Genomic DNA, 70,778 nt, shown 5'->3' on the forward strand with positions numbered 1-70,778 from the left:
GGATGGGGCACTTCCAAGACATGGGGCAGCCCCTACCAGGGTTCGTGGTGGCTTTCCCCTCTCACGTTTGAAAGCTCTTCCATAGCATTGCATGATAACTTCATGTCACAGGGCTGCTATTGGGGTGTAGCACCCAAGCTGGTGCAATATACCCCTCCAACTTTCCTATGCTCTACTCTTTTCCAGAACAGGCAGCAAAGAGTCACTCCTGCTGGCTGTTAAAGCTCTGCAGGTGGTTTAAAAGCTGCACAAGACAAGTGACCAGCTTCAGCCTCTGGTAAACCACAAAAAAGTATGCTGTCCTCCTTGACAGCTGCACACGTCTTCTGACAGAAAATGCAGTTTTGTTCTATCAGAGACTTCAGAAAAAATGGTGATTCTTGGTCAGTTCTGGTCAGGAAAGGGTAACACGTCAGGACTGGCTCTCTGACTGGAATTCCTCATCTGCCTCCACAATGCAATATTCTTTGCTAAAAGGTGTCACAGATGGTGCATTAATGGTGTATGGGCAATCAAGCCAAAATGTTGCAAATAGGAGAGAACTGTAACAGTGGGGTGAGGAAACAGGTCAGTACTAGTAGCTGTAGGGCAGTAGCAAAACATGGCAGAGCTTGACGGTATAGAAGTATCATGAAACACATATTTCACTGCTTTACTTGCTGGTCTCATAATAATAAAAAATTAAAAATTATGCAATGATATCAAAAGATGAATTAAGCTTCCAGCCTACACTAAAAGCTGTCCAAGGCAGAAAGATCAAAATCCATAAAGCAGAGCCAAAAATGTTATTTAAAACTGATAAAAGATTAGTGACCCTATAAAGCAGGTATATTATTGCGGCCTTATTGAGCAATACTTATTGAGATGTTGAAATGCCGCATTATTGCTAAACAAATCTCCCTGAGGAGAAGCTTGTGCAACTGGAATTAAGAAAGATAATTATCTTTTAGCCAGTGATGTCATATCCCATTCAGACATGATGTCAGTCGTGTACAGATTCAGCTATAATAGCATCACGGGGAGGCTGGTGGTTGTGGGTGTTGTTTCACATGATCCTTTTCATACCACCGTCCAAAAAGCGTCACAGTGACAACTGGCTTTGTTGGTGCTGTCTTACTTATCAAACGCCCATCACTCAACACCTGATGGAAAAAAAGAAAGAGAGGATATAGAGGAGTACTCATAGGAACAAGACAAAAGCTTACAAAGATGTGACCAGGTGAGGAGAAGCTATGTAAACCACATTGCTCCCTGAAACCAGTGTCTCCATTGAGAGGATATTGAATAAATCTGACAACTCACTATGAGCAAGTTCTCTTTGGCTTTTCTGAGACAGCTTTTTCCATTAACAAGCCACAGAGAAACAAATGTGAGGCAGCTCAAGAGCATCCCGTTACCTCAAATTCCCCGGGGGCCAGCTGAACCCCGCTGTACAGGACCTCTGGAAAGACGTAGTTAGTGCCAAACGTGCCACTCAGAGAAAACATATCAAATTTGGTCTGAGCGGTCTCCACAGGCTCCCCGCAGCTCTTCTGCTCTGTGCTTTTGCACTTCAGCAATGTGCATATCTATGCAGGAGAGAAGAAGACAATGTATTTAGCAAGAAGAAAAAACTCCGACAGGAAACTCTTAAATTGTCAGATCTAGTGTGTGAACAGAGCAGGTGACTGGCACAGGCTCTTTCGCCATCTTAAAGTAACTTCCTTTTAGTTGTAGAGCACTCTTCACTCCTGACCTGGCTGGAGCGTGTTCCAGAACTGCACTGCTTGGGTAGATAGAAATAAGCTTTGTTTGTGGTGAAAGCACTGCCAGAGCAATTTATCTTGGTCTGAAGGCCAGTCCTGTCACTTCTACTAGTTCTTCCAATTCTCTGTTCTTTTACATAAGATTCCCTTTTCACATGTCCTCGGGTGACATTGTGTATGGAAACTTGGAACTAAATGAAACCACATTGGCCTGGTGCTGAACTTGATGATCCTCATCCAATTCCTGGTGTAGAGCTGACCGGTAAGGAAGCAAAGCAACCCCTGCTAGACTATTGTGTTAGCAGTTGCAGCACACGGAGGAAAATGATGATGCTAAGGTAGACTGATTTATTAAATATTTTAAGTGAGTTATTACCTGGATGAGACCTCCCCCCTACATCGTGGTTCCTACACCAGCTGGTACACAAGGACCATGTTAGCAGAGAGTTTAGTAAATAATAATAATAAAAGATTAATCTGCTGGCACAATAGTTCAAGCATGTAAGCAAAGAACTTTTTGCAATGTGGCTTTAAAAAAATTCGACCAGGGTGTAGCTGATGGTCTTCCCAAACATTTCACTGACAGACTGGAAGAGTGGGTATATCTGTTAACACTTGTATGTCCTTTCTGTAAACCTCATTGCTATGATCTACATAAGAACACAATGTTCAAAGATGTTAACGTTTTTGAGAAGCCACATTATCAGAGTATCTCATAAAGATGAATATGTTTCAGAAGCCAACATTTTATAAAGATTTAGAGGAGAGACTCAGAACACTTACTATAGATACTCATAGAGTACCAGTCCTTGGCTGCCTAAAAAAGAGAAAAAAAAAGAAAGAAAGAAGTAGCCACTTCACTTTGGGAACTTAAAGGAGGTTTAGACACCTCTCCACTGCTACAGAACTTAAGCAGAAAAAGTTGTCTAATTTTCTCTGTCTGATAGTTTCTGTGTAAACACAGATGTCAACACACATTTCAGTGTCAAAGACAAATGTGTTATAAGCACCTTCAGGACAATGTGAAATGTCTATTGGCATGTCACTTTGGGTGGGATTGACAGCCTCAGTCTTGTTATGGAGAAACAGAGGGGTGAGAGATGGCTGCTCAGAACAGTTTAGTGAGACTCATGATTTCCTGATGTTCTTCACATGCGTGTGCTACTTTAAGAGCTGTATAGGTAGCGCAACTGTCAGCAAAATAGGAGGCAGGAACTTCACTCTCAAGCAGCATCTCACTCTGATACCTACCCCTTTTGCTTCCTAAAATGGTACCCGCACTCCTTTTAAGTATTTATAGGGAAAGAGGAAAGTAGCATGTTGGATTTAAATGCAAGCAGCCTGGAACATTTCAGTAACTACTTCTTGCTAACAAATAGGACTCTGGAGCTACAGAACACGGGAAGAAAGTCACGGTCCTTCCCCCCATCCCGGGAGCAGAAGGTTTCTCCCAGTAAAGAAACTTCTTAAAATAATAACCCTCAAAAGAAATCTTTACCTGCAGGTAGTATTGACCTTCAACAACATGAAGTCCATCAAAGGCACCTAATACATAAACTTCATCTTCTTGTGTTCCTGCCATCTTGTAGCTCAAGTGACAGCAGAGATCTTTCTGGCAAACTGTGAAATTCCCTTCAGACTTAGTGAGCTCAGTGAAAGTGAACATGTCATGGAAGATGAGCCCACTGAAATCGTGGTCATTTGCTGAGAATCTCTTGACACTTGAAGCATAGGAGCTCCAGTTGATAGCAGAAGGGTAGGCAGGAGAAAGACGAGGATGTGAACTGAGTTCAGTAACAAGGAGATGACCATCCTCTGTTTTCATATTGTAATAATATGTTCTGGCTCCATCTGGTGCATAAATACCACTCCCTGAGGAGAGCAGGAATCAAATATTTCATATAGTCCTTTTAGTTGCTCCACTGATAGTATATTCACCATTTTATAAGTATTGCAGAAACTTTAATGTCTCCAAAGGAAAATTTTAACAACCCAGTTCACAGAAATCATGCTTTGGCAAGGAATACCATTTGCATCTCCTCATTCATGAGGGCTGCTTAGTGTAGACAAAAGGCAGAGGGTTACCTTATGGCTTTATCTATATCCTCCCCAGTTCTCTTTTCTCCTATACACAGAGCTGCATGTGAATGCCTCCGTTCTGGGTTGGCTGATGAAAAAGGACCATTCACTAGCTGGGAACATCCAAAACACAATTTAAACAAGTATCAGAGGCCTATGCTGATGGACTTGAAAGGAAAGTTTAGACCAGTTGATAATTCCTCCCTGCATGGGGAATTCCTGCCTGAGCAGTGTTGAATGAGGGAGGGAAATCAGTGCAATTACAGGGGGACATATGTCACACCTAACATTGCCAAAGAGCATTGCGACCCTCAGTCACATAATATAGATAACAAACTGCTGACTGTTAGGCATTTCAAAGGTGAAACTCCAGGCAATACTGTGATTTCAAAACAGAGGGAAGATACTTACCTGGATAATAAATATTATTCCATAAACTAAACTTTAAAAAAACATAGCATCACACTGTTAAGAGATATTGCATTATTAGCAGCATTTTTTTTCAACAGGCCTGAAAATGATTTAATGATGAAAAAGATTCATGATTATTCAGTTAAAATTAATTACCTGTCATTTCCATGCTGATATTGTGCGTATTTGCTGAAAGTAAATTGACACCCATGCCCATAGCCCAGGCAGAGTGAAATTCAACAGCAGTCAGAAAAGGCAAGACGTTCATCCAAGCAGTTGGGAACAACACAGTGTCCACCTGTAACTCATTCACCAGAACCACTGCAGGGTCGTGGAAAAGTATGTCGAAGCAAGTGAAGATGCCAAACTTCCCAAAGGGTGTCTCAAAAGTGACAGCTTCTGGCTCCTTAGGGATATTAAACGGGATAGTTTCTAACATAAAGAGGTTATACTGCAGGAAAGAAGAAGAAAAATAAATGAATAAAAGATCTAAAACAGCTAAAACACCTCCTGCAATATCCTTGTGCCATTGCATAAAGGTATTCAGAATGACTGCACAAGCTTTTTAACTTGTTTTTGAAGTCTTCATATATAGAAAGCCAGGCTAAGATTGGTTGATCACTATTTAGCCCAAAAGGTGAATATGGAGAGATATATATTGACCTGGCACCTAGACAAAAAAGCAGCTTGTTATCTGTAGATTTGTTGCAGCTTGGAGCGGGTCAGGAATGCCAGACAACAACTTCATAGAAGCTGGAACTGGCTTCGTTCATTAGCTTTTCATGCAGTACATTTATATGATTCTTAACAATTAGTGATGTAATTACACAGGCTCCTAATTGGTAGACAATGATCTAACTCAGACCCTTACAGCCCCCCTTACTTGTTTAGCTCATCCTTTTAGTTCAACAGCTCTTTTATTCCCTCTGACCTTGGTCTACTTTCTTATCTCCTAGTTAGCAGTCCCTTTGTTCTTTCACTGAAACCTGAAGGCTGGAATTGAGCAGGCCTGCTGGGCAGCCATGTACGCGGCTCTCTAACCATTCCTCTACAATTCCCCCTTTTTCTTTAGATTAGGTGACCCCGGGAAGCAAGCCAGCCTTGAGGTGTCAGATTCGGATTGCGTGAAAAAGCAGTTAACAAACGTGACATTAAAGCGCGCAAACAGGTACAACCAATCATTAAGCTAATTACGAGCAACAGTCCCCATAGTAACAACATTAACAGCGATTTCATCAACGATTTTATCCATTCCCCAATTCCTAACCAGTCCGTTAGTCCATCTAGACGGAAAAATCCCGCATCCTTTGTTACTTTCTCCGTATGCTTGGTCAAGTCGTGGAGTTGTCCATGTATCGCCGAGTTGTCGAGTGATCTTGCAAGTCCATGCAGCACATTCCGTCGAAGTCCTGACACCCATGTCCATGAGCAAGAAGCAGGAAATCAATAGTGGCACAGTTTTGCAGTACAGCATGTTGTACCTGGGTTAAATCATCTGACAGCTCACTAAGCACAGTACTGGTTGCATTCGCTTGTTTCAAGGCCTAGCAGGCAAGGAGCTCAATATTTCAGTGTGCCCACGTGGCTGATACCCCAGGGACGAAGACCCCCAAGTGCTCCAGAGATCAATGCTATCCTCACATTCTGAGCTAAAAGAGTTCGCTGCTCTTTTTGATCACCTTAACAGGGTCTTGCTGTTCCCTGGAGGGCCGTGTGGCCAAATCATACCAAGGCGACCAAATGTGCAAGGCCCACCCATAGGCTGGGGCGGAATGCCAGCCCAAGCTTGGTTCCCACATATCAAAAACCACCCAGTGGGAACCTTCCTAAGCCGGATAGTTCCCGTATTGTGGGTAACATTTCCGTTACACCATTCCTTTTCCCCTCTTGCCTCCTCAAGGGTTTTTGCATACTCAACTTTGAGACCTTCCAGTTCAACCTCGTATCTACTGTTCTCATTTTCCATTTTCTTCAGTCTGTTTCTCTCCCCTTCTAGTTGAGCCTGGAGACGAGCATTTTCTTGCCTTAAAAGACTATTCTGCGATTCAGTAGAAGACATCTGAACTTTAGTAGAAAGAAGTTCTTCTGTTGCAGCCCGTTCTCTTTCGGCAGCTGCTGCCAAAAGGGCTTGAGATTCACCAAGTCTGTTAGAAAGATTCTTTTCCAATTTTTCCCACAAGGAGGTTTGCGCTCCCAGCATGGCTTGCAAATTTTCTATCTGCCGAAGCAGTGGCCGTGTAGCAGATATAACACTTTGGCTCGGTTCTTGGTTCCGACTCTCCTCTTCTTGCAGTCTCTGTTGTAGTTCACTGATTTCCTGCCCTAAGTAGTCCTCTCTTCTTGCTGCCTGTTGTTCTGCACATTGCAGCGCTAGCCGCAGGTCTGCCACCTGAATCGCCAAAGCTTCTTGTTGCTGCCATGCCTCATCCTGGGCCTTCTCCAAAGTTAAACCAAGTTGTTCCTTTGCCTTCATTTCCCGACTTAGGGCTGCCTCTTGTGCCTCACTGTCCTTTGTGGCATTAGCTTTATGAAGATCTGCAAGTTCCTTGTAAGCACTGTCAAGTGCTGCCTGGACACTTCTGTTCCTTTCTTCAAGATCTTCCACCTCTGCCTGGAGCTTATTAAGATCCTTTTCTTGTCGCTCTACAACACTGTTCAGTTGTTTAAAGGAATACCTAACACCAGTGCATCAAATTGGTCTGCTGTCCCACAAAGCCAACAACTCTTAACTTGAGTATAATTAACAATATGCCTAAGAAGCATAACATATCCATTAGTGTTAAAAGTAGCATCAGCTTCTATATAATAGCATTAAAAGTAACGTTACCTCCTAACAGCCACAATATACAGCTAATAAGAACAGTAACACTTCTTCCTCCCATGTTGTTCTTCTGCAGGCTCACACTTTCCACAGCTAGGGTACCGGTTGCTTGCCTGCTACATCTGATGTATGCAAGTTTGCTTCCAGCCAAGGTTTCACCCATTTTGCTGGCACCCATCTGGTTCCAGCACCTGTAATGATACAAGCATACCCTTTTCCCCAGGTTATCAAGTCCAAAGGTCCCGTCCATTTTCCCGTGTTCCAGTCTCTCAGCATCGCCTTACACGGACCCAACTTTACTTCTGTCAGGGCTCCCTTTAGCCCAGCCCTGTGTTTGACCATCAGAGGGACTAGGCTGTCCTGGGGTAATCTCAAAATTTTAAAACATATTCTGCTCTTGCCAATTTTTCTGCAGGCATAATTCCCAATTCTCCTCTTTCTTTTTTTTTTTTCCCTTTTTTTCCTTTTTTTTCGTTTTTTTTTTTCCTTTTTTTTCTTTTCTTTTTTTTTCTTTTTTTTTTTTTTCTTATAGCTGGCATTTCAGCGTTTGGTTCATATGTTCCACTATGTCATGGTCCTCAGGATGCAATAGTATGGTGAAAAAACAATCTTTCAAATCGATTATTAAGATGTCCCAATCATTTTGAAAGGTTCTCAATTTCCATTTCTATTTATGTTTGCATAGCTTCAATTTGGTTTCCTCCCCAGAAATTGCTTGGGATTTCTATATATTAAGGAGGCCCCCGCTCCAGTAGCATTGAGGCTTTTACAATTTGTAAGGACTGTTGCAGGTCCTTCCGTGCCAGTTGCACTGGAGCTTGGCCGTCGCTTCATTCTTGTTTCCCATGCTGAAGTATTTCCCTAGTCTCTTTCCAAGGATACAAGTCAGAGTACGGCTCCCAGTCCTCCACTGGTTGGGGGGCGGGGGGGTGCCATAGTCTGAGTTATTCCTGGCTTTCCCGCTTTCAAATTCTGCACTTTCCTGTTGTGCTCATTCAGCCCTCTCTGCTGATATATATATTACACAATAAAGATCTAAAGACCACACACACAAACAGCACAAACACAGTTTCTATCCAGTGGCACGACCTCACGTAGCTGTGCACTCCACTAGTGAGTTCCACTGTCTCAATTGCCAAGTCCCATCCTCGTTGCCAATTAGGTTGCGAATGGGTTTGGGATTCGGCAATAATCACACAGAACAAAGTGGCTACGGCTATTCAGGTGAAAGCACATTAAAGAAGCAAAGTATGCCTAATTACTCGTGAGGTAATACTTGTCGGCAGGACACTGAGACTGAACATTCTCTTGAGCTGGCAGATTAGAGGGTTGCTGACAGGCTCCTAACTCGGCAGGCGTCCCCGCAGAGACAACGTGGGTCTCAGTGTTAGGAGTCTCACCGCCCCCCGCCTTTACGCTCTGCTTTATCTGTTTATGCCCGGTGCATCCTGTCACGTAGGGCCAGTACGTGCCAGCAGGCAGACCAAGGGGGCGGACAAACTCCGCCTTCAGTCACATAACCTTCCCTCCTGGGTGCGCAGGTGCGCATCCCAGTAAATTGTCGCAGTCGTCAGTCTGAGGGTCCTGCCTTTCTCATCTCCTCCCTCTCGGGTGTTGGACCTTCAAACTAATTTAGAGGATGTTTGCAGTTAAGTTGGCTACAAGCCCGGTTGAGCAGCCGCCTTCAGCTGCTTTTGGAGGAGGTCGGCTCTGAGCCTGGCTGAGCAGCCGCCTCTATGCTCCTTATCACTCAGCCTGGGCAGGCAAACATCTTCTTTCTCAAGGTCTTGGATTCTACTTCGCACAACAATTTTATGACTCTACAGATCATACAAATTTCCACCTTTCAACCATACCTCGTGTCGGCATCAATATACAAAGGATACAACACATGATAGAGATGAACATAGCAAACAGAAATAATAGCCCTAATGACGGTTTCTGTCCTCACTTAAAGCATTACAATTCTTCAACCCCCACTTTAAAAGACAGATCAAACCCCCCTGCACCTCCCCCCTGGCTGTTGTCAAGCCCTCAGCAACGTAAGTCTCCTTGATCTCATTCGCCTTTTCTTCCCCGGCCCCCCTTCTCCTTTTTTCAAGGTGATCTAACAAGTTCTGGACCCAGCCGGGCCGTTCTTAGGCACGACGGGGTGGTCCGGGAGTGGGGGCACAGACGGTGCAGGCGCCACAGGCACAGATGAGGACACGGGTGGGGGGTTTGGCAATGGATCTCCAGACACCAGCAGTTTTCGGTGGCGTGGCGGTCCCGGTCCTGAAGTGCTTGCCAAGGCTTTTACAGGTACACTGCTCGCAGCTTCGGGAGGCTCACGATCCGGCGGTGGCCCTGTGATGTCCTTTGGGCGATGGTGGGGCTCAGAACCCCCTCGCTTCAGCTTGGGTCTTTGCAAGTGTCCCTTGTCTCTAGCCCATTTATACAGCTCATACAGCTTCTTTATGCTCACTGCTGCCTCCCTCTTTGCTAATAAGTCCAGCAGCAATTGTACAGCAGCTTCTCGCTCCATTTTGTATGTACACCGGGGTCTCTGCTTCTAGCCCTTCCCTGACGACGTCTTTCCGTCCCGGGCCCCAGCTTCTTGCCCCCCAACGCCGTCTTTTCCGTGTGCGCAATCACGGCCGGCTTACCCGCTCCGGTCCCCTTCTTGGTCAGATCACTCGGCTGCACCCGTACGTCGTCCTCCGGAATCCCGCACCGTTGTGCCAGGTCCCTGTTCGGAATCTTGTCCCTGTTCGGAATCTTGTCCCTGTTCGGGCGCCACTTGTTGCAGCTTGGAGGGGGTCAGGAATGCCAGACAACAACTTCATAGAAGCTGGAACTGGCTTCGTTCATTAGCTTTTCATGCAGTACATTTATATGATTCTTAACAATTAGTGATGTAATTACACAGGCTCCTAATTGGTAGACAATGATCTAACTCAGACCCTTACAGCCCCCCTTACTTGTTTAGCTCATCCTTTTAGTTCAACAGCTCTTTTATTCCCTCTGACCTTGGTCTACTTTCTTATCTCCTAGTTAGCACTCCCTTTGTTCTTTCACTGAAACCTGAAGGCTGGAATTGAGCAGGCCTGCTGGGCAGCCATGTACGCGGCTCTCTAACCATTCCTCTACATAGATTTGTTGGTTTTGATTTTCCACCTCCCATGAAAATAACCTCTCCAATCTCCCCACGTAGCATAAAACTCTGACAATCCAAAAGACAGTAAGAAGAGACATACTAATGAAAGAGGAGCACAAAGAACAGAAGAAAAAAAAAAAAAAAGAAGTGGTGTCTCAGAAGAAAAAGAAAAGAGACAGACTTTGATGCAGAGATGCATGGAAGGACTGGCAGCACACAGTACCTGGAGCAAGTGAGCAATGTTACAGCAAAACCCAAAACAGCTGAAACAAACAAAAAACACATTGTAATAGTGGGAAAGAGGCAGATGGTCTCAGCCGACAGAAAAATGCAAACATGAGATGTTCTCAGCTGTGCAATGTTTGCCTTCTGACTTTTCTTTTACTGTAAAGTCACTTGGACAAAAAACACATGTACCAAGCCAGAAAGCAGGTTCATGGTTACTAGGGCACTATTTTAAACCTGAACCTGGAACTCAGCTCCAAGCTGGCAGATTCATGGTTACTGGGGCAATATCACAAACCTGAACCTGGACCAAACTGGCCTGGGCATGGCTGGTAACAAGAGGATTTCACTCCATTAATTATCAGTTCTCCCTCACCTAGTTTGCTCAGAAACAGATACCTTGACATTATTCGTGAAGAAGTAGGTGAAATAATGAATCCAAAGTGCATTAAATAGACAACCGACTTCAAACTATCCTTGTCAGCATGATATCTGGCCTGGTGGCCAGACAACTTTGCTGTGCCTGCAGGTAGGTACATAAAACTGGAAGAAAAATACTTTCACTGAGTATGTTTCAATTCCATAATCTTGTTTTACTCTCAGCATATCTAAATAATTACTTTTAAGCAAAAATAGGCTGAAATGAATTGTCACCAAGGACATAGAGATCAGTCTGTCTCAAATGCAACGGCATTCCCAGCCCTCTTTGCTCTTCTATAATGTGCAATACTGAGGGATAATTACTCCAATTGCAAATACAACTGAAATAAAACACACAGGTATAGGTAGAAAATACTAATTTTGGATCCTTTTCCACAAACTGTAATCGTCTCCTAGGACATTATTTTATTCACAGATGTTTCCAGGATCTTTGTATTATGTCATTTCTAAAGTACTGGGATGGTTATTCAAAGCTCATGGAAATCTTGGCGTTTTGCACTGGAACTCATTGGAGCTCTGGTGAGCTCCCTGGGATCTTTCCCTCCACACTCTCCTGCAGTACCATGCCATGAAGTTTCTGAACAAAGGAAAGAGTGAAGCACTTGCCTGTGTATTGACACTTCAGAAACATCAAAAATTCAAGAACTGGAGTGTAAAGGGATTTTTCTTAAATCAAGGAGCTAGCTATCTCATTCAATTATCTATATTTTAGGACAAGAGGAAGTTGTGCTGGGGGAGGTTCAGGTTAGGTATTAGGAAAATTCCTAATTGAGAGCGGTGAACCATTGGAATAGGCTGCCCAATGAAGTGATGGAGTCACTGTCCCTGGCAGTGTTCAGGAAACGTGTAGATGGGGCACTTACTTAGGGACACAGTTTAGCAGGCACGGTGATGATGGGCTTACAGCTGGACTTAATGATCTTGCAGATCTTTTCCAACCATAATAATTCTATCAGAAGCAGATAGCATTTTAAGTTCCTGGAATAAATGGAATAGTCTGAGGTAATACTGGCATTAGAAACCCGAGTTTGGGGGTTTGTTAAACTGAGAAAGTCAGTCAAAAATGTCTGCCACTAAATTGGACCTGAGTAATCATTTTTCATTCTAATCTTTTTTTAAGATGCAGCTTTTTTTTTTTAAATGCAGCTTTTTTTTTTATCTTCCAGCAAAAAAAAAATATTCTTTAAAATTATGAAAAAAAAGGACAAATGAATGGCATTAAATTCACCTTTAAAAAGGTGATATACTGGAAACCATGGAAGAATAGCTCCTGTCTTTCCAAGGCCATTTCTTACCTTATGATAACGTGCTACTAACTTCCCTTCCGAGTCAAAGACAACATCCGTGTTGTACTGGTAGCGACCGTCGCTGGGGCACCCCGGGTCACTGGAGTTACACAGCTTCTTGTCACCCACGTTTGCCGCCACATAGATAGAGTTATTCCTGGCCATGCAGCTGAGTCGTTCCAGCACTGGAGCAGGAGCAAACCTAATATTTGTAGACAAAAGAAAAGAAAACAGATAGGATGAACAGGCTGGTGTGCGGAGAGCGCCTTGGTACAGAGAGCTGTGGTGGCTGCAGCCCTCCCGCAGCTTCTTCCCACCCTTGCGGCAGGCACCGGAGCCCTCCCACCAGCACCCAGGGGAAAATGCCCCAGGAGGCTCTCGGGATGCCCCTGAACTGCTCCAGGAATATACTTGCTATGTGCAGGGCACTGTATTTGTCATCCCCCTGCTGAAACGTGGCGCTCGAATGACTGATCGTGTGTCAGAGCAAGGAGACCCAGCACGGGAGGATCTTAACTGTGAAAAACTAACATTTGGAGTTTCTTGGTTTGCATCACTCAGAGATTTAGAGATTTGGACTTCGGCTAATGAAGACATCATTCAGCTATGGGAAAGTAGTTTTCCACTGAAATGGTTGTATGCTTTTACTTGTGCATAGCTTTTCCAGCAATGAGTACAAAGCAAAATAAGTAAAAGCTTGTGCAGAAAAAAAAAAAAAACAGTAAATAAATAACCAAAAACTTTTGTTAGAAGATTTTAAGTTAGCTGTAGTTTAAACAGTGTGGAAACAAAATGAAAGCATAATGCGTAGTGGTATATTCTGGCAAGGCAGATTTTCTAAATACAAAGAGGAAGTTCTTGTTACACTTCACAACCCAAGTTTCATATATTATTCACGGATTTTTTCTTTATAGTGTTTTCTTTATTTTACCTTGATATCATATTATGCAATTATTATTGAAACTTTTTAATTCTTTTAAGATTAAGGTAAGTCCTACACAGTTATTGAGAGCAGCTGACTTTGCTGTGAGACATTAGTTTGGAACCACATAAATCACCTTTTGGGATCAGTGCAGGGAATCCAGTTGACCTCCGGGTCAGGAATATCCTCCAGGTAGGGGTAGATGTTTTCTCTGGTGAAGCGCCAGCCATAAATGCCGTCTTCAGGAGTCACAATGATGTGGGCACCCTGGCAGGACAGGCTCCGTTAAGGCGTCACCAGCGCTCAGGGAACCAGGGGAATCAGCAGAAGGGGAAGCACAAACTGACAGCGCTGCTAGGACATGGAGTACCTGCCGGGCGGCTTCCTGGATGGCCCTTTCCAAGACGTCCATGTTCTTGTCCATGAGCGCCAGCGCGTCCTCGGCAGAGGGAGGCTGGATGGCGGCTGGTGGCAGGATCACCGCGTGCTCGTACACGGCCGCCGTGAAGCGCTCCGAGGCGGCGGCCTGGAGCACGAGGAGGGCAGCGACCACGGCCTGGGCCAGCGGCTGCAAAGCGAGCATGGCTGGGGCCTTGTTGTCCCTAGGAAAAGTCACAAAAACACAGAAATGCAGGAAAGGAACACACATAAAGGAAAAATGTAAAGTTTAGCTTAAAGGAAGGTCAAAGTGCCAATCTGTTAAAGCTTTGGCTACCTCTGTGGTGGCAAACAGGAAAATACATCACACGGTAAGGATATCGCAGCTCAAGATACTTGAAAACCGGCTATTAAATAGGCAGTCACAAAACTGCTGGAAATTCCCCCCTTGTGTCAATACAGAAAGAAGTTATCAAACATGTGACTAGAAAGAGCGGTCCAAATTCTGTTTTCATGTTTTCCTCTGCCAACAATTTCAATACGCTTTTACAATGTGCTTTTTTTTTTAATAGACATTGAGATAAATTTTTATGGTGTGTTTTGGCACAGCAATGTTGGATTTACCACCCCTGGAGTGCATGTTTTATGAAGTTTGAATGGCAAAAATGAGGACCCTAAGAACCATTTCCTTTAATCCAATGTCTTTAAGTTCCTCACCTCTGAGCTATATGGCGCTGTTTGTAGCTTGCTTCCCAGAGTTTCTTTAGACCAAAGTCATTATGTTTTCCCATTGTATTTAGATGAAATCTACTTAATGTGCCACTGACAGAACTGTCCCCTGCTTTTATTCCACTGACTTTCAGAATAAAAATTAAAACACAACAAAATTTTTCCAAAACTGATAAAAAAGGACCTCAAAAAAGTCAGTTAGTTAAGCCAACTCTTAAAGAATAATTAAAAAAGAGAGAGAGAGAGAGAAAAATGAATACGATTATATTTTGAAATCCTTCATCTCTCAGTGCTTATATGAAGTGATCTAATTCCAGGAGGAAGAGTTAAGCTTTGGCTTCATTTTCACTAAAATACGTAATAAGACAGGGGCAACTAAACTGTAAAGCAGCTCTAAGTATTACTTGAGGATACCTGGCTATATGAAGAGGCCAAAGTCTAGCTTTTCTTTGCTGTACATTACTTTTCAGCAGCATTTCACAGAAGATATGCACATGGAGGGTGCCTTTTCCCCCCAGTCAGGCACGTAAGCCGCCAGCCTGTTTGCTAGGTAGCTTCTTGCCCGGGTGCCACTCGCCCGAGCGGGAGGCTGAGCTGCTCCCACAGGAGCACAGGAGATGGAGCACAGACGGGGAAGGAGGTGGCAGTGCTGGGCGCAATCCTGCCTGCCAAACCGAAAGGTCACCCAGTACACAGGAAATAACTCACGTTTAAAAAAAAAAAGAAAAAAATCTGCAGAATAAACCCTTATGAAATTGCCAGGCTATAGGTAGTTTATGGAGACTTTAGCCAAGAGCTCCTGCTATTTTTCACACTCCTCCCATTCCGTTCTTTTCCCTCACCCCTGTGCTCCTTTGGCTGCTGCTTGAAGATGAGGGTTTTCTTAGGACTTACTTGTGCAGAACAGGACACAACTCGGCGTTCAGTCAGCCTAGCTGCAGCAGTGGCCTGTCTTCCAGCTGTAGTCCTGCTTCTTGCGCCGAGAGCGATCCTGTGGACAACCGCTCTTCATCAGAAGGGTTAATCTTGGTCTGGAACGCCCCGTGTGAAGGGACACATCTGCAACGGGGCAATCACTGCACAGAAGCAAGGGGAATACGCATGCAGGGGTGGGGACTGCAGAAGCCACATCCCTGTTTGGCAACAGCACGTGGTTTTGTTGTTTGCTTGCAGAACACCAAGTCGTAGAGTCCTGATGAAAATGCACAGGCAGGGAACTTCCTCTCCATGCAAAATAAGAGTATTCTCCGTCACTTCTATTACGTGAACTGCAGCAGGGGGTTACAGTTTAGTACCCTTCTGTAAACTAAAATCTGACTTTTACAAAGTTTGTTTACTTTGTTCAAACACGAAGTATTTTATGCCCATTCAGTCTTTTTTTTTTTTTAAGTGATTTTGGTAGATTAAATGTGGACATCATCTTCATTTCATAACAAACCTTTAAAATAAACAATAGACTTAACTCTGTGTAGAAATCTTAGCTATATCTTCCAAGGTACTCCAAAACACACTTGCTTTTTTTCAGTTGTTTTGTGTTTTTTGCTGTTTTCTGGGAAGTACACTTAGTTTTTCGTGCAGTGCCTGCACCGACACATGTGCAGGTGCCGTCAATCTATTCACGCTGCCATCCAGCCTTTCCCAAAACCTGCCTGCAGGAAGTTACTTAAGCTTTCCTAAATAAAATTGTCATACATATCTGCCTACTCTGTGAAGATATATAGAGAATATATAAAGATGTAGCATATTAGAAAAAGCATTATATGGAAGTTTAAAGAATGAATACATGTGAATGCAAAGGCTATATCGATATATAGTTTCTTCATCTTACTAAATTACTATATGTTGAAACATCTCATTAGCACCGTGATAACATCCATAGAAGAGACCAGCTCTCTGTTGTAACAAGACCATCCCTATTGAGACAGCAAGAACTTTTAAGATCTCTCCCATTTCCTACACAAACATGGAAACCTCCTTAAGGTGTTATAGAACAGGATCAACTCAAGATCTTAATTTTCATAACTTGTATCATGCTCATAAATTCAGGAGCAATATCCTTAGTAAAGACTCGTGGACTCATGAAGAAAACACTTATTTTAGGGGGGAGAGGAGGTGCACAGGAAGGGTCAAAAAATGTATCCTCATAACCTATCACAGCCAAGATGGGATAAATGCAACCGGGGTGAAAGCAGAATATTCCAGCCCTCCTTCTGTCCAAATAAGAATAGAAAACCTTTACCTGCAAAGAATACTCTCCTTCAACAATACGTAGTCCGTCAAAGGCACCTAGAACATAAATGTCGTCATTTTTTTTCTTCGCCATCCTGTAACTCAAATGGAGGTTCCTCTGGCAAGCAGCAAGACTCCTCTCAGGTTCTGTGAGTTCAGTGAAGGAGAGAAGATCGTGGTAGACAACTCCACTGAAACAGCGCTCATTTGGCGGGAGCCTTTGGGCGCTGCTGGCACACAAATTCCAGGGAGCAGCAGCAGGATTGGAGGGAGGGGGTCGTGGGTGTGAGCGCAGCTCTGTCACCAGGAGGTGACCATTTTCCATTTCTGTCTTATAATGATATGCTCCTGGGCCATCTGCGGCTTAAATACCACTCCCTGCAAATACATAAAACCAGAAGACTCTCAATATGAAAGCAAATGTGGGTGCAAGTCTCTGCTAATTAAACATCCACCAAATTTTATTCTAATGTTAACCAGACACTTTTATAACTAAAAGCTTTACAAACTACAATCCTGATCCAATGCTTTTTACAGCCGGTAGAAAGTAGACCAAACTCTGATATGTTGTGACAATAATAATACCCTAATTATATGCTGTTACATATGATTTAAGTGACTGAAGCTCATTCCTCATTGAATTAATTTTCTTGTCTCTTCAACAACAGTATTTGTGATTAGAACGAATGATAACACTGTCATGTCAAAAAATCTTTAAGGAAACACAGGTTACCAAAAGTCACAAATACATGCAACTGTTCACGTAAATACATCTTTGAAGCCCAGAGTAAGATGCATCCACAGAGAATTTGGGCTGTACGATTTAAGGTTGTCAATGACCCAGAACAATAAGAACTGCCCAGATTTGCTTTCATTTGGAAGGCAAAGTTTAGCACTACTTCTTAGCCCCATCAGTGAGCTTCTCTCATTTCTGTAAGCACATTTTCATTAAACGCATGCATGAATTCTTGCATTTTTTTCATAAAAATATATTGTAAAGACAAAGCCTACAGAGAAAAACTTACACAAACTCTCTGTTTCAGAAGCAGTGTTTGCAAGAAAACTCATGGAGAACATTTCTCAGAAATAGGTTTCCACCTACTGGAGAAAAAAATACTGTCCTTCAGATCAGCAAAGCAGTAATAACCATCCAGGCAGGAGTCAAGAGATAATGAATCACATGCATTAAATTTCAAGAGTATTCATTTAACAAAGAATTAAAGTTGTTCTTATTAATTTAAACATTTCTGAGTTTTTATGCAACATATGGCACAGGGTGGCATCCAAGCGGGTTTTGAAGATCTCCAGAGAAGGAGACTCCACAACCTACCTGGGCAGCCTGTTCCAGTGCTCTGTCACCCTCACTGTTAAAGAAGTTCTTCCTCACATGGAGATGGAACTTTCTGTGTTTTGATTTGTACCTGTTACCCTGTGCCCTATCACTGGCCACCACCGAGTTTGGCCCCATCCTCTTTATATTCTCCCTTCAGCTGCTTATATATATTGATCAGATCTTCTCTCAGTCTTCTCTTACCCACACTAAACAGGCCCAGCTCACTTAGGTCTTCCTCATACGATAGATGCTCCAGTCTCCCGATCATCTTCGTGGCCCTATTCTTGTACTGGGGAGCCCAGAACTGCACCCAATACTCCAGGTGCGGCCTCACCAGAGCTCAGTAGACGGGCAGGATCCCCTCCCTCGACCTGCTGGCAACACTCCTCCTGGTGCAGGCCAGGATCCCATTGGCCTTCTTGGCTACACTGCTGCCTCATGGTTAAGCTGTCGTCAACCGGGACTCCCAAATCCCTCTCCACAGAACTGCTTTCCAGCAGGTCAACCCCTAATCTGCGCTGGTGCCTGGGGTTATTCCTCCTCAGGTGCAGGGCCCTGCATTTGTCTCTGTTGAACATAATGAAGTTCCTCTCTGCCCAACTCTCCCTTCCATCAGCCCACTCACCCCTCCATAGTAGAGGCAAAACATTTCATGATCAGTACATGGAATCCCATCCACGTGCAGATCTGGGATATCCTCAAGATAAAGGTATACTGTTTCCCCTGTGAACACCCAGCCATAAATGCCATCTTCAGGTGTCACAAGGATATGGGCACCCTAATGCAAATTCAAAAAACAAACAACCTTTCTTTTTTTCCCCTCTATAAATAACCACTGTTTACCAAACTGCGTGTCTCTAAGTAGGTCATAACACCTGTTTGGCTGCTGCTTTGATGGCTGCTTCCAAAATATCCATATTTTTGTCCATTAGCATGAAGGCATCCTCAGGAGAGACAGGTATTTCAGTGTTCCCAAAAATGGCTCAGGTAGGGATAGAATTCTGAAGTATTTCTCATTTAAATGACACTAGTTATTTGCAACAAAAGAAGCTGACTGAAAATTAGTGGAACTAGAAATTAAGTCATTTTTATCTGTTGAAAAATGGTTACCAGAGGAAACCCCTTTTAGGACACCGTTGTGGGTTCAGGGAGAAAGCCACATGGAAAGACCAAGACTAGTGTCAGCTCCCCAGCCATTTCAGTTCACCTTGCCTTTTTTGATCAGCCTCCAGTGGGGAAGAGCTCTTTTGTTAGCGGTGGGGATGACTTTTCTTTCTATTTTCTTTCATTCTGCCTTTTTTTTTTTTTGCCCACACAAGTGTAGGAGAATGGCAGCCCTACATTTAGAGAGACTTTCTGCTGCAGAGGCAATTGGTGCAAACCTTCCAGTTGGCATTTATTAGCAATAGAGACCTCTCACATTACACACGTACTGCTAGGCATGAAGTCTTTCAAGCTCTTCTTGTCTCTTTAAGAAAGTTCATAAAACTTCAGAAAAACAAGTTGCTTTATTGGAAAAAATATTGTGCTTAATGCTTTACCAATTCAAATTATATTTCAACAGTTTATTTTATCAGCTGAAGTATTACAACATTATGATCTTTCTTTAAAAAAGATGTAGAAAATTACGGTAGTAAAACTGCAGTTTTATCTATGAATAACCCACAGCAGATTCAAGTGTAAGAGAGAGACATTTGACAATACACCTCTTCGCATACAGTGGTGCACTGTACATGGAACACAGCTAAACAGGCCAACATCTGGGAATTACTCATCAGTGCAGCCAATCCACATGAGCACTTCCAAAAAGAAAGGCAGTCTGTGTTTAGTGTTTCAAAACAGATGCAGCTATGAGTGAACTACAATAGGTTGTTCACATGTATCCCAACTTGAGGGCAATGAAACACTCATCCACTCGACTCAAGACTGAGTTAAACCACAGTCGTAAAGAGAGGATCCAAAAGTATGTCTGGCTATGTTTCACTAGCCAACAGGAGAGTTCTTTCTTCATTATTACCAGGAGGGCTTTGCAGGCCAGAACTGGAACTGTTTGCAGAGGGAAAATAAGAGGAGGAAGAATCAGGTTTGATATGCTCTATACACAACACTAATATGACAGCATAAAAGGAGACAAAACATGGGAGGAGTTGCTTGGATCACTGAATTTGTTTCCTTCTATCACACATGCATGCAAGAATATACATACAAGGAATAGCTTTCATATCTATCATTCCTAAAGACATAACACAGCTCCCAGACATCCTCCTGGAGGAATTATCGGTAGCGTCTGCTCTTGAATGCCATAGACCTGCTGCTTGCCCTGCGCAGCAGGACCAGTACTGTTTCTACAATGGGCATTACTTGGTTTAGATCTCTGTCTAGCTCAGTGGTGATTTGGTACAGCACAAAGACAAAGAAAGTATTTAAGCAATATTTTTACTACTCATTTTGTCATTAGCATGTTGAGAGTGAGTGTTGAGTGTGAGGTAAAAAAATGAAAGCACACCTTTGAAAATTGCTTTATAAGATTATAAGTAAAAGAAAGAATAAATGTCTCAGCATACCTCCTCCTTGTGGTCTCAACGATATAGAATATCCCAATTGCAAGTCCCTTTGAGGAAAGGGTCAATTATAATCACAATAATAATGACCTAATGCAATAACTTATAATTGCAATAGATATAACAAGCAAAAGTTGCTGATTACTTACACTTAACAGTGACCATCCTCCTTGGATGGCTGAGGCCCATTCAAAACCCAACTTTTCATCTAGAAATCCTCCTAGAGTGGGACCTACAAATGACCTGCAACAAATCAAAATTGTCAGCATGTTTTGCTTTGTGGTTCCCTTCATTGGTTTGTTCTTTTCCAACAGATTTTCTTCCATAGACCAATCCTTCCTATAATCCACAATAATTATCAATTCAGTACTTGCCATGCCCTCAGTAAAGCTGCTTAGTTACCTCTTCAGCCACAGAAAAGAGTTCATATCATAGCACTGAATACACTCTTTTCTGTATCTAGGACTGCTTAGAGGTTCCATTAAGGACCATGCCTTAACAGGATATCTACACAGATCATTTCTGCTACAAAAATATATCTAAAAGCTCACTCTTCCAAACTTAAATTTCCAGAACTTCAAGACAAATTGATGAAGGTTGCATGCAGGTGAGAAGGCACACTTTGGCAGATAGGGTATTCATCACTGTGGTTGCCAGAAGGCTGAGCTATACATAGAATCATAGAATGCTTAAGGTTGGAAGGGACCTCTAGAGGTCATCTAGTCCAACCCCCCTGCACACACAGGGTCACCTAGAGCACGTGGCACAGGACTGCGTCCAAGTGGGTTTTGAAGATCTCCAGAGATGGAGACTCCACAACCTCTCTGGGCAGCCTGTTCCAGTGCTCTGTCACCCTCACTGTTAAAAAAAATTTCCTTAAGTTCCTGTGGAACTTTTGGTGCTTCAGTTTGTGGCCATTACCTCTAGTTCTATCAGTGGCCGCCAGTGAAAAGAGACCAGCACCATCCTCCTCACTGCCTCCCTTGAGGTACTTATAGACACTGATCAGGTCCCCCCTCAGCCCTCCCTTCTCCAGGCTGAACAGGCCCAGCTCCCTCAGCCTCTCCTCGTAGGGCAGATGTTCCAGGCCCCTGATCATCCTTGTGGCCCTGCGCTGGACTCTCTCCAGCAGCTCCACATCCCTCTTGTACTGTGGAGCCCAGAACTGGACACAATACTCCAGATGTGGCCTCACCAGGGCTGAGTAGAGGGGCAGGATCACCTCCCTCGACCTGCTGGAGACGCTCTTCTTAATGCACCCTACCTGCACTTCCACACCTCTGTAAAAATGTCCTTGACAGGAGAGCTAGTTGTTCAGTTATTTGTAGCATTAAAACCCATCAGCAGCCACAGAGGACTGATAAATAAAAAATGCTGGAAGAGCTGTCAAGCAGGTTTGTGTCCATTCCCAGTAAGTGACAACTCTTAAAGGTGTTGCTAGTAGCACCTTACACCCACTTCTCTTACAACCCTTGGGTAAGAAGTTCAGATGTGCTCTGCTAAGCTGAGGAAACACAGACCATGAATAATAGCTAGGGCTGTAAGAGAAGACAAAATTATATCCTAAGCTATACAGCTTTTGTCCTAAGAAGGACAAAAGAAAGTGAATGTGGAAACTGAGTGAGGGATTAAAAGAAACTAGTCAGACACATATGCTGTCTACCCCATTCCACATGGGAGAACTTAGCTCTGTAAAACATCTTCTAAATATCAAACACTAAACATTTCATGGAAGACAAGTTCAGAGCCCATTCCCTCTGTTGAGCAGCAACTTTAATTTTAATATGTCCACTAGAAATCTGTTTTGAAGACCATTTTGAATCCAGGTCAAAACAATGTCTGCAGTGAAAGATCTTTAGTTGTGACGTGGCAGGCTTTCATGTGACAATACCATCACCTGAAACAAACAGCCAAAACAGCCAGACACTAACAGTTTGTCCAAAGGTGACTGTTTACTTACCCAAGGGACCACATAGCACTGAAGAGCCCAGACACCAGTCCCAAAAGACTCAGACCTTCTTCAAAGCCATTCTCACTATGGAAAGAAAGACCAATCAAATTAGGCGTAATACAGTACTGTATCTCAATCTTCCTGTTTCTGTCTACTCCTATAGGGACACTTTTTTTTTTCCTCTCTTTTTAACTTACATATGACATAAACAGTAACAGGGAAGAGCGTACAGCAAAGTCATGTCTGTCTATCACTGTATCACTCATTCCCCACACATCATATGTCAAGTGTGAAACAACGAGAGAAGGATTTTAAGAAGGAAAGCTCATGTTTTAAGGGGAATATACTTTAATATAAGATTAAACTAAGACCATCTTAGCGCATGACTGAAACTATATCATAGAACTTGTACTTTGAGCAAGTATGACTCCTGCAGGTGCAGCTGCTAATGCCAACGCACCATGAAAATCCAGGTAAAATTGCTGGCTATCAAGCTTCCTAAGAGGCTGAAATAAATCACGTGTATGAAAATGCACCAGGCTTTCTCCTTACTGCGAGAGTTTCCAATGAAGTGCTTAATCAAGCAAATAGGACAAAAAGCAGCGTTGGCTTTTAAGTATGACATACTAACATTGTCTCAAAAAGGGGAAAAAAAACGATAACAAAAACCCACTTAACACTCTTGAAAATATGGTGCAACTTGAGCTCTCTATAATGAAAGGTAACAGGAATATAAGTTAGACAAAGTTACTTACTATGCACAGTGCAGAGCCTCTGGAAATACTGGAATAGCACACATGCCAAGGGAAAAGCCAAGCAAAACCAGCACTAGGACAAACATCCACAGTTTACTGCAAAAGAGACACTTAAAAGTACTTAATTGTTCAAGAATCATTTTCAAATCAGCTCTCTATTTGACTGAAGGTTCTGCATTGGCTCTCCATGACTGACCAGAAAACCAGGTTTCTTGAAGCCAAAATGAACCCTATTTGAAATGAACACTAGGACTAGAAAACAGAGCTCTCCATGTGAAAAGGCCTTTTTGAAAAGAACTTTGGAAATCTTGAGCTTGAGTCAAATATTTCCTTTTTAAATGGAGTTCTACTTAGGAGGAGCATGCACAGGAACAGTAGAAAAATGAGCTTAATTTGACAATACATATGTTCAAACTCCAGACTTGGTTAGTGGTATGAAAGAAGAATTTTGCAGGTAGAGTTTTGTAATCTAAATAAATTATGCCCCAAAAGACTTAGCTAAGGAAAACAATGTTGAAGATGTTACTGATCTCTTTTTCTCACTAGGTCAGTTTGAAATGCATTATCTTTTTTAAAAAGTGTGAGCCTGGGAGGGAAGGGTTGACTAATTCAACACATTAACAAGTCTATCACCAGCTTTAACAGACTATACAATCTAGGAAAGGTTCATACAGCTGTTTTGCAAATGTAGCAGAGTTTGTTTTGCTGTGAATTAACATGGCAATGCACTGTCCAGGTAAGATGGACATTGTCCTATTCAGCTAGCTGAAAGCAAAGCTATATCCTGGCATTTTTCTCAGTAGTCTACACAGGGAGAGGGAAAACTCAACAGTGCTGCACAGCCAAACACATAAAACCCACAGTTGATAAATGTTGATGAAACTGAGATTATAAAAATAAGAGAAAAAGACGGCTGTGTTACTGCATGGCAAATGCCAAAGAACCGTGAGGAACGGAAAATAAAAAGCAGCGCTGTTTCCATGCTGCACATGGTAACATGATCAAATACAACAACAAAAGGTAAATAAAAAAGATCCATTTTAAGAAGCTGTCATTTCTATTTTAGTCACATCTCAGTTTTCAGATATTTTCACTGATGTACATTAATATGCTCATGTTTGAGGCAAAAAAATCAATGCTTTTTCCTGGTCAGAGGTGCTAACTATAGATTTGTGGACATATGCGACTATGGTCATTATAGTTGGGACCAAAAACACCACTTAAGGAGGTGGTTCAAGGACGTTGGAGAAGAAGCAATTCTTTACCTTTCAATGTGCAGTACAGGAGCAGGTCCTAACATGAAAAAGCAGGCTGCTGTTATAAAGCTTCCAAAGATCAGCAGCCATTTCCTGAGGTACTGTGAAAGAGAAGAAAAGGGTAGGTTGATTACATTCTAAATTCACATCTTTAAACATTTCACCTTTCCCAATCCTCCTCTTCTAAATCATCTTCTAAACAGTAAGGCTACTATACAGACCATCATTACATACCAGCTAGAAATTCACAATTTTTCTGTCAGTTCTGAACACCAGCAAAAAACATTGAATTCATCTTTCCTTGCCACAAATGGTGGCACAATTGCTGGCAGGAGCTACTTAACAGAGAGGTTTCTTTAGGATGCAGAGTAAGGACTAGTAATGTTCTGATAGAAATATGTTTTAGGTCTTACTATTCCTTAAGATAAGAAACCCCGTATAGCACTGCACAGAATTATAATGTATGGTCAAAGGACATTATTAGTCTGTGTTAGGGGGAAAAAAAAAAAAAAAAAAACAAGGCATCAGAAAAATAACATTGTCATTCATGCAGATCATGCAAAACCTAGGTGGTTTTGTGTCTTTGATCAGTGGCTGTCAACAAGGCACCGTTAGATAAATCCATCAAAGTTGATTCCTACCCTGCAGTTAAACAGAGCTACCGAACCAGCTAGCCCTCCTGCCAAAGCCAGTAGATGCTGACACACAAATAACTCTGGTAATATACTTATTAAGAGATATAAGTCAAAACAGCTGACCACATTTGTTTATTCTTTTCTTCCCCAAAGTTAATAAAATTAGGGGGGAAAAAACAAACAAACAAAAAAACCCAATAACTGTGACAACTTTACAGCCAATATGGAAAGTGGTAAAAGTGGACTACATTTAGTACACCAAAAAGGTTTAACATACTTCAACTGCAGGGTACTTGTCCACTGTCTTTTATGATTTTGGACTTTCTCACATTCTTACAGGAGCCCTGCACAGGAGACCTTTAAGCTGACAGGATTCAGTGCAAGATGCTGAAAGGCATATCCCTTTATAGTATTTTACTGTACCTATTATTTCAAAATAATTGCATCAAAAGTTCACCAGTATTAACTATACATTATACATATACACACAAATGCACATACCCACAGAGTGTTTTATTGATACTACACACACAACAGGGCATTACTCACTGGCAGCTTGTCACTTAAGAATCCGAGGAGCGGAGAAGACACGGAATAAGAGACTGCCAAACCTAGGAACACTAAGCCCACATAACCAGCAGGGAGTTTAAACTGTGAAAAAGAAAGGAAAAAAAAAATCTAAACACAAATATATATATAACATTTTTGAAGGATGATCTAAAAAATGTATTTTAGGTCAAACTGCTGAAATTCATGCATAATTCTTAGTATTGGGTTTTATTGTGTCATACAGAGGCATTTGTGAAGTGTTTGAAGCCATCAGAAAAAGCTCTGGCCTTCTACTTCCATGTCTTAGTGTGGAGTGACAAGGGCTGACAGGACTATATACAAATCAAACCTAAATAATCTTCAGGGTAACCAGGAGCTTTGCCCTAGGCCAGCACACAGGATTCTAACATCAATATCTAGTATATTTGAAAGAGACATTTCCGACAGAGAAATTGGGGTGACTTTAGGCTCCAAACATCAGTTTTATTTTCAATTTGAAAGGCATAAATACAGTAGTCCTCCACTGTAAATCAGTGCATCTTTAAAGCAAGTGGTCCTACAAAACACAACTTGCGCTTTTCAGAGGAGGATTTTTATTAGAACAAAAGGCTTTTTGGAAGAACCCTGAGGTCTACAGTTTCCTAACATAGAATCACCTTCCTGTATTGAAGCAAAGTATGGAATTAATCACAAGTGTACCAACTCCTCAAATGGTGGTAGCTTTAACTACCACTTACAAGGTATTCCAAGCTGGTTCATGTGGCATAAACTATCTAAGTATTCATTATTTCCTTGTCATACGCAAGAACATAGCAATAATGCTACTTTAGCAGTTTGATAACACACTCACCAAAGCAGGCTACAGTCCTTCTACAGTGACTTTCTGCTAGTGCAGGCAGAAAGCAGGAGTGCCACACTGGTGCAGAATACTCTACAGTGGGACAGTCACAGGCCCTGTCTGGATGGTCAAAACATACATCCGTATCTCTAGTGATGGGATATGTTAGCTCCAACTCTCCTCTATCCTGAATTCTCTAAATGCTGGACTAGAGAGGGAAAAATACAACAGCACTAGAACCAGTCAAATGCTATTACCTAGACACACTATTAATAAATAAAGCGTTCCAAAACCATTACCTGACTTCAAGCTACACCAGAACAATTGCTTTCTAATGAATGAAAAAAGTCAGCCAACAGGCTACATCGTTGCAAGCAGTTTAATATTGTTGTTGCTTTAATAGAAGGCAAAGCAGTGACATTATATCCCCTCAAGTCTTCCCATCTATAGACACAGTGTTAGTGACTGCTGCAATTTTACAGAATTTACCTTTCATAAACAAGGGAAAGTCCCACTTTACAAAATCAGCTGCTGTGCCTGTTCAGAGAAAGGACTATGCAGTTGAAAGCCCATTAACTGGAAAAAGATATTTATTTTAAAGGCCCTACATTTCTTTATTTTCAGAGGTGTTGGCACCCTGCATCAACAGATGAAGTAAATAGGAACTGTGATTTGTCAGTAATGTGGAAATCTCTAATTTTCATTTGCTTTTAATATTTTCTATTGGATAAGATCTAATATTGTTTACAGTATTTAAATCAGATTTATAACCAATTATCCACTATTTAGGAAGTCACTACTTCCTTGCACGTTAAGAGACTTACCTTCTTTAGGATAAATAGAGACATTGTGGGGTCCAAAAAGCCCAAGCCTGAACTTAGAGAAAATATAATAAAACAGAGTAACAAGACTTTTGGCAGAAGAATAAGCTTCCAAAAGGAGTCCTTGCTAGGGATTGCATCTGTCTCAAGAGAAAAACAGGGTAAGTTACATCCTTTTTCGTAGCATAAGTCTAGGAGTCATTTTCCTGTCACCCCTCCACCCTAAAAAATAAAAAAACAATGTTTTCCCTTTTATAGCCCTATTATCTTGCTATCTAACAAGCAATGGAAACCAATACTAGACTATTATGCAACTGGAACTTGACAATAATCATCTTTCATGAGGGTTTATCTTTAAGCTACCATTGTTCCAAACAGCACTATCTAAAATGCAGGGAAATTTAGATAATCTGAAGCATTGCAGTTAAAACCATTGTTTAGTGACTTTACAATCCATTCATATTAACCAGATCTTGCATCATACAGTAAAAATACCCACCTTTACTCTACCCCCCAGTAATTCGGGGTGGGGGGAAGGCATTAACCCTGCAAATAGGTCAAGTTCTCTTTTTCCATGCAAAATATGTCTCCAGCCCTTCTTCAACTGACTATAGTGATAAGCTGATATTAAGCAGATATAACTGATTCTTTACAAGCCCTGAAGCTAAGGACACACAATGAAACAAAAATACATCTCAGCTGATTTCTATACAGAGATGTTAGTGTTTGCAGAAATGGACTCTAGACCATGTGCACGCATTAGTTTTAGTTAGCATTAAAACATGGGCCTGATCAAGGGCACAAATTGATTTAGCTGGAGCTTTGCCCTCTGAGCTGGATCAGACTCTAGAAGATGATGTTTGTCTAATGGACATTTATGTACATATCAAATTGAAGTTCAGTTTAGACATGAGCCTCAAGCTGACTGACCAGAGGAGCTGGGCAGAAGGACACTTACCGTATTTTGGTAACAGGTACATATTCACAGGCACCAGGACCAACACTAGACAACCCAGTGTAATGAAAGGGACCTCATAACCAAACGATTGGTATAAAAAGCCACCTAAAGGTGGACCCAGCACCAGTCCAAGCCCTGTAAAAATCTCAAGGCTACCCTAGAGGATGAGAAAGAAAACATACCAGAAGAAAAGAAGTAATTTGGTTAGAATTTTCAATGTAGAATAAAAAGCTTCTCTGTATCACTTCTCTGAGGAGTGGTACAATGTAGTCAGGATAGGAAAAAAAGAGGGAATTCATCACTACGGGGAATAAAAGCTAGTAGAGGCCTTTACAAAGGCAGGGAGCAAAAGGAATTTTACAGTTGTCTGGGTTACAGCTACTACCCTTTTTGCTTCATTACAGAGAACTATTTGTATTTGAAGCATTGCAGCGTCAGCCACTCAGCTGGTACCAAATGTTCCCAGCTCCTGAGACAGGGCCATTGCTTTGCTGATAGGCAGCATCCTTAGGGCAGCTCTGGCCAAAGGGATCACTTATCCCACATGCAAAGTTATGCTACAGCCCAAGGCGAGGTAGGTGTTTCACCCCACAACCAACTGTCTGGATTTAGTGACTCTAAGTAGGGAGTAACACTGAAATTGCACTGGGGAAAACTCAGCTTGTCGAGTTTTTATTGTGTTGTCATTGGTGTTTCAGACAACTTATTTTTCCTTGAAGTCTGATGGTAACACAGAAAACTGTACATACATCCTTTACTTGCAGTTAGGCTCTTTTAAGTTGAGCTTTCTTTATTTAGCTATTTAAATTGCATTTTAAAATTTGCAAATGGGAAAACTTAACATTACTATCAGAATAGATTCAAAGTATGATTACAACATATTACCCCATTTTCAAAGAAAATGCCAGTTCCTTATTGCTGATACAATTTAATAGTTTTCTAATATCCATTTAGAAAAGCCACTACAAGACTTAACAAGAATCTGAAAAAAGCATCAACTTTCTCAATTTTATTAAATACTCTGAAGGATGTTCTTAAGCTTTAATTAGTGAATAACTGTTAAGCCAGTTATTTCTTTAATTGAAACTAGAATTAAAGAGACATTTTATTAAATATGAAGTGTTTTCCCCCAGATAGTATAAAAAAGCCAGTTAAAGTAATCTGTAATTGGACTGAATCACTGATGACCACAAACTCTTTAGATTTATAGCTTTCCTCATATCTTGTCAAGATCTTACCACTCTTTATTTTAACAGATTATGCAAGGAGAACAAAACCAAAGTTATTTCCAGTTTTGTATCTCTCATTCATTTAAATCAACTTATTTGAATGAATTTAAATTTAAAACATTTAAATCAACATATTTGGATGAATTTAAATTTAAATCATTTAAATCAACGTATTTGGATGAATTATTTAAATCTGTTGAATAAACTAGTCATGAATGTTCCTATCACTTATGTGGCTATTTAAATCTGAATTATCATTCTAATAACCTGCTTTCAATTTAAGAGATTACTACTACTGTCAATTCAGTGAGCTGTCTTCAAAATTTAAGCAACAATACATACTGTTTGATTAATTATATTTAATTGAAGCTAAGCTAAGGAGTGAACTTGTTCTAGAATTGTGATTCTAAATTAAGAATGAACATTATGTGACAATTTCAAATACATCTGAATATGACAGAGCAAATTTTATCCAACTGGTTTTAGGCAGGTAATTCACTGTGTTGCGAGTAACCAGCTATAATATCATTTTTGGTGCTTACCATGACAGTAGCTATGTTACTGGGGAATGCCTTCGCAAGGATTGAGAATGATGCTGTCATTGCTGCTGCAAAACCTATTGCATCCATTGCTCTTACTAAAAAGCATAAAGCGATGAACAGTGGTCCACTGGGCACCTTGTCCAACATTCTGAAAAAGAGCAAGTTTTCAGGATGGGACAAGCCATCTGCTAAAGGCTTCTGAAAATGCCCTTCTTAGGTCTTCTTCTTCTTCAAGGGTCACAGTTACAAGAGTCTCAATGCTACATCTTTCTGAACCGCTCAGGAGCGGTGGTCATTCGACATCCCTCAAATTACTTTTGATGGCTTTCTCCTTTCCCCTTTCTTTGATGGCAGAAAGGACATGGGACAAGGGCAGTGGTCTCCTAGCCCATGAAAAATTCCAATGCTTTCTGCTGTATTTCATAGCTTTCCCAATCAACTATGTGAGAAGTCTGATATGACAACTTACAACTACTTAATAAGAGCTTATTTTATTTTTAATAAAATTTTATTTTGCTAAAATGAGCAGGTTATTCCTACTGGCTGGCAGACAAATCTTCTCATTTGCAATCAATACTTTTTTAAAGAAAGAAATAAACATACTGAAAGAGAGAAGTGTTCATTCTGCCTTACAAGGGAGAGATAGAAAGCAAAGATGAAAAAAGTTGTGACCTATCCAACACCTAAAAGATGTCCACAAGTTTTCAACTTCATTTTATGAACATCTTTTCACACGAATGAACATAAATCAGAAAAAAATGCAATAAAAAACAAAAATTACTCACCCAAACAGAATTGTAACACATCCAGAAATAAACATCCCTGCCACAAACATGAATTTTGCTCCTATTTGTGTAAGCTGTAAATCAAATATCGTTTCACATGTTGTTATTTCAGAACTAAATCAAAAATATTTCAAAGTACATTGCTGTTAATAAATCAAAACATAATGGGCATTTCATAGAAAACACAGTTAACAGATCTGGAGAAAGTGCTCCTGCCTGTGTGCCTCCATACAATACCGAACCTAAAAATATTCTAAATGGTTAAGTGACTTAACCCAGTTTTCAGAATGGTAAGACACTGGTGCAATTAACTATTTCACAGCTGGTTGCTGCAGCTTCTGTACAGCAGCAGAGTGCAGCAGCATTCACTGCCACCAGCAGTGATGTGCTACCCTCAGTAACACAGTCCCTTTCAGGGCTGCCAGAGGCACCAAGTCAGCAATGAGGTCCCCACCGCATTTATGGCAGAAGAGAGTCAGGGGAGCTGACTCGGTAGCAATTTTACTATGAGCTTTAATACTACAAAGCTTTGGAATAGGAAACAGGGCAACTCCAGCTTCCTCAGGCTTAAAATTGCCAGAAATAGGCTTCACTGTCATTCATTTCAGACAGTATCATTGGGCAATGGCATGCCATGAGCTAACTCAATCCAGCAACAAAGCACATCTGGGCTTCTAACTCTATGCTGTAACTTCCCTTAAGGAAAATGGACATTTCAACCTGTTCAGACCTCGGCAAAGTCTTTGTGCTTCTGCCATTGAAGCCCCTAGTTTGTTGAGTTTCACTGAAATCCTCATGACCTCATGACTGCTGGGCCATGCACCTCTCTTGATAAAGACCTGATCATTTCAGCATCTTCTCTGAAGCCAGCTCCCTCCCACCTGCAAGATCTCGGTGAGGTTTGTGCCATAGCTGAAGGCACCTCAGGTTGGACTGAGCACTCATGCAACGGCATGAGGAGCCACCTCATCCCCAGGAGAAACACATTCACCATGGGTCAGGGTAGAGATCTGGCAGGCAAAGAACCAAAACACGGTGAAATTGCAGGAGCCCAACTTAGGGTACGATCCAGCAGGTCTAGCCAACCAGTGGTGCTTCAGCATATGGTACAAACTGTCATGTAATTTATTTGTAACTCCTCTAGCAAGAAAAAAACAAAATCCTGAATCTGCATGAGAACTTAAGTTGCAAGAAACAGACACATTTAAGTCGTCATAGGAGTGATAAAAGGAAAGGGAGCTAAGGTGCAGGGTGTTGTAATGAGAGGAAATGTTATGAAAAGGCAGCATACCAGAAAAAGGCCTTACAAAATAGACCAAGTCAAACAGAATAAAAAAGTGCAATAAACAGAAAGGGGTGGAAAACAGTAGGTTATGGGAAAAGGGAAGCAAAATAAAGAATAAGCGGATTATTCTGATGCAAACAAAATAATTAACAGAAGGAGCAAACCACAAACACATCAGCTACCTTATCCTATCTTCAAGAGTTGTAGGGAAGAGGAATTTTTAAATTGTACTGACAATCTCCATTCAGACTGACTAGCCAGGCTCCACCTAACGTAAAGGCAAGCCTCCAAAGGCAGTATCAAAGAAACACCGCTCTACTCTGCCTCATGGACCTGTCTTCATGCATCACCCTGTGTCATCACAGAAATAAATTAATTTGAATTATACTTACATAATTTCCCAAGATTAAAGAAGTCAAGAAATTGAATAAAGCAAAACATCCAAAAATCATGCCAACAATTGTGTTACTGGCACCTTTTTTTTCTGCCTGCAGAGGGAGAAAAGCAAAAAAAGAAAAAAAAACAATTTAGTAAAGATGAAAGCAAACTCCCGAGGCAAATAACACTTAAGCCTTGCACTAGTTCTTTTTTTATCCTCCATCAGCTCAGTTACAAGGCTATCTTATTTCTCAAAGAGAAGAAAGGTTCATAAGGGCACAACACAGCAATTTAAAGACATCTTGTTCCTCTATTTAAAATATATTTAATAAAGGAAAAATCAATGCTCATTCTGCAATGAAATGGAAATTCTGGGCTGTTTGCTGTACTGCTAAACAGGTGATCAGACTTATATAGATCCCCCGGTCACAGTAGGAAGGCAAACAGGAAAGTTTGTTATCTTCATTGTATCCCCATAACAAACACCAGGCAAATGATTGACCTGTCCCACTGAGGGCTTGCGGTGGCAAAGTATGTTCCTGATGCACAGATAGTTCACTCGACTATTCAGAAAAAAAAGATTTTTCTGTTAGATTTTTCTATTAATTTCTTTAGATTATTAGCTTGGATAATTAGGAACAACTTGGACTTGAAAGAAAACACTTCTGCTGCAAAGGCACTAGGACAATTTGTTTCATCCCTATTTTAAGTATTGCACTCACTCAATACAATGAGAGAGAGGTTTTTCCCCACCACTTACCAGGCCCATATGTTTAACACAGTGAGAGATGGCCAACATGACCTAGCAAGGGGGTAGGTGTAAAGAAAAACAGCCACTGAGTGGCTAAGGCACTGCAGTGCAAGTCAGGACACAACTGGTGTTTTCACCTCAGCTCTACCACCAAACTGCTACACAACATAGGGCTAAGAAAATCTTTTACTCATATTTACTAATATTTTACATTAAGAGCATGTAGAAGATATAGGTGCCTACAGAGGTGACAGCTGAAGTGGCCGCTGAGCTGAAGACCTGTGGGAAAGTCTGCAGACCCCTGAAGGCAAGCAAGTGTTGAGGACGTTTCTGTACGTCCCCTCTGCAGCCACAGGGTAGATGAAATTGGTCTGTAGACAGGATCCAGCTCGAAAAAGTCCTGTGATGCTCAAGATCTACTAAAAAGTTTCAACATAGGGAAGAAAAAAAAAAAAAAAAAAAAAGGAGAGCAGTTGGTTAAGTTCTTGGTTTACCTCTGCAGGGAAAAAGGGTCCCAGGATTGAATAGCAGATCATTGAGCTGAAGTTGATGGAAGCTGTTGCGACCATTGTGAATATCTGTTCTCTGGTAAACCTTCTCCATCCTTCAGCAGGCACTTCTGGCGTGCCATTTTCTTAAAACAAGAACAACAACAACCTTATAGCATAAGCTGATAAAGGGAGGCACAACTCATAAACCACGTTTGAAAATAAGCTTTTACACGAGATTTCTGCCTTGCTGGCCCTCGGAACCGAGCCGAAGCACACCACCTGCTCCCGAACTGACGCACACAGCTCCCGCCAGCAGAAGCTGCTCTCGGCGCAACACGAGAAGCCCGTGCGAGCGCGGAGCCCCCGCCAGGCCCGAGGCCTCCCGGGCTTCCCGGGCAGGGCTGGCGCCCCGGGCGCGCGGGCCCGCTCGCCGCCGCCGCCCCGTTATGCGGGGAGACACGCGCGGGCCCCACGGCACAGGCCGCGGCCAGCCCGCAGGTAACGCGCACGGAGACGAAACGGCTCGAGGAGATCCCCGACCCCTGCTCGAGACAGAGCTGCTCCTGCCGGCGCCTGCGGTCGGCGGCTTTCAAAGCCGCCCGCTCTGCCCCGCCACCGCTTCGGCCACCGGGGCTGCACCTCCCGCACCAGCAGCCTCCTACCCCGGGCACTTCAGGGTCTTCCCAAACGCCGCCCCTTCCCGCAAGGAGCTTCCCGAAGGAGAACGCGGCGCGAGGGGGGCCCCGGCCCCCGCCTCCCTCGGCACGGGGTCCCGCCGCAGCCCCGCGCTCCCCGCGCCGCCGCTCGCACCTGGGGCTGCTGCTGCCGTCGCCGCGGCGCTGCCCGCCGCCGCCTCGCTGCCCATGGCGGCCCCGTCCCGGCTCCGCTCCCCGGGCCGGTCCCGCCGCCGGGCCGCGCCGCCGCGGCGGCCGCCACTGGGCATGCTCGGGCCGCGCCCCCGCGTGCCGCCCGCCCCGCCGCGGGCCCCGCGCGCCGCCGCGCGCGTGGGTGCGCAGGGGCCTCGGGCGGCCCTGGGAGCGGGGTTGAACCGCAGGGAGCTCCCGAGCGGGAAGGGCGCGGGCGGGCGGCCGTGGTTCGCCCGCGAGGTGGTGTAACCGCCACGGGAGTCCGGGAATGCCCGGCAGGCCCCCGGGATCAGCCTCACGGGTGGCCCGGCGGGGTCACGCCTTTGCCTCCTGGGCCAGGCGAAGGCAGAAACGAGGCTCGCGTGTAGCACGGCAGCTTGCAGGACGGGGCAGGATAACAGAGGGGTAGCAGGAAAAGCTGTGACACGTGGGCGTTCCTGGTCACGAGCAAACTAAACCTGGACCTTACAAGGGCGTTTGCAGCACGTGGACAGGGGCTAGGGAAGCCCCACAAGGGAAGTGTAAACCCCGCGTATGGGCAAGACGGGTCTATGAACATTACCTAAAATGACAGGAGGGAGCTGGCGTTGATGACTCAGGAGGAACTTTCCACCTCTGTGCAACTAGATGAAGTTTTGATGGAGAAGAAGGGACCAGTCCTAGGGACTGCTTTGGTCCAACTGGTTGGTCCAGTTACATATCCTAGAAACACAACCACTTCTGCCGAGTTTTGCACTCTATGAGTCCTCAGGTGCGACTGGCAGCAGCTGGCAATTAAGACTGCTGATTGTAAGCACAACCATTAATCTATCGAGTTCCAAGTTTCTGTTGATTCAGTGATCAAAGTACACCCGTGCTGCTTAGTAGGCGAGATTGCTTATTAAGAGCGGTAGAACAAGCGAGATGGCTCCTCAGCTGTGCAAAGGAAATTCAACAAGTCATGGGAATAAAGAAATTTTAACAGAAGAGCTAAATTACAAAGTTATCACAAGAATTAATGGCTGTAAACGGGTGTAAAAGTGGGCTGGAGATAAGAAAGGTGATCTAATCAACACATTTGGTACAAGTGTTTGCAGAAAGAGGAGGAAAGTGAGGAAGATGAACAGGAATGACCTGGAGAGAGAGGAAGGATCCTCTTCGAACAGTAACACAAAGTTCAGCTACTGTTTGCAGAGAATAATCAATAATTACTTCTTAAAAGCACTCTTTTGGCTGTCCCATCAGTATTGCATCTAGGCACTAATTATAGTACTAAGACTCCTAATAGGACATCTCAGAGCAAATGTTCCTATTTACCTTTAGATCCTACGCACCATGTGACAAGAAAGAACAGTTTTTTTCACAAGATTCAGAAACTTTAAAATCTTTTAGCAGTCACAGGGACAACAGCCATATGTTCCTTTGCTGAAACATTTTGACGTTATGCATGGCATATATTGTGGCTATGAAACTGCCCTCATATATTTCCCATTTCCCTCCAAAAACATGTAGATGTAAATCCTTTTTGAAGATACTGCTCTTCAACACCCTTGCACAAAAGAAAGAGGAAGGGTACTTGTAAGCGATGCAGAGTCCAGCAAAAGGACAATAATAAAATGCTGATATATGCAACACATGAGATACAACTACAGATTTAGGAGAAACTTAGATGAAATCTGAGAAAAAATAAACCCTTCATTCTGTGAGTAGAGATGTATGTTCAGCAGGTGAAATACTTTTCACTTCACTACTTGCTCTCTTCAGTGTGGGCTCTGCTCATTCTGTAGCTTCCAGCTAATTTCAAGACCCAGTCCTCTTCTCAACAATTAACGATTCTACTGAAAAAAATCCGTAGCTCCTATGAAGCTTATGGAGTCTGATTTCCATAAAATGAACATGTGCAAGAAAAGGACAAAATGTTGGAATTTTTAATACCTGCACTAAGTAGCAACGATGTACTTTGATTACTGAGAACTACAACTCAGATAATGAAACAGGACTACGAACTTCCTATACCTGTATACAGTTTGCCAATGCAGGTTTTATAGCTATAAGAGGAAACTGGTTAATGGAACATGTTTGCTAATTCCTTATTTTTTTTGGAAGAAGAAAAATTTAAAAATAGCTATAAATATGTACCAACTTTTCAACTAGTATTCATTACCAGCCCTTTGAAGTCTAACAAGAAGAAAACTTTCAAAAGTATACAAGTTCTTTTTTATGTCATGTCTGTAGCAACTTTTAAAAAACACATCTTTCAGATACCAGATCATATGCAGAATTTATATCTGGGAGCAATGAACCCTCTATAAGCACTATAAGTAAAGCCTTCATACATTTTTTTATGTCTACAACATGAGAACAAATGAACAATTGTTTTAAGGACTTGCTGTATGGACATCCATTATATTCTGAAATGTTTAGCACAAATGGGAATATGCAGCTTTTACTATTGTACTGTACATTTGTAGAGATCTTAGGAATAATTTTTGCATTGGAAGCCAGAAGTCACTTTAGCCAATGTGTATTTGCATTGCCCAGAAGTTGCAGTGGCTGCATGCAGGTAGTCAGCAAAAGTTCACAGCAGCTGCAGTGTACTCAGCAGCCACTTGGGATGTAAGTTTGCAAACTGGGATGGAGTTTCCCTTTGCTAAAATTAAGACATCTTTATTCTTCTCTCCTTCCTCCTGAGCTCTGCCCCAGGCTGGGTAAGCACATCATGGCAGTTTGTTTTTGGGCAACCACAGCCACGGAAGTGTTTTTTTTTTTTTTCTTTTTTTTTTCCAGTTCTCACGATGGCAGACGCCACAGTTTGTTGGCCATCTGAGGCTGTAGAATGGTCTCATCGTACTTTCTACAGGCCTTCGAAACTTGACATAAATGGTTTTTGTACTCCTGAGTAGCACCTGGTTAGCTCTCCTGAACCGGTGCCTGGATGCTCTTCGGAAGTTTACATCTTCCCCCTATGGGTCCTGGTAAGCAGGACTTCTGCGGATGAGAAGATGGGTAATGATAAAATCTGTGGTGAGAAAATGGGTTAAAAATGGTCTCCCTCTACAAAAATATTTATCATGCAGAACATATTTCTGAACTGTGTGACCTGGAAAATAATTAGAGGATTGTTAAGGGGGAATGTGTCCTGTTGCTATTTGAAAAGAGGCTTCCAATGTGATGTTTCATAAGCCTGAAAAGTTTTGGCTGCTTTGGAATGAACGTTAGATAATTCTGTCTTGTGACATTCTGAACTTGTCATAACAGTGCTTGTATTTTGTATTCTTAGAAACACAGAGGTTAGAGGAGAGTAAGTTTTGCAACATTTGGTCAGCGCTTTAGAGGCTAGCAGTGCCAGGAGCTTTCCTGGGGCTCTGATGAGTAGAAACAATTCAGTTTTGCCGGAGGTTGACACACTCCTCCTCGTACCTGCCTGTCTGAACTAGTCATCATTCAGTTCCTGAATCCCTACAGCTTATAAAATGGTGCTTAAAGTCAAACTCTAACCAAAGGCTGGTATTCTGAGGAAGAGAAGGATCATAGTTGCTAGGGTAAGCACAGTGTGAAAGTAGGTGGGTTACCACAGCAAGAGACTAGAGAAGGGGTTGAGAAAGGAAAAAAGAAGAGAATAGCTGAGATACCAGCTGAGTGAACCATTGCACCCTCTCTGCAGAACCACACTTTGGAAAAAGCCCCCCAAGTGCAATTGTTGTTTTCATCATACGGGAGGGAAAAGAAGAGGAACATTGCCACAGTGGCCAAGGGAGACAGTCAGGGAGAAATCAAGAAACCGAATGCAAAGCACAGATAGTAGTAGCTATTACTAGCAACATTTTAAATGCATGTGGTGAGATAATTAAAAGATCACTTAGAAGGGCTACCTGATGAAACCCAACTGTTTGAAAGTTATGTGATAAATCTTACGTGCATTATTCCTCTCTCTGAATCCAAGTTTATGGACAGCACAGTATACTAACTGTTCACAAGATGCGCATATCTTGCGAGGACTGAGCAAATCTTGTGATAGTGCTGGCTGCTTAGTAAAACACGAGGTCAGTGTTCACATTGGCATCTTCTCAACACCCCAGCCAGGCTGCTGCCCTGGATCCAGAAGCTCTTTGTTTTCTGTCCTTCTGCTTGTCACCCCACTCACCCAGCTTAAGTGACCCCAAGTACTCTCCTAGCAATGTTATAATTCAAGAACTTTCTTTATCTTTGTGCCTTCTTTCTGCAAGCAATGCCCAGATAAGGAGATCTTTGGCCTCTGTAGAACTCCACAAGGAAACACAGGGTTCAAAAATGTGATTATCGTTGTGCCTAGCAGCACAGGACTGCAGTCCTTGGTTTAAACAGATTATCATACAGCCACCATAAGTGCAAACCAACAGAAATACAGTCTAGCAAACATCCTGCTCCCTGTAGGAAGCAGAGCAGCTGGAGCAGTGCCACAGCGTGGGCAAAATGTTCACGTGTGGAGTTCACATCATGAGCACATTGCGGTGGAGTAGGTTTCTATTAGGACCACACACTTTCACTAATTGCTATGTACAAATATATATACTTACTGTGTTATATAAATGAATATTTCGACATAGATCCAGTACCAGTGACAACTTCCCCTCCACATAACTTTTATCTTAGTGTAGGTTTGTTTCCTTGCAACTGAACTAAGAAAACTGTCCTTGTGTATTCCACATCGGAACAATTTGACTGTCATCGTCTCCTTCCTTAGATATAATACATATCTTCCAGAATGTAATACAGATCTTTAAGGTGTGCATAAGTCCATCTCCTAGACAGAATATATATCGCACACATATAGAGGAGATATTAATGCGCTTTATGGCTGGCTTTTGGTTTGAGATACCTTTTGGTACCTCCTGATGACCTTGAAAGGAAAGAACAGTGTGTTGTTCCACTCGGTACAAATATATATGTGGGTAGAAACATTCCCTCTGTGGAGAGGGAAGGAAGGTGGGCACGATAATCTGAGCGTGTTTATGTGTTTTCGGGGTCCAAGCAACGTCTCCTTGAAGGAAATGGCACATTCCCACTTCCAGAGCCTTTTCTTGCAGAAGGAAGGGAGAAGTTGACAGTTGTGTGTATACATGACCACTGTCCCTCTGGCCTTCTATACCATGGTGTAAACGTGTCTGCCGTCCCTCTCGGATCTCTATATCATCGTGTATATGTGACTGCTGTCACCTCTGCGCCTCTATACCACCTGTATATGTGATTGTTTTCCCTCTTGGACCTCTGTACTATGGTGTATACATGACCGCTGTCCCTCTTGGACCTCTATACTAGGTGTATATGTGATGGCTGCCCCTCCTGGGCCTCTATACTAGGTGTATATGTGATGGCTGTCCCGCTGGGCCTCTATACTAGGGTGCATACGTGATTGCTGTGCGTCCTGGGCTTCTATACCAGAGCGTATACGTGATTGCTGTCCCTCTTGGATGTCTATACTAGGGTGTATACATGACCACTGTCCCTCTGGGCCCCTATGCCAGGGTGTATATGTGATTGCTGCCCCTCTTGGGCTTCTATACTAGGGTGCACATGTGTCTGCTGTCCCTCTGGGCCTCTATATCATGGTGTGTACATGACCGTTGTCCCTCGTGGGCTCTACACCAGGTGTATAGGTGCTGGCTGTCCCTCCTGGCCTCTGCACCAGGTGTATAGGTGCTGGCTGTCCCTCTGGGCCTCTATATATATATCGTGGTGTGTACATGACCGTTGTCCCTCGTGGGCTCTGCACCAGGTGTATAGGTGCTGGCTGTCCCTCTGCCCCGGGGTGTGTAGGTGCCCGCTGTCCCCCGGGCTCCGTACGGGCGCACACCTAACCCATGTCCGCGGCCGCACCGCGCTGTGCTGCGTGGGCGACCGCCTACCGGGCACTGTGCGGACGGTGCCTGGCTGGGGAGTCACCCCGGCCCGCGGCCCTGCCGCTGCACGGTGCCAGCGATCCAGGAGGACAGTGCGTAAAGCGCCACCAGTAGCCACGGTGGCAGAGTGCGCTCGTTATTATTATTATTATTATTATTATTATTATTATTATTATTATTATTATTATTATTATTATTATTAGGCTGCCCAGAGAGGCTGTGGAGTCTCCTTCTCTGGAGATCTTCCAAACCCGCCTGGATGCCACCCTGTGCCACGTGCTCTGGGTGTCCCTGCTGGAGCAGGGGGGTTGGGCTAGATGATCTCTAGAGGTCCCTTTCAACCCTAACTATTCTGGGATTCTGTGATTGGGGTTGGGCTAGATGATCTCTGGAGGTCTCTTTTACCCTAACTATTCTGTGATTCTGTGATTATTTTCATTATCGTTACACAGGTGAGCGCACCACCACCCGGCGCAGGCAGCGCCGCGGCCACCCCGGGCCGCGCGCCGGGGTCCTCGCGCGCCATAAGAGCGCGCGGCGGAAGCGCCGCCCCCTCTTTGACCGGCGGCGGCGGCGGGTGAGCGGCGGCGGGGCCGGGCCGGGCCCGTGGGCTCCATCCGCGCGGCCCGCGGGGCATCGCGGCGGGGACGGGCCCGGCCGGGGCCGCGGGGCGCCCGCCGCCCCTCACCGCGCCGCTCTGTGTCTCTATTTGCAGCAGGAAGCCGGGCGGGAGCGGCGACCACCGAGAGCGCCATGGCCGAGGAAGGGTGAGCGCGGCCGTTGGGACCGTTGGGGGCGGGGGTGTCTCGCGGGAGCCGCTGCGTGTGCGCGGCGGGGCCTGGGGAGCCTTGCTCGCCCGGCCGCGTGGCGCGGGGCTGGGCGGCCTCGTGCGCAGGCTGCTCTCCTGGTGCCTTCTCCCGTAGGGACCCCTTCAGCCAAGGGAAGGGGGAGGCGCAGCGTGGGCTCGCGGCGGGCCTGGGATCTCCCTGACCCGCTGGCAGGCCTCTTAACACGGTAACAGCTGGGTATTGCAGGCTCATGGGGAGGCTCGCGCTGCCTGCGCCTGTAGTGACAGCAGGGTGACGCGTCTTTTGTGTCTAGCATTACTGCTGGAGGTGTAATGGATGTTAACACCGCCCTGCAAGAAGTGCTTAAGACCGCACTCATCCATGATGGCCTTGCTCGTGGTATTCGGGAAGCAGCCAAAGCCCTGGACAAGTAAGTGTTGTTTTCCCTGAGCGTGCAGTGAGCAGCAAAGCTGGGAAAGGTAGGTTGTTGCATGCACAGTGCTTGCCTTGTCTAGGACTTAGTTAAAAGCTTTTGGTTTGAAGCGTTGTACTTAGTTCTAAGAGATCAATGTTTTTGTCTTAGTATTTTGAGGCCTTTAATTATGATCATAAAATACAGAAGCTGAATTTGATGACCTGTGAGTAAGAGTTTTTGACCTACTAAGTTTGTTTTTCTGATGATCCTGGTGCTATGAAATCTTATGTGGGTTGAGTGTTGCAAAGAAGATGTCAGTGTACACCTTGGGAAATTTGCCAGGATGTCAGGAATCTTGTAGTGCTTCTGCTTAGTAAAATGATAAAAGTTCATAAGGAGTTGACTGGAGAGGGTTAATATGTATGTCTAAAATACTTGAATTTGAAGCTTTTTAGATTTTTTTTTAACTAAGGAAAATCTCAAAAGTCAATATAATCTGCTTTTATTTTTTGCCAGCTTCACTTTTTTGTGTTGAAACTTGTAAGGAATTAAATAATTGTTTGGAGATACCATGTGAAAACAGCATTTAAAACTTAAACTTGCTCTACCTGTGTCAGCAGTAATATCCAATTACAGTCTCTGGTAAGGTGAAGTAGTGTAGACAAATACTTTTAAGAGTAGACCCAGTTTTTAAGTGCAAAGCTACAGTGTTTGAATGATGACTTCCTACTTTGTCGGATACCCCTTCACTCTTCCTGTGAGTGACAACAGTGGTCTGACAAACCTGTATGTTAATTCTCCTAGATAAAGTGCCAAACAAAAGAGGAAGAAAAGGAAATGGAACCCAGCTGATTGGAAAATAGTTTCTAGGAACTTTTAAAATGCCACGTTGCATAGTGTGTGATTGGGGATTGCTTTATGTGCAGATTTTCCATAAGTTTGTGACCATTTTTGCTTGGAAGCTGTTTATGGAATGATAAGATGAAATTGGTGGCGAAAAAAGCCATATAGGGAAACTGTATTTGTTTACAGTGGTCAAATTATATCAATTTAAACATAGAAGACCTATACAGCTCTCTTTGTTGTCAGGTACCCCTTTGATATTCTTAACATTGTACTGCAGTGTACAGAGAGCCTAATTAGAATTGAGGCCCTGTCATAACAGCTTCTTTGGACGTAAGTAGAAAAGATTGTTCTGAAGAGCTTATAACAGTTTGACATAATTCTAGCTTTTAATAATTTCAGTTCTGATGTTGAATTAATATGATCTGTGAGCAACTTGTAAATGGGTTGCTTTTTAATAGTGATGCCAGTTGTTTGTAGGACCTGATGTTTATGTGGTCAGTACACTGTTTTCAAAAGACTGAGAAGTTACTCTGTAGGATTTTAAGACACTTCCAGAATGAGTAGATTCTGGTAAAGCTAACAGTGTCTCCAATTAGTGTGTGATGTATATAAAAACATTAAATGCATAAGTAGATTGTTTCAAAAGTCTACAAAATATATCAAAAGCAAAAATTAAAGCTGTTATCTACAAGCATGCACTGATTCTTGTATTTGAGGTTTTGATTACTAAAGAGAAACTTAGCCTTTGAAGTTACATTTGACAGTTTTTGCCTGTTTTTAGACGTCAAGCCCATCTCTGTGTTCTGGCTTCAAATTGTGATGAACCTATGTACGTAAAGCTAGTTGAAGCACTTTGTGCAGAACACCAGATCAACCTAATAAAGGTAAGTGTCAGAACTTCACATGGAGTTGAGAAGAATTGTCTATGGTACATTACTTGGTAAACTTCAGAGAGCTGAATCAATGAAGCGTTGTGCTCCAGTTCCACATATGATTTTATATACATATATCTATATACACGCAATATATATCTATTTGGTTATGTCAGCAGTACAAGAAACTTATATTAAAATCCTTTACTAAACATCCATTATTAAATCCATAGTTCATATCCATAGGAGCTGTACAGTGATGATATTTTGGCTCCCTCTACTGACACTAGTGAGGAAAGCAGCCATACGTTACCCAATGTTTCTGAGTGTACAGCAGCTTATTTTGCTCAACACAGTTTTTTCATAATTGCCTAGTCCTAATGCAGTTCTGTCTTGCACAGGTTGATGACAACAAAAAACTGGGCGAATGGGTTGGTCTCTGCAAGATCGACAGAGAAGGAAAACCTCGCAAAGTGGTGGGCTGCAGCTGTGTGGTTGTCAAGGTGAGATGGTGCTAATTCTAGCTTATTTTGACTTCTAAAAACAAGTGGTGAAAATGTAGAGATGTCTTAAATGAAAACTGACCTGGAGTTCTTGGGGTTTAAAATGGTTGTTCTCCCTTGTTGGTAGTGACAGTAAAAAAAGCTGTTTTTTTTTCTCTCCAATATTTACTTTTGTGAAGTGTTTATTTAAAATTATACTTGTATTAATTTACATAATTAATATATTAGTCCTTAAAGCAGATAGGGTCACTTGCTAGTCAACATGAAAAAAGACTATTTTTATTACTGGAAGAGAGGAGGTTCTCCTTGGAAAAAAATGTAAGTGCCAGCTGTTTACATCTGCTTAACCTCACAGTGTTTTGCAGAGCACATTTTAAGGTAATGCTGGCAAAGTAAAGCCACAGTACGAGCCTTGCAGACTTTGTTGTCTCTGAGGTCCCAACAGATGGCTACATCTTCCTTATAGACATTAATGATCTCTGCCTGTTTGTTAATACTTTTTTTACTCATTTCATAAAGAGTGTCTTACATTTGAGTAGTCCATTTTTAGGAAATTAAGAAAAAGTAGCTGGGAAATGTGATACTGCTTGATGTTACCAGGGATATACCCCTGGGGAGGGGTATATTTAGGAATACTCTCAGAAAAAAAACCTATCAGAAAATGTCAGCTGCTTTTTAAAACACAGATTATAATTTTTTGAGTGCGTCTGTATGATGCTATTTTTTTTTTTAATTACAGGACTATGGCAAGGAATCTCAGGCCAAAGATGTCATCGAAGAGTACTTCAAGTGCAAGAAATGAATTGAGAAATAAATATTGAGCCTGATTTAGTGTGTGTGTTTGTGTGTCATTGATGGGTGGGTACTTGTGAAAGAAAACTTTAAATTTCAGGAGTAGTAAGTTTTAGGTCTGTTGTCTTTCAGTGGTGTCTACTTCCTGAGAAGGTAATGGAGTGTCTGTGCAATCTCCAGTCTCTAGGGTTCTGCTGTTTCCCTCTTCCTATCCAAAGATTAACATCTAGTGGGAATCTGCACAGCTTTGGAAATGGAGATGTGCTGAAACACCTTTGCTTGTCTCTGGCTGGGCAGTGTTCAAGCTATACTGCTGCAGTGATTTCAGAGTAATGTGTTGGGGAAATCTGAAGTACTGCTGCATCTGTGATGAAAATTTGGCTCCCTCTACTGAAGCAAGTGAGGAGAACTGCCTGAATCGTTACCCAAATTTTCTGAGATGCTGCAGGAATTCCTTAAATGCTGTTTTATTGTATGTGGAGAGTTTATGACTTGATTTTCTTCACTCATTTTTTGCATATTTTTCACCTTTTCTGCAGAGTAGAGCAACTGGAGTCATAAGGAATTCTCCTGTCCTGATTGGACGCACAGGTTATCAAGAACGGGGGCTGGGACGCTGCAGGCTGAGGATTTTGGAATATGCATAAGCTCGTGAGCTCAGACTTGGTTACTGTTTATGTAACTCCTCTACTGAGACTCCTGATCACACATGTACTAGAATGGGGGGAGGCCTCTTGCCCGAGGATCAAATGCACTTGCCTGCAGCTCTCAGGTTTTGACCCTGTGACTCTCTGATCTCCTAGAAAGTGCCAGCCAGGATTTTTGTGCTCTGATTTTTGTGAGGGTCCTGTATTTTCTGCTGAGATTTAGATTGTGGAGTCAACTTTTTTTTTTTTTTAAAAAATCTTTTTTTAGTACTTCAGCTTAATGTATTTAGTCTTGCTTGATTTCTCAGTAGAGATATTAAGCAATTGCAGTTTAATTCATGTCAAGCAGGTAATGTGGATAAAAGGGCCCATATACAGAGAGAAGTTCTTAATACAAATGTGCAAGCTTTACCAGTTCCAGTTCAGCGCTTTTTTCAATATAGTTGAGATCACAAAAAGTTTCATAGATGGTATTGTAGGTGCAGATCTTTTGCTGAGTTACAAGACTTTTCTAAGTGTTGAAAGAAAAATAAATATTATTGAATGGAGTTTAAAATCTGTGAAAGTTTATTGGGTTCAGTTTGGGTAATAAGCTTAAATATTTTGTCCTTGTACATACAAATGTATCAAACCACACCCACCCTCTTCTGCTCCTTTGAGTTGCATCTCCCAAGAATTTTGGATCCCATTTGAAAAGAGTATATTGGAAGATGTGTCCTTTATTTTTTTAATAAGGCTGTTTGCAAATGAATTCTAGAAAAAACGCACACATTTTTGTACCTGATTAGGTAGCAGTCTGTTAACATTTATGGCTTTTCTTTGGCTCTCTGTTTTAGCACAATTAAATTCACAAAAGGAAACCTCTTGCAAAATGAGCTTGGTACATGGACTTAAAAACCTGCATATTGCCTGAGTTTTAAATTTGGTTCTTGCTCTCCAACGTTGCATAAGCATCCACAAAATCAGCCCTGAGGATCAGCTGTTGGCCCTGCTGCTAATGGTCCAAAAGAGAAAAGGTTGACTTGGTGCCCTTTGCAGGGTGGGCTCTGGACCCTGGACATAAATTTTAGTATAAACTCTGTTGAATTTGAGCTGATTAGTAAATGGCTCCCCTCACCTTCATGGGGAAATTTGTTGTACCTGAAATGTTTTGCATCCAGCTGTGTGTGATGTGGGCCTGAAGAACAGTGTAATTAAGGCTGAAGAGGCTATTTGCTGTGCTGCATGCCCAGGTTGGTGACTCCTGTAATACAGATTGGAGAACTGATTTTAAAACCTCATTTTTGGTGTCTGGTCTGGTTGCAGGGAGATGGTTGGGTAACTATCCCTGTTTTAAAGTGGTGAAAGGTAAACAGGAGGAAGAGATTTGCTACTTTTTCCCCCTCTTACAAGGTAGTTGTGAAAATGTAGTTACATACACAACTGAACTTCTAATTTGCAACTGCAAGAACTCATACTACCCGTTATTTTATTGTATTTTATTCTGCACTCTTTTGTTCTGCATAAGTGCCACTACAAGAATACAGTGCTTCATGCTTTGCAACTGGGCTTCACAGAGTGATGAGGGCAGGACTCACCCGAGCTCTCAATCATCTGAACTCTTGTTCTGCCTCTGCAGGAAGTGTATATAGCTGTTGGTTAGTAAAGATTACACAGGAAAATTGAACCCATGGAGATTTGAGTTTTCAGAACAGACCATCTTTGAGCATGTGATTTGGCTGAAATAACAGGACTTTAACAGAAAGGATAAAGGAGAGCTGGAGAGTAGAGCATCTTACTCTGAGTACCAAGGGAGACAAGTGAATGGAGTACCCATATTCACCTTTTACAGGTCTACAGTTCTGTAAAGGTTATTGCACCTGCTTCCATGGTTAGGAAATGAAATTCCTTAATCCAAAGCAGTGAGGTTTTGGGGGCTATTTGATACAATTGTTTTAAGCATGGACAAACACTAGATCTGAGACTTTTTGCTTTTTGTTAAGTGAGTCTACCTTTCTAGCTGATGCTTAAAATTTAGTTTGAGATGGACACAAAATGGAAAATTTCAGCTGGCACAGTTTACATTTTCTCAAATCTTGTGGTCTATTTAGTGTAAAGCACTGTAATACCAACCCACATTCCTTAATAAATCTGTATGGACTCTCGTAATTTGGTAGTAGAGAAAAAAGGTGAGGAAAAATTGTGGAAGAGAAAAAGGAGCTGATGTGTGCAGAGGGATGTGAATTCTGAGATAATCATCATGGGAAAGTGAGAACAATTTCCCCAAAGTCAGGATAAAATAAAGCTTAGCATTTTCCTGTAATTAAGTTCTATCAAACTGGTCTAGGTTTTACTTAACTCCAACTCTCTGAACACCAGTTAGAAATCTGTTCTATCTTATTTCATCTATTCAATATCTTAAGCTGCGTCCTTTCTACTTTCCTCAATGTGTCTTAATGGAGAAAATATTAAAGTAATAGGGCACATTCCAGGGACATCTCCGGAATTGTGACAGCATGTGTCCCCTGTCTGTGAGAGTGAGTTTCAATGGCAAAGTCAAGTTGTGAAGTTGTATGGGCTACATGTGGAAGTGCCCATCAAGAGACAAGGTGCGAGAAGAGATTTTTCTAATTCTTGGCATAGGAAGACGTTTGAGAAGTCAGCTAGATTACACAGGAGAAAGTCGATACTCCGTAAGCAGTTCACCTTGGTATTCCTAACCTACAGGAAGGTTTGCAGTACACTTAGATTCATTTGATTATGTTAGACTAAATTCAGATTTGTATGAAATGTAGATCAGACTTGCGTTTCCTTGGATTTTGAATTTCTATACTTATTTTTAGTTTGTCTATTTTTTGACAGGAGCAGTGGTATTCCTTATATTCCTTATATATATATATATATTATTTTCTTAATCCATAACAACATATGAGAACCACACACACTGAATTTAGTGTACTAAACTCAGTGTAAGACTTTTTAAATTCTTCACACTGAAAAATATATTTAGCCAAGCCATTTGACTTACTCGTCATTGTAAATATATCCTTAAGGACTGTTTTATGTATTTCAAAACCAATAGCAATTTGGGAAGTAAGAGGTCAGCACAGTTGAACATTACATAGCCGTTGAACTTTACATTCTGCTTCAATTAACATTTTTTAGCTGTTTTTCCTCTTCAGTGGGAGGAAAGAGCCTACATGTTCATTAGCAAGGTAGTTTCTGTATTGTGTGTATCCAGTGAAATATTGATCCTGAAATACTGTCTAGGAAAACTGCACCAATACACCTCTGACACGGTTAAAATACTGGGAATTTTGCCAGGGGTGTGAACAGACTAGCATATGAACTGATGGGACAACCCTGACTTAGAAATAACTTGCTGTGGAGAATTGAGTATATTCGCCATCTCTCCCAAGATAGTAACTGTGAAATCCTGCTTGAGTAGTAAAACTGGCTATTTTCTAGGGAGGATGCTTACAAATACTCAGAGACGCATAAATAACTCATTGAACTTTGTGAGTTACTCTGTTACAGTAATGCATTCACAGTAAGGCTATCTGTAGTCAAGGGAAATGGTTCTATTTTTAATGAACATTTGGAAATTGAAACTATGTATAGGCCAAAAATGGTGGAGGAAATGCTTTTTTTTTTTTTTCTTTTAGTGCATAAACTTTAATTATGTTTTACATTTCCTGGGTTATATATTATAGGAGTCTTGCTCATTTAGGAAGGAGTTTGATGAAGCTTTTGAGGCCTGTAATTATTTGAAGTCTCCTATGTTATGTGGAAGCTGTTTGCCAAACTACTTTCTATCAGAAAAATGTTTTTAGTTCACCTCTTAAAAGGAATATTAAAATACTTAATTTCCTTTTTGTTGGCATTTGAAATGGTGAGCAATTAACTCCTTTAAAATTTAAAATAATAGTTAGTTTTCGGAGATTGTCAGCGTTCTTGCTTTTCCAAGGTTTTCATACATATAGTTCACAGTAGTGAGGCCCTCAGTGGAATCGCTTCTATAATAGGAGGATTATGCATTTCCTCTTCATCATCATCCCATATGACTGGTTCCATTTAGGAAAAGGTATTCAAATAAGCAGAGCCATATAGCGCGATAGCAAATTTGTTAGTGTTTCTTTTGTAAATGTTGAATGATACACTAATGCAATTTCAGGACTACAATTTTAAAAATAAACTACTTGATAATTTTACACTGTTATGAATTTAATACGAGGGAATGACAATTCTATTTTCATGTCAAGATTGCTTCAGTGGATTGAAACCAATGCTTCTTAAATAGTTTTTCCAGAAAGAGTTGGGTTGACATCTTGATTTTATGACCAAAATGATTAGGTTTCAAATTAGGGTTTTGTGATGTGACCTTAGAAGCCAGGCAGTGACAGCAAGGGAGAATTGAATAGGACTTCAAACATTTTATACTTACACTACAGTGTTGGCTTTTTTTTTTTTTTTTCTTTTTTTTTTTTCACTCCCTGGGAGTGAAATTCCATACCAGCTTTGTTTCACTTAAACCTATCTTCCAAAAAGTTGGGTTTGAATCCAGATTGACTAAGCAGGATGAGTTGTCACTGTTTCCTCTTGCTGCAAGACCTTTAGCTTATCTACTCCTCAGGCTTCTCCTTTTCGATTAAGCAGATCCAGTGTCTTTACATTTTTCTCGTAATATTTTTGAGATTTGCTGTAAAACAGTGAATATGGCAGGGCTCTCTTATTCCATGCTAATTCTGGTTAAGAAGTACGTGCGAGTGCTCATAATGTGTGGTGGGAGCTTGAGTGCTCACTTAAAAGTCATTTGTTGCAGGGACAGCTCATGCATATATATATTTCCCAGTGCAATACTGCTGATAGCTATTGCAGTAGCACAAATGCCAGGGGATCAGGGCCTGTCAGCAGCAAATGCTGCAGAAGCACTTCTGCCATTCGTTTGGAGAACATTGGTTTTTATGCGTAGTTATTGAGATAAAAATATATATTCTGGCCTTATTTAATGCAAAAAGTATGTTATAGCTGGTGACCACTAACCTTGACATAACAGAAAGATACTTAGTAATAAAACACATTATATTTAACACTCTTATAACTAAGCATTATCAGCTATTTTCTGATTGATGCTTTTGATTTGGAGTTTCCTGCGCTGTTCCAGTGTTAGTTTGTGTGATACAACATAGATGCACCCTCTTGTGAATCACTGCCCTTCTTATGCCCGTTTTACTAAGGCTACTGCAAATGCTGTCCCCAAAACGTGCCTCCTTTTCTGTGGGCTTCATGAAGATCTCATCCACTGCTGTAAAGCGGCTCTTGAGTATACATCCATTTGTCAAACTTGCCTTCTCCTTTAAAGAGATAATAAAATAACCCTAAAGAAGTAGTAGAGATCCCCTACAGGATTTTTTATTTTGTGTTAGACCATTGGAACGTATATTGAGTGGTGGATGAGCACAGGGCTGGTTTAATTTACGTCGTCTGAAGGAAAGCAGAATAAATGGCAAATGTTTTTTCTAAATGGTTTCTAGCTTTAGACAGTTACACAAATATACAGTTACATTCTTTTCCCCATCATGCCAAGCACATGTTTATTTTGAAAATCATTATAACAAATTGAGCAGTTGAATGTATCATGATCCTACACATGTTTATGCAATTTTCTCATACATTGGGATTATTTTTGAATGAGGGGCCCAGCTGTGAAAAAATCTAAATCCATATTGACTCATTCATGTAGCTGGCCTATTGTAAATGATGATCTACTTCATCATAGATAAATAAAAGAGTGGTTTTAAAGAAAAACATACAATTATCTGTTAACTCTCAGACATTGGTAGTTGCTTCCTCCTACAATTCCAGAAGTGTCTGGCTCACAAAGCATTATATAAGCTAATAAAAACCAATTTGAAAATCCCTTTGTCTTAACAGGCACTTTTTTCCTTGTCTTCTAGTTCAAAAGCAGTTGGAGGGTCTTTTTATAGTATTTAAAGTACATAACAATATTTTCATCAAGATCTATGCAAGCAATAGAGTATTACATAACATGGGAATACTTTCTGTAAATAACTCAAACACACTTTTCTGAAATTTACAAACTGGTGCAATAATTTTGGCAGTACTTGATAGTCTTGTTAAGAAAAAAAAAAAAAAAAAAAGCCTTTTCTGTTTTTTATGTTCCTGATTAGGCACAAAGCAAAGCTACACAATAATACAAATCCCCAAGGAAACTGTGTATGTACAAATCAACACAGATTGTTTTGTTTATCTGATTGGCTATTGATTACCTCCAGCTTGGTAGATATGGGGAGTCTGTTCATCTTTGCTGTAACCTGACTGAGGTCAGTGTCAATGCGATAAGAATATATATATATAAATATATATATATATACATATTTACCACAACAGTGTAGAATTTGTGTGTCAGTACTTTACAAAGATACTAATGCATAAGTGTTCAGGGGTTCTTTTTCTAAAAACAATGAAGTAATAGGCATTTAGGCCAATGTCTCGACTGCCAAATTCCCTTCCTGTAAAATTTTACAATCACGTTATGAAACTTTAAAAATGTGTTGTGCTGACATGCAGACAAATCTTTATTAAAGTAAATTTCCTGTTTTCTTACTCCAAAAAATCGTAATTCCAGGATGCTTCAATTTTCCCTTCTTTGTTTCTCAAATGGTTCTAAGACATTTTCCACAGTGAACAAGTTTAAATCCCCATTAAGGCAGGCTTTGTATTTTGAGGACAGAGCGAAAAAGCTGTGCCCCCAAAGTAACCTTTAATATTAATTGTATTGTTAGCCAGTGTGTTGGATAACATAATACAGATGCCTAGGAGAGGTTTAGGAAAGCAAATGCGGGGAGAAAAACTGAAATGTTTCCAGTTTTAGAGTGGTTATTTTTAGGGTAATAGAGGTCATGTTCTGTAGAACCCCTCTACAAAACAAAACAAAACAAACAACTATCTATGTACCCAGGTATTTAAATGTGCTTGTATGTCAATGCAGGCTGTGGTGTGTATTCCCTTTTTCTTCCATTTATTTAAGTGGACAATATTCAAGCAACACCTTCAGCTTTGTTTCTTTCAAGGCAGCAAAATAAAATGTTTATCAGCACATAAAAAAAGCCTGTATGCATATGGAATTTAGCAAGCTACTGTACCTCTTTAGTACATACAGATTCAGCTCCCAGTTTCTGCAGAGATTCAGAAATTTGCTTTTCCATTCTATGGGTTTGCTTTATATCCAAAATTTCAGTTGATTTTGCCTCTCCCCTCTTGGATACTTAACCATCTGTTCAAAGTCAGCATGACAGCCTTTAACATTTCCTCCCGAGACCTGCATTTCTTGGTCCTTTTCTGATTAGTGTTGACAGTAGTGACATTCTGCCTATCTCGTGAGCCCAATTGATGTCATCCGTACTCCAGTTTTACTGCAAGTTTTGCATCCTAACTCTTGTTTGCCATTTAACATTTCATATCTCTTCAAAGTGGTCCTTCAAATACAACTTCTTCTACCAATTCATAGCAATCTGCCTGCCTTTGTGCATCTCTTTCTTACTTCAGGTCTTTTATAATACTTCACTTTTTTCATATTACTGCCAGTCCAGGAAACCATTGTGGAGATCCTGATGCTTAAACTTTCACAAAGAAAACAAAGGTTGGACCTCAAAGCTGTCTCAATCTTGTCATGTCCAGCATCTTGTTTCGGTCACCTTGTGCTGCAGCCTTGCACTAGCCATTCTCCTCTTCCCTGATGTATGTTCCCTGCCTCCATGAAGGGAGATGAATCTTCCTGCTTAACATGTGCTATCGTGCATTCCCCAAGATATTAGTATGTGCAGGCAGGTGTTTCACAACCTGTAGCCTGCTCGTAAGGCACCTACAGAGTGGGGGGCAAAAAAACAACCTGGTTATGGCTGTTCTTTTAGGACAACAGGCAAAACCAGCATTTCCTTGTACTTCCCTTGTATGTATCTGTTCTGTATTTGCAGAAAGTCCTGGCATGTGCAAAAGGGATGAAAGATTCTGCCTTACTGTTAAGAAAACAGATTAGAGCGTGTTGTAAATTTACACTGGCTTTAGGAAACCAAATATTAGGCTAGGAGGTTGTCTACAAATTATAACCAAGCTTGCAAGCGCTCCCAACAATATCTCATGAAAACAACATTTTTTCATAGGTGATTGTGGCGAATGTACAGATCACTTACCACTGAAATGTCTGTCTTCCATATTTTTTTTTGTAAAAACAAAACAAAACAGCACCCAAGAAATATAAAACAGATATTTACAAAAATGCTCTTGAAGAAAGGGCAATGTTATAATACTAACTGAATATAGAGTTAGTGTTCTTTCTTCTTGTGACCTGAGTACTACTTAACCACCATCAAGCAAAATTCAAACGTGTACAAAAATAAAGAAAATTGGAGAAAGAGGGGAAGGATGGAAGATGACTGCAATATAATAGATTTCTTGCATTATTGTGTAGATGAATGTGTAGATGTATGCAGGTAGATTTTCTTATTCACATACGTGTATGAAGATTTGTTTTCTGTCTTCAGAGTGAATTGAACCCCAAGGAAGTCTTTATAAGAAGATCAGTTTTAGCAGTAACATGCCAAATCACAGAAAATATCTCTTTAAACATAAATTATATAGATAATTTAGTCACAAGTTTTCTAAGTCCCTTCAGATTGTCTTATCTGATGTGAAAAACACCCACGCTTTCATTCCAGTAAAGTACTTGTATGCCTGGAGGGTAGCAACTTACAATAAATATTAACCTAAAAAAAAAGCCTTTCAAACGAAAGTTAATTGGAACATGTGCGTCTCTTCTGTTTATAATGGTGTGATAACACTCTTTAAAAAATGCCATGAATGATATTGCATGTTTTTGAAATGAGAAGAAAAGCTTTAAGCCAAACTGGCCAGCAGTCAAGAAATAGCCGAAAAATTGCAATGACTATCCTTATTATCTTATAATCAAGTCAATGACATCATTGTTGGTAGGCCTGGGATTGCTGTATATGTCAGTGTCATTGAGAGCTTTGCCAAGCTTATTTTCCATGGGCTGAAATTATTCCATGCAGATGGTCTACATTAAATATTTTAATTGTTTGAAGTTTTAGTTAAAGCATCATAGCTGTTTCTGGGACTTTTGTTGGGGACAGGGTGTTTGATGGGTTATTTTTGTTGTTATTGTTTTTAACACTATCTTAACCAGCAATATTTTCCTTGGGAATTTTTAAGTGTTTTCATTCATGGACTTGAGTTGTAATAGAAAAGTGAGGGGAGCTGGGCTATGAAGAGTGTGGGTGTGGGGAAAGCGCTCTTCCAGAAGATTGTAGGAAGGATCGATTGTGCTGGAAAGAGAAAATGATGAGTAGGTAGGTAGATTGGCCAAGGTAATTGACTGGTCAGGGCAGAAGCAGGGATAGCAAGAGATAACAGGAGTCTTAAGCATTTAAACATGTCCCTTTCCAGAATTTGGAATTGAATCTAGAAAGTACTGTACCTCCTCACCATTGCTTTCTTGACAATAATTGTGAAATAAGTGGCAAACAAACAAATGGCCTTGTTTTCCTCCATCCCTGGTTCATAAAGAGGACAACAGTTACGGGACTGAAGAATTCATCGTAGGAATGAAAATGCATGTGCACATACAGGAATATGCATAAGCATGCGCTCTCTCTCAAAAAAGTGCACTGCTGAGCACTCAAGCTAATACTAGAAAAAAATCTCCATATAACTTTAATCAAGTTTGTTGACATATACATTCTTTGAACATAGTCATATGATGTTTTTTTTTTCCTACCATTCTCTTATGTAATTCAAGGATAAAGTAGACCAATAGACCCTGGAATGATCCAGGGCTGTATTGTGAAGAAGTAGAGACTATGGTATCATGGTTAAAAACGGTGTTGCAGCTTCTACCTCTACCTCTGCAATGAGTTCCTGTGCAGAGGTGAAGTCACTCAGAAGCAATCACGAAGGAGGGTGGACACCGTTTTCTGCGTACACCAGCTTGCCTGTGGCTTATTTGGTAGAAGTAGCATATCTTGTAGAATACCTTGCATTCATTCACAGCTGTTGGAATTTTGTTTTGAGCATTTAAAGAGCCTCAGATGAGTTACTCTAAATTGATGGGTGCCTCTGGCTTGTGTGGCGTAATTTACTGGTGTGGAGTGGATAAATCATTCTGCCCAGGAGTGTTGTGGAGACACAATATCAACGTGAAGTACTATACTAGGGATGTTTAAGGAAAGCTCATGAGGACTTCATGTTTGCACCCATTTTGGAATTCGGACAGTGCACATTTAGCAGACTGTGTGCTAGGGATATTAGGGATGTTGTTAGGGATGGCACGTAGGCACATATATGATGCTACCTCTCCTGATCTGGGCAAGGTGAATTGTGGGAGCTGATTATTTGTTTTAATGTAGGTACTACCAGTTTAATCCCCCCCCATCTCTTTTTTTTTTTTTTTTTTTTTTTCCTCATGGTGATCATCTCCACATTGAGGCCACCTCTAGTTTAAACCAACATTTTACTGCAGCTGTTTGCATTCCCTAGTGCCATATTTACAATTTGAATGGAAAAAAATAGGGTTCTAATAGACTGCCAAATGCTGTTGTTCCATAGGGGATGGTTTTGGGACTCCATGTGCCTCATTTTCTTTATCTCTGGATTGCCTCTGCTTTGCCCCTCAAGCACAGTGCCCTTTCATGCCAACTCCGAACATTTTTTTTTCCCCGATTTAAACAGAAGATGGCACCATTGCTGCAGCCAAAAGGGCCGTAACCAGAGCCAGGGAACAGGCCTGCAAAGCTGCTACCTCCTTGAGAGCAGAGTTATAGGAGCAGGTGCTGCGCTGATCCCATCAAGCTGCCTACATAGGAAACAAATGTGGAATGAAACTGTTTAATGCCTTTGAATGCTGTCGATTTCTTTGCATGTTTTCCGGCATTGTAGCCTTGTAAAATCCAAATGAGTCAGATGTTTAGACTTTTACAGGATTTAGAAATGTGTTCATATAAACCAAAGGACTTTGTAGTACAGCTGTGACTCCTTTAATCTATTCTTTTTTCTCAAAGTTATGATGCATGGGGCAAAAGCTATTGTCTGTTTTCTTTCTTTCACAAAGATATCTAATTTATTAAATCAGATGCAAACCAACTGAAGTTTTGGGGATATGTTTAACCAGTCAGTTTTAGAAGTTCACCAAGTTGTACTGTGTATCTGACTAGCGAACACCAGTGTCAAATTAAGCATGTAAGGCACAGTACAGACATAAGATAAGAACCAGGGTAGGTGAAGGTATTTTCTTTCCACTCCCTCAAGCATCTGATGTATTACAGTGTTCAAAGCATTTTAGTGTGCTTATATTGTATTCACACATATGCAACGTATTTGAAACATTCCTACCAAGGAGATTGTGGTAAAATCTGTAATGTGCAGCTTGCTGGGTTTCATTGTAAAGTAATATAATCTCCACATGTGCGAAGGCCAGTGCAATATTTTATTTTTTGCTTACCCCAGGGAATGTGATATTAAATTTATCAGCTGAAATATTTGAATGACAACTCATAAATATTTTTGAGGTGCATCAATGGCATACATGGGGAGGGAAAAGACATGCAGCATTGGGTGAAGAGGAAATAGTTTTTAGTTTTTATTCTCCTCTCTCAGATAACATAGCTATACCTTGGCCTTTGAAGTCCTGGTAAATCTTCTCAGTGATTGAAAACCAATTTTAAATTGGGGACAATTTGTTAGTCCGTGAGCTTTATTGGTAACTATTTACTCTGGTACCTGGAAATGTGTGCTGTTCCCATAGTTTACAGAACTCTGGGTGTTTTTGGGAAGTCTGCTCTTCTCCCCACAGAGAAGTGTTGTAGTGGCACCATCTCAGATGTTGGCATGTTCATGTTATTGGAAGTGCTGTGACCGCAGACACCCTGCAGCCAGCAGCTGAGCAAGCTCCTGTTAAATCTGGGAAGAGGGGAGTCTATACACTACATCAATATAGTTCGACCTCTTCCAGAGCCTAAGGAAAACTCTCTGCATGGTGTTATCCCACGTTTTTGCGCTGTTCTAATCAATTGTTGGAGTTAATTTGGGTGCCTCCAAAATAACTCTGTGGTAATTTAGAATATAATAAATAATCACGCTGAGTTAGCAGTCCTCCATCACCACAAGCTTGATGTTCAGCCGTAGCCAAAATTGCTGTTCTCAGGAAAGGCACTGAGAACGAGACAGAAGATATCATTTTGCCTTGTAGAATAACTTCATGCTCCCCCATTCTGCACACACCTCTCAAAAGCATTGCTGTTTAAAGAAAGCTAAGAAGCATGGAAATACACATCTTAAATTATTAAGGGGATGTAACAGCAGCCTTATGTTATCACTTTGGTTTGGAGAAAAGCCTGAGTGAAAATATGGTTGAGGATTAGAAAATAAAGATGCAGAATATGCAGAACATGAATGTAAAACTATTATTTTCCAAACCCTACAATACTAGATTAGGGGTCTTGCATTGAAACTAATAGATCATTTAAACTAGGTTTTTAAAAATACCTTTTTACACAATACACATATTATTAATAGTATGCAGGGACTTTTCCTCTGGCATCCTGAAACCAATAGCTGTGGAGACAGGAAGAGTATGAGGACCAAAGCTCACGTGCTCTCCTTACGTTGCTTCTCTGTCTGCCTCTATGGAGACTGAATACTGGGCAAGGGGGCCACTGGTCTCAACTTCTGGGGCATTTCTGATAGGAAAGGATAGGGAGGACATAATTTAAAAGTGTCAAAAGAGCTCACATGTGTGCCTAGAGCACCTTGTGTTATCATAATATCTCCAAAAAAAAGAAGGGGAAAAAAGAATCTGTAGCACTCTCAGAGAAAGCATTCAAAGAGGAGCTAGCTACTTTAGTCCTTAGGTAATCAGGAAGCTTGGATAGCTAGAATATTTTACTCGACTTCTCAGAAATATGCTTGATTAGGAGCTGGCTCAAAAGTAAAGGCTAATGTAGACTGAAGGTGGCTCAGGCTAGTAGAATGTGCAGGAAGCAATAAGCCATTTTACTATCACTTATTTAGGAGTATTAGAAATGTAGACATATCTATGTCGTTAGCCTTCTAGATACCTGTCAGATAATTGCATTTAAAAGCTTATACTTTTTTCGCTCTGAGGTTTGCTCAGGCTTTGCAATGATCTTAGCTTCTCTGCCTTTGACATCTTGGGCATTGCATTACTGTGATGACTTCGCTTGAAACTACTTGTAGAAGAAGGTCAGAAAATGAAGTTAGCGCAGGACAGATGTTGGAACATAACCTCTATTGCTCTGGAAGTATATTGCCTGTGTACACCAGGATGTGCAATTTCCAAATAGGGGCAATTTTATAGATATATATATCTACATATATATTTAACTCCATAAAGTCTTTAATCACTCAGACCTGCCTATATTAGAAATCTGCTTTCCTGCCACTCTCCATGATATTTCATCAAGCATAAAAGGTGAGCTGACACTTTTTTTTTTTTTTTTTGGTATAACAGTGAGGGAGCTCTTGGCACTTCAGAACATATTTCTCTCTTTGATCTAAAATAGCCTGTGTACGTTGACTTCTCTGGCACACCGCAAAGTTCACCAGTTCTCTTAAGTTTTTCTGAGAGGAATGGAATTGTAAAGGTGGTGAAAGGGTGAGTGGGGGCAAGGATTTATTTGTTTTTTCTTTCTCTTAGCTGTTGTTGGCTTGAGATCTGAAGAGTGAAGCTAAATTTGTAATTTGTAAAGACTGTGTTTTAAAATATTTGCCAGTTGCTCCAGATAATAAAATACGTATTTTTGTCCAGAGAAGAAGGAACAAAATTAAACAAACATGGATCATTTTCACCTAATTTATGATCTGTAAATACAGTTCCTCCTCAACCTGCATAATTAACAATCTTCATTTAAGAGCAACCAACTCAATCATATCTTCTATTAATAAAAAGCCACGAAAATGCTTTTCATAAAAGGAAAGAAAGAAATCGAGCAATATCAGATGACTGCAATGTAGGCTCTTCCGCTCGTTGGACACTGGGCTTTTAATCCTATTATAGCCAATATATAAATTACAGTGACTCACCTTTAAAATCATTGTCTGATATAGCATACAGGCTTTAATGGGAACTGTCCTTTTTCATAGCAAGTTTACATCTACTTAGACCTTGTTTTCTTTACGGGCAGCAGATGATCTGATACTACTTGTTCCAACAGATGTTGGTTATGGTACAGCTGCTTTGTTTTTCAACCATGTGGATGTATCAAAAGGGATTAGAAGGTTTTATTGTTTGTTTAAAATGTTGCATTTGATTAACATAATTTTGAAGCCTCATATTCTTCTTTCAGAAACACTTTATGGCTAAACTGCTTATATGAGATAGTTGTTTCCCCAAGGAAAAGATGCAGCAGGTCTGTGTTAAGCTTTCTGTTCAAGCTTATTATCCCAGCCTCCAAAATGTGTTTTCACTAACCGAACAGTGTGATAAACTGAAGAAGAGGGTGTGCAGTGTAAGCATTTGGCAGTGGTTCAGCTGGAGTTGCTGTGCCGAGCTGGTGGCAGAAGTTCATTAAGTGAGGTGTTCTTTCGAGTCTATCATGTCTCAGCTACTTTACAATCTCTGGAGGGTCCGGGGCAGAGTTTGTATGAGCTGTGCCTTGGTGTTCACCAGATAGTACATGCACTGCAGATGTTTCAGGCTGCTCACCTGAAGTTTGTGATAACTGCAACATGTGGTAAGTTTTGGATGATTTCAGTATTAAGTCCAGTGTCTTATTTCTGAGGCATTTTTGTTGCTTAAAGCAATAAATTCAATTCTGTCATCATTAGGCAGGTGTTTATATGTACTGCAAGACTTTAACCTCTCTCCAGGGAACAAGATACTTTAGGGGCCTATTCCACTGCTTGGTGTTTGCTTTGCATCTCTGGCGTGTTCCTGGTTTTCTCTATGGCAAGAGAGCCAGCATGGTTTAATGGCTGGGACTCTGGGTTTGGATCATTTCCTGACTTTGCCACTGATTACTGTAACACCTAGAGCAAATCTGCCCCTCACCTCAGCAGCTACAGAAGTATGTTAATGCTGTTTTTTTTTTTTTTCCTGCTATATGTTTCATCTACTTAGACTGGAGGTTCTTTAGGATATGAGCTGCTTTGCATTAGAAATATGTATTGTGATCCTGTTCTTTGATGGCCCTTTGGTGGATACAAAACCACAGTCTAATAGTAATGAGGGAACAGAAATTTTATCTACAGAATATGCAGTGAGGAATCATCCTAATGCACATAACTTACCATCATTCTGCAGTTTTGTAAGCTCATAAGTAATGCCAACAACAGATATATGATTGCAGCATGACTACAGCAGGATTTGGGTTTCACAGAATCACAGAATGGTTGAGGTTGGAAGGGACCTCTAGAGATCATCTAGTCCAACCCCCCTGCTCCAGCAGGGACACCTAGAGCACGTGGCACATGGTGGCATCCAGGAGGGTTTGGAAGATCTCCAGAGAAGGAGACTCCACAACCTCTCTGGGCAGCCTGTTCCAGGGCTCTGTCACCCTCACAGGAAAGAAGTTCTTCCTCACATGGAGGTGGAACTTCCTGTGTTTCAATTTGTACCCGCTACCCCTTGTCCTGTCACTGACCACCCCCAAGAGGAGTTTAGCTCCATCTTCTTTACATTATCCCCTCAGGTATTTGTACATGTTGATCAGATCCCCTCTTAATCTTCTCTTCTCCAGACTAAACAGGCCCAGCTCATGTAGTCTTTCTTCATACGATAGATGCTCCAGTCCCTTAATCATCTTTGGGTTTGGAAGTGTGTTAGTACATAACCTCTTTATTTTCCTAAAACATGTTCATGCAGATGGTGAGGTGGCTTGTAACTGGATTGTGAATTAATTGTATTCAGTTCTATCAAAGTCCTATGCATATGATGTCCCTCCTGTTCCTAATGGTTTCTGATCTTTACCCATTTCTGGCTGAAGCAGTTCCCAGGTCTGAGGGCAGTTTGGGGTATCTGAATAGCCTAGGAAAGTGGGAGCCAGCTCCTTTCTAGTTACTGATCAATGAAATTTTGTACAGAATTCTGGTGAAAATTGCTTGAAAAGACCTGAGAGAATTCATAAAACTGGGGACAGGATAGGAGTAAGTGCCTTGGACATGCTCTGAGAAGAGATTTTGGAAGTCTATTAGCTCTTATCATCAGAAAAATGACATTAGGGAAGAAAATAGCATTTTTGGAAAGTTTTGGATCCTAGGAGAAATCTCACAAAGAAAATCAGCAAGGTTATTGCAAGATAATTTTGGTACGCTCTATAGATTTCAAATAGCCAGGTCTTAAAGGCAATGTTAAAACAATCTCAAGAAATTACACTCAACTGAAAAAAAATCAATAAGCAGTTCTAAGTAAATTTCTCTTACTTAGAGTATAACATGCTAGAATAACATTACAACAATCAGAAAAATTAAACAAATATGGTTTTAAACATGAGCTGATTTTTATATGCATAAAATCAAGAGAGTAACAAACATTTTCATCAAGCAGCCAAATTAAAGTTTTATCTTAGTCATAGCTGTATTTCAAGAGAATGATTCCATTAGATTAGGATAGTATTTTCATACTCTCAAGCAGCTGCAAAAACACAAAATGTATTAGTCTAATACTTCACAGAAACCTGTACAGATATAAAGGATAAATCTCTATTGTTGTGCAACTTTTGCTTTGTTTATTTAAGGAAAAATACACCCTAATCTGATTTTTTTTTCCCGGAAGCTCTAGGAAGATATAATTGTTTCATTTTCTGAATCCTTTACTGCATGCACTTGCACATACACCAAGTCTCTTTCCCTCTCCCCCTCTCTTTCTCTTTCCCTCTGCCAAGAAGGCAGCACGATATCCCTGAAGGAGGGCAGGAGGTACTTGTACTTGCAGATGTTCATGTTGTCCCTATATCCCTTGATTGCTTGACTTTAATAATACTTGTGTAACTGAGTTCCACACTCATTTGTGCTTAAAAATTCTAGGAATTTAACAGTTTTAAATATGCAGTACTTGGCTATATTTTTATTCTAGCAAATGCATGTCGATTTTATTAGCCGTTTGGTGTATTCTGTGCTACTGATTTTTACTGATCTCTTTTTGAACTATCCAGGCCTTTTAGTCTGTCTGCATAGCTAAAATCAATGTTCATCTCTGATGAAGGTCCCCAGCTGTGCAGTTGGGAATACAAAAATCCCAGGGCAGGGAGGAGAAGAGGCAGGAGAGGTGTTTAGTGGGTACAGTCCTGAACTAGAACTGGGGAGAGAGGTTTCATCCTTGATGTCTAAGTCATTTTCTTGGGATACTGTTTGATTTTTTTCCTCAATAACTGTCTAAAGTAAAATGCCTAAGCACTCCAAGGGACAAAATGCCAGAGCTGCTGTCTGCTTCCTTCTGGTAAGTGCCCTGATCTCTCCCTTGTTGTCCTATTTCTGACTTCAAACCAGGTTTGATCCAATCTCTTATTGTCTATGACACTCCTTATTGTCAGTGGAAAAGAATGGAATTTTTAAATAAATTTTTTAAATGATGGGTATAATGAGCTGCTTCTCAGCAGCTATGAAGGAAGCCCTATGAGGACGGGCTCAGATGTCTCTGTACCTCTCTTGCTCAGAACACAGCTAATGCGCAGGCTACCTGTACCTTGATACAAGTCAACTATTAAGTAGTCCTGCCTTAGCATGCTGCAGAGGAAACACAAGTTAAAGGACTTTTGGTTTTCTTATTTTTTTAAATTATTTTAATGTTACAGTCTGAGTAGCAGCCACTAATATCAGACTCTGTTCTTCGAACTGAGTCAAAATAGTGAAGATCTCTCCTGCCACACACAACAAACATGCAAACAAAAACCCCAAGGAAACAGAAACTCCCACAGGGAAAGAAGTAGACTTGCTCCATTAGTGAAACGTATACAATGAAAAGCAGTGGTGGAAGGAGACCAAAGTCATGATCAGTGCTTAAAAACAGTGCATACGCAATCCCAAATGGCCCTTTTATCCTGGCCTAAATGCACCATTTTACCCCTTAAGAGCTGGTCATAGGTGCGATTGTGCTGCCAGTTTGCAGACCATAAGACTGCAGACCCACATGGCCACTAAGCTGTGCTGGAAGGCAAGCAAAACACACGCAAAGTAACGTGCTGTACCTAGCCCTACTTTTTTAGGAAGGAATAGCATACAGATTTCAGTAAGGCAGTTGGACCCTTTGCTCGTGCTCTTTGAAAGGTGCTCTAACTCTTTCACATTTGGCCTGAAGTTTAATTAGTCCTGCCAAATTAATTTTTTGTAAAGAAAATACCTGATAAAATAGAAACATTTTCCCACTTCTTCCACAGCATGTTTATGCAGGATGGTGTAGTTTAAATAGGGGAATTTCCTTCCTCCAGCCCCTTTACCCTCTGTGCTGCTCCTCTCCTTCATAATAAAGGAATCCAAACTGGATGCCTGTCTTTGTACAAAACAGCTGGTAGGACTTGGAGTTATATTTAATGCTAGCAATATATAATATAAGCAAAAACCACAAATGTCTATACTCCTAGGAAAAATGCACAATACTGAGTTCACTAAATATGGGAAAAGAAATGACCCTCCAAAATGCAGAACAGGTAAGATCTTAACTCTTTGATTACTGTTTTCCATGTTTTCCGGTCCTTTTTTATTTTTTATTTTTTATTTTATTTTATTTTATTTTATTTTATTTTATTTTATTTTATTTTATTTTATTTTATTTTATTTTAACTTTACAGTGCTGGCAGCCAGACATGTACTTCATGGGACAGTATTTCAAATTATTGTATCTACTTCCAGGCTTTGTGGACAGATCTTATTAAAAAAAATCCAAGCTTCATTATGACCCGAAAGTTAAGCAAAGCTGGTTGAGTTTTGCACTGATCTCAGTGATGTTAGTGGAGACACAGGCAGCCAAGTACAAAACAGAGGGAAAAAAAGCATGGAAACTTGGCAGGGCTGCTTCATTTGGATGGTGGGGTTCAAAATAATCCAGCAAGTGAAACTCTCCAGATGAAGGCTGAGATACATATGGTGCAGGGTAGACGCAGCCCTGATCAAGATCACGATCCACTGTAACCCTCTGAGGTGGGAGTGCTGCTCTGGTTATGCTGGGCAATGCTGGCTGCAAAACACAGGGCCCAGCAACCCTCATAGCTAGACCCATGGAGTAGATCTGTGCTTGGAGTCTGCCTTGCTCTGTCTTCAGGTGCTGCTTCCCAATTAATTTTTTTATAGAGGGATTCGTTTGCCAATCTTAAGATAAGCAAATTATTTGTAGCTGTACTGAAATAGTGATACTTTAAGTGGAAAACAAAGAAGAAAAATGGCAGAAGGAAAGGACCCAAACAGATGAGAAATCACATATGCCTGACAGAGCCAAGACCAGACGATGGAAGTCTTCTGACTCTATTCACTCTCGTTAACCTTGAGCTGCTAAGAAATATCTGTCTGCAATGGTCTTAAAATATCTCCCTAATCCTCCTGGTGTTATTGGAAATTTGTTTCATTAATGGAGTATTTGTATAGTTTTATGAGCAGCCTTCCTCACACCAGGGTAAAATTAAAGTTTTAGTTTAGAAAACAAATACCAAAAATCTTCTCTACAGCTTTTTCTTTTGCCTGCCTTAAATACCAGAATTATCTCATATCTTTGAGGTTTTGGCAGAGCAGAGGGGGGTATGTTCTATACTACCATTTATGCAATCACAAACAACATAACTATTAAGAGCAATTATATATACAGAAAGAGTCACTGAGTACAACTCAATGAAATTAACTGTACGACTGTGTTTTCCTTTAGTGAAGGAAATCACTAAACTGACAGAATTATAAAACATTGCATCGTTATTAAGTGGTTTTCCAGTAATTTTTCAATACTCAGCAGAATATATTATCATAACTGATATACACTAATTCTCTTGTTTATGTGTGTATACAGTGTAACTTCCATTAAAGCGCCATTACATTTACAAAAGGGACACTGTAAAAGTGTCCTGGTGGTCTTCCAAATTTATTCTTTCAGTGACTACAGATCAAATTTGCCAACTTGAAAAAAATACATACTTTTTTTTTTTTTTTTTTTTTAAGTTGTCTGTGTTGCAGATTCCAGCTGGAATCAAGTTATGTCCTTTCTGTGTTATAATTACAGTGAAGATTATTTAATTACTTAGCTGACAACTTTATTAACAATTTGCTAGAGACAATACAGTCTGGTTCCCCATATCTTTTCCCCTTCCCTCCTACATCGTTCTCTCAGGAGCCATAGTAAATGTCGGGTGTGAACATAGGGAAAAGTCTGTATAGATTAAATAAGTAGTATTTGGATGACTGTTCAGTGGGAAGGCACCCTACTGAAGTTCTTCTGATCATTTTGATTTTTTTAAGGTTAATGAGAATTTAGTACACACACTAAGCGAGAGGGTTTGGGCATCTTGAATCACCAGGAAACTAGCTTTTTTGGTAGCTGTGCTCTGCTTTCTTCTGCGTTTGTTCTGGAGAATTTCCATAAAAGCACCTATAAAAGTCCTAAATCCCACCACAGAATTTTTGGTCACTGTTGGACATTGCCCAGCATCTACCTGGGCATCTATCTGTTGCATGGTGTGCTGTTGCTGCACGGCTTCAAGGCCCTTCACTCCCACCCGGTCAGCACTGGAAGCTCTTACGGGCCCCTGCACATCTTCCCCAGACATAGCCCCCTTGTCTGCACTTACGTGTTTTGCACATGTAGCTTTTCAGCTAAGGGCCTGGGAAGAGAAGAAACGCAGCACTAATTAAATCAGCTGTTCTAGTAAACGTACTTATACCAGCAAAAGGTTCAACTGAGAGGTCTCAGTTATGTCAGCTGGGTATAAACACTGCTGGTAAAACTCTCGGGCCTGCAAATAATTCTACTGCAGAGCAGGCCATAGTCGGCTATAGCCAGAAGGTTGGTTATGCTGAAAGTTAACATTCAGTGTTTCTATTTTAGAGTGCAGTCTAAAATTACCTCAGCCTGGGCTAAATGGGCTGATTTACCCCAATATCTCCTGACAGGGTTGATATAGAGCTTGAGATGAAAAACAGTCGAGCTCTTCTTTCTCAGACTTATCTTTCTCTTCTTACGGTGTGATAAACTCAACCTTGTAGAACTCAAGTTTCCATCAGAGTTCTGGAGAGAAAAAAAACACTCATACAAAAGTATTAGCCTGTAAGGAAGAAAACAACAACAAAAAAGGTCCATATCTTTGGGTAGTAATGGATGCCTTTATTCTGTTGTGCCTAAGCACAAGCCATCCAGCTAAATGGCTGCCCCGCCTGATGCTGGAAGTAAGCATGGAAAAGGTGTGAAGCTATCCTCCTGCATGAATTTGCACCAAGAAAAAATAAGTGCACAGATGAGATTAGACAGGAGAAGACTAAAGAGATCAACAAGGCACCTCAGGGTATTTGTATGAGCACCTCGAGGACTCAAAACACTAGCTCTTCCTTCAGAGAGGGCACATCACAGACATCATCTCCCCTTCACTGTTAGCTTCTGTACAGCCTCCAGAATATGGTTCAGAGCATGCAGGATCCAACAGAAGAGCTTCCGCAGTCTGTTGCCCTCTAATTTCACCTCCGAACTTTGCTGACTGGAGACAGTATGAGCACTTCCACTCTCCCCGCCCCGTATAACCAGAGCCTTAGAGAAAGAGGGAAAGCAGCTGGGGACACTGGTGAGTCATCCCTATCTGGTGGCCTGTCGTTAGATGAGCAACAGCTCACTAAAGCCACGGGTGGAAAGGGGAAGAAGTGTAGCAGCAGTCTCTTTTGTGTCACTCTGCATGTGTGGTCTGTCATAACTGGTCCCCATGATTTTCCTGACGGTACTGTTAAGTGTTTACTCCATGCAAAAAAAGTGAAACCTGGAAATCTAATAGGCTGGGTGTTACAGATAATAACCTTCCTACAGAGCACACTGAGCAGGGCCAAAGAACAGTGCATCAGACATGATGTCTCTGATGTGTCAGGTAGTGATGTGACTCATTTTTAATGATTTGTACAAATAAAATAAAGTTCCAATCAGAAGCACTTAGTAATTTCTATCCTGCCTAGAACGTCTGGACTTTAATAAACTGATTAACAGTTATTCCTCTCGGAGTTAAATGGCAAGGAGTAGAGTTAGGCCACACTGGGAAAATTTTTTTAAATCATTTTTAAAAATGAAAGAGATCCAATTAACTGGGGATAAAATGAAGAAGAATGAAAGCTTCCATTCAGATAGAATCTATAGCTTAAAATGCAGATATAACTAGGGAAATGTGTCTCAGTATAAGCTTCATTTAGAGGGAAATGCACATGTGGAATGGCCAATCTATTAATTATAATTAAATTAAAGGAAAACGTGATGGTTATGTATTTTAAACAATCTCTGGCTGTGTCACTGCTATCACTGCTAAGGCTTGGAAATGGGAAAAAAATGTAAAAACCACAGTTTTCACTGTTTGTCTGCTTTTGTCCACATCTGTTTAACTCAGTTTAGACTATGAAATAACTAGACTTGTCTGGTTCACTTTCCTTTAGGGGGAATATAATGTTCTGGTTTTCACATCCTATAAAAGCAGTGACGCTACAAATTTACAGGGGAAGTGCTTCAGTCCCTCAGTATAGATAAAATTGAAAACAACTAAGATATTTTCATTTCCCAAGATGAGGAATCTTAAAAAAATAATCCACTCAATAAGTGAAAAATAAAGATAAGCTTTAATACAGTATTATCAGACCATTGATGAGGATTTTCAGTTATGCATTTAAACTCAAAACATCCCTTTAATAAAACATAGAGTCATTACTATATGATACAATGTCTATAACCAGTTATACCTAATAGGACTGTAATCCTATTGAGCTGCTGTAATGACATGAACCACAAGAGCAAAAGAGAGTGGTTTATCAATGTCAACAAACTCCCAGATAGAATTACAGTCTTCTATGTACTGTTTAGCTGTATGCTATTCATTAGAGCATATGACAAAAATTATACCTTTATTAAAGATACACAGATGAGAATATGTGTTGTTGAAAGAGGCTTGTTTAAAGAGCCAAAATCATCTCTTGGCACATGAGATAGACATTTTTCAGTGCAGACTATGGTCTCCTGCATAGAACCTTTTCTGGCCTATTTACAGAGGCCTCGAGACTTGAATTCAAGCTCTGAGAGAACCACAGCACTTCACACTCTGTGGCCTATTTCTCTTTATGTCTCTTCAGCTGCTGCTTTCTGGTGTTTCTTGTTTTCAGGGAAGTCCAGCCACCAGAGGAGAAAGTGTGAGCTGGAGCAAGGCACTGCAAATTTTTCTGAAACAAACTATAATATGCTGGCTAGAGAAGTCCTCTGTGACCAGTTGGGACTTCATAATGGATGTTTAAGAAGGCAATTTCAAAATAAGCCAGCACGGATTCCAAAGTTTGATTTGCTCCCTGGGCAGTCCTGTTTGGGATTGTTCTAGAAAAGGCCCAGTATAAAGATGAAAGACCACTTTCTCTTAGTTTAAAATGAAACTCCAACTAAAGGGTAGAGTGATGAGAGAAACACAGTGCTAAATCGTATAACATACGAGTTTATGAGTATGAACTGGTTTGGGACCCCCCAAATATTTCAAAGAACACTTTATGGGTTTATCAGTGCAATATCAGCAATGCGGTGCTAGTGTTGTAGGACGTTGTTCTCTCCAGATCCCGTAGCTGTTCAATCCCTTGCGTCCTGCAGGACTCAGTGGTTTCCCTCGGCATGGCGCTAGCTTCTCTGCGCGCGTTGTGCCAGAACAACGGCGGTGGAAGGAAACCGGATCCACGTGTGGGTTAAATGAGGAAAACACTGCGAAATTCCCTGCTGCAGGGGAGCGATTCCCAGTGCAGATTTCTGTGGAACGCACTACAGGTCTCGGTGTGGAGGCAGTGTGTCCAGGGACGTAAATCCTATCCCCGCAGTCTGCCTCATATGTGGGCCTCTCCAGTTCGTAACTGAAGGGTAACCACAGACACGAGCCGCTGCCATCATCAGCAAGGGGGGTTTCTCCGAGTTGCTGACACAGCATCAGCCTTGTCATCCGCTTTTCTTCGGAGCTGGGCGAGCGTGGAGTTGTCTTTCAAATACACCGAGCGTGACCTAGCAGGCAGGGAGCAGGACATGCCTGAGGCTGGACGATGGATGGCGATAGCTGGGCACTATCCACTGCACCCAGAGGGCGAATTCCAGATCTCTCTAAATGGACAATGCAGAAATTTTGCTCATTCACAAGACAGCAAGAGTGAGTGATGACTCAGAAATTAGCCTGAGTGGACGGGAATTTTTGTCAGCCCAGTCTTGAGGTTGCTTTGTTTTAATAAGGCAGATTTCATCCCCGTGTCTCCTCAGAACTAGTCCTTTAGATTTTCTCATAAATTATCATGTAAAAATGCATTTTAAAACCTTTTGACAGAAAAAAAAGAAAAATTGACTTTAAAATTTCAGTTTGCAGTGTTTTATATGTCATTCTTTGTTTTGACATTTGTGTTCCATAATTCCTTGATATGTCAGTAAAGACATGTTTCAGGTTAGTACTGCCATAACATGTGATGGTTGCAGTACTTCACACTCCATTTTTAAAATTTTAAGGGCCTGCTTAGTACTGACTGAAGTACTCTATCTTCTTGTCCATGGCAAATGTTTCCTCTTCGTCTTGGTGCCTTTTCATACTAAGCATACATATGGGTAACATGAACACATATGAAAATACAAAACCACAAATGAAATTTAAAATGAAATCTCATTTTAGAGAAGAATGTTAATTGTTTTCCAGGGCAAATGCCACAAATGTGGAACTATTTGAGAGAACTGTTGTTGTTATAATTCAGAATTCAAGGGGAAAAAAAAAAGATTTAAAAAGACCTTTAGAAGAATTCTGCAAATGTGACATTGTTATCTTCAGCCTCCCCCTTCACAATGGGGCTAAAAGCAAGAATAAAGCCAGACATGACACAATCCCTTGCCCGACTCACTGATCCCCTCCGAAATCTCACAATTCTGCTCCTGTCTGCCTGTAGTTGGTGCGTAATTCTGGACAGAGCTAGAAGTAGCAGGTGAGAGGGTTAAATAAGCTTCTTAAGCAATTTCCATCCTGCCACTGCCCCGTTTTAAAATCCCTGAATTACTCATCCGGAGAGCTGTTTATTTCATTATTAAAATGAGGCAATAGGGTTCTCCCTTCTCCCACCCACGCATAAGTTCACGGAAGGAGAACTACTCCCACATGATTACAAGGTTTGCTATTAAGTGTGAACTTCATATTTAATTGTAATTGCTAGCAAAATATAATTTAACAGCAAAGTATGCTGAATTTGTAACAAAGTACCCCTTTTATTTGAGTAGGAATATGGATGCTGCCCAAATGTATCCGCATGGTTCCAATTAAGTGGAGGAATGTTTAATGTAAAACTCAACTTGATGAAAATAACTGAAGTTTCTGACAAACCAATAAATTGGAGTCTAGAAAGCTCTGCATATACAGTACAGGCAGGGAGGGGCAACACCCGCTGGGTCATCAATTTTGGTCAAGTCTTCCTGTTCGTTTATACTAAAATAATACTATG

At 41.3% G+C, this 70,778-nt stretch overlaps 3 protein-coding genes and 4 non-coding genes across 8 annotated transcripts; 5 read left to right on the plus strand and 2 right to left on the minus strand.

Annotated features, from left to right (window-relative positions):
* Positions 1-1,000: 1,000 nt before the first annotated feature.
* On the minus strand, positions 1,001-13,659 carry LOC104564311 (pantetheinase). Its single transcript, XM_010214556.2, has 7 exons — positions 13,437-13,659; positions 13,203-13,333; positions 12,154-12,346; positions 4,392-4,686; positions 3,244-3,617; positions 1,398-1,568; positions 1,001-1,142 (listed from the first exon to the last, which is right to left on the minus strand). Exons 1-7 carry the CDS (start codon positions 13,647-13,649, stop codon positions 1,014-1,016), a joined length of 1,506 nt encoding a protein of 501 aa, XP_010212858.2. The 5' UTR covers positions 13,650-13,659; the 3' UTR covers positions 1,001-1,013.
* A 5,986-nt stretch (positions 13,660-19,645) lies between these two features.
* On the minus strand, positions 19,646-33,676 carry SLC18B1 (solute carrier family 18 member B1). 2 transcript variants are annotated; one of them, XM_010217762.2, is made up of 13 exons: positions 33,524-33,676; positions 32,293-32,388; positions 30,616-30,689; positions 29,831-29,978; positions 28,060-28,216; positions 27,105-27,241; positions 25,443-25,544; positions 24,268-24,359; positions 23,003-23,098; positions 22,257-22,331; positions 20,446-20,539; positions 20,300-20,346; positions 19,646-19,781 (listed from the first exon to the last, which is right to left on the minus strand). In XM_010217762.2, the coding sequence occupies exons 1-13, from the start codon at positions 33,596-33,598 to the stop codon at positions 19,709-19,711; spliced, it is 1,266 nt and encodes a 421-aa protein (XP_010216064.2). In that variant the 5' UTR covers positions 33,599-33,676; the 3' UTR covers positions 19,646-19,708. The 2 variants fall into 2 exon arrangements, with proteins under 2 accessions (XP_010216064.2, XP_088389983.1); XM_088533857.1 differs by lacking the exons at positions 19,646-19,781; positions 20,300-20,346 and having other exon boundaries at positions 20,455-20,528.
* Positions 33,677-40,786: 7,110 nt separating this feature from the next.
* RPS12 (ribosomal protein S12) lies at positions 40,787-44,495 on the plus strand. Its single transcript, XM_088533858.1, has 6 exons — positions 40,787-40,821; positions 40,960-41,011; positions 41,346-41,462; positions 43,075-43,177; positions 43,567-43,668; positions 44,408-44,495. Exons 2-6 carry the CDS (start codon positions 40,998-41,000, stop codon positions 44,468-44,470), a joined length of 399 nt encoding a protein of 132 aa, XP_088389984.1. The 5' UTR covers positions 40,787-40,821; positions 40,960-40,997; the 3' UTR covers positions 44,471-44,495.
* On the plus strand, positions 42,157-42,231 carry LOC148592774 (small nucleolar RNA SNORD101). Its single transcript, XR_015913900.1, has one exon. It is a non-coding gene; the product is annotated as a small nucleolar RNA SNORD101 (small nucleolar RNA).
* On the plus strand, positions 43,414-43,500 carry LOC148592775 (small nucleolar RNA SNORD100). The gene has a single exon (XR_015913902.1). It is a non-coding gene; the product is annotated as a small nucleolar RNA SNORD100 (small nucleolar RNA).
* Positions 43,991-44,125, plus strand: LOC148592776 (small nucleolar RNA SNORA33). Its single transcript, XR_015913901.1, has one exon. It is a non-coding gene; the product is annotated as a small nucleolar RNA SNORA33 (small nucleolar RNA).
* Positions 44,496-44,819: 324 nt separating the features above from the next.
* LOC148592777 (small nucleolar RNA SNORD100) lies at positions 44,820-44,904 on the plus strand. Its single transcript, XR_015913903.1, has one exon. It is a non-coding gene; the product is annotated as a small nucleolar RNA SNORD100 (small nucleolar RNA).
* Positions 44,905-70,778: the final 25,874 nt, after the last annotated feature.

Source organism: Tinamus guttatus, unplaced genomic scaffold, assembly GCF_059628265.1.
Source record: "Tinamus guttatus ecotype Peru unplaced genomic scaffold, ASM5962826v1 Tinamus_guttatus_pri_ptg000525l, whole genome shotgun sequence".
NCBI classification, from domain to species: Eukaryota; Metazoa; Chordata; class Aves; order Tinamiformes; family Tinamidae; genus Tinamus; species Tinamus guttatus.

Coding starts and splice junctions, on each gene's coding strand:
- LOC104564311 (XM_010214556.2), bottom strand. CDS start 13,649: ATGCTCGCTTTGCAGCCGCTGGCCCAGGCCGTGGTCGCTGCCCTCCTC. Junction 1,569..3,243: donor AAGGTCAATACTACCTGCAG/GTAAAGATTTCT, acceptor TCTCCTGCATAG/ATATGCACATTGCTGAAGTG. Junction 1,143..1,397: donor TGGCCCCCGGGGAATTTGAG/GTAACGGGATGC, acceptor TTTTTCCATCAG/GTGTTGAGTGATGGGCGTTT.
- SLC18B1 (XM_010217762.2), bottom strand. CDS start 33,598: ATGGTCGCAACAGCTTCCATCAACTTCAGCTCAATGATCTGCTATTCA. Junction 25,545..27,104: donor CTCTATTTATCCTAAAGAAG/GTAAGTCTCTTA, acceptor TCTTTTTCACAG/TTTAAACTCCCTGCTGGTTA. Junction 22,332..23,002: donor GAGGCTCTGCACTGTGCATA/GTAAGTAACTTT, acceptor TTCTTTCCATAG/TGAGAATGGCTTTGAAGAAG.
- RPS12 (XM_088533858.1), top strand. Junction 41,463..43,074: donor GCAGCCAAAGCCCTGGACAA/GTAAGTGTTGTT, acceptor GCCTGTTTTTAG/ACGTCAAGCCCATCTCTGTG. Junction 43,178..43,566: donor ACCAGATCAACCTAATAAAG/GTAAGTGTCAGA, acceptor TGTCTTGCACAG/GTTGATGACAACAAAAAACT.